Genomic DNA, 60,948 nt, shown 5'->3' with positions numbered 1-60,948 from the left:
CCTCCTCATCCTCTCCAACCATCCTTTTCTGGGTTTCCGACAAGGTATACAAAAATTGTTGCGGACGACATTTTGTTCTTTCGTAGATAAATCTAGACCTGGCAATGAGGCGGGTTTGGCGCGAATTGACCTTGATCCAAACCCTTTTAACAAATTTCAAAATCCGATCCAAACCCACTCCGTAACCCACAGGGTTTTGAATAATCAGACTCATACCCTTATCCACCGAATTAGCAGATATCCAAACCCGCCCCGTAACCCGTAGGTTTTTTGAATAATCAAACACATTTTACTTAAAGCATAAAATAAAATTTATTAAATAAAACTAAGTTTTGATTTAGAAAACACATTATGTACTCGAGGACTTTCTATTGGAATTAAAATCATTATTTTAGTTACTTCCAATCGGTTTTTGATCGTCGATTGCATTGATAGAGAATAGCAATTACAAAATTTCTTTCAGTTGATAAATGACCTTATTGATTTATAAATGAAATTGGTGATTACATGATGAAATATAAATGAATTGAAATCATGACTCTTGGGAGAAGATTGGAAGTCTAGAAGTCGAGTCCTCGAGTCCTATGTAAAAACAATTTAGTCTTTGGGCTTTTCTCTTTGGACTTCTGATTGGAATTTAATGTAAACTTTAGGTAATATAAAATATAAATTTATATTTCTAAAATTTATATGGGGCGGGTTATAAATGGAGCGGATCGATGATGATCCATACCCGACCCTTTTAATAAAAGGGTTAGCGGGTACGGGTCGTTAACGCGTAAACGGATCAAAAACTATGCTCCACACCCATATAATTGTTAAGGGTTTGGATCGGATCAGGGTCAAAACCCGCTCCATTGTCAGGCCTAGATAAATCCCTCCACAGCCTCACAGTTGGTGCAAAGATGAAGGTAAGGTTTCTCACTGATAAGACCCTTTGCACCCTTACTGTTGATGTAATCCCACCTCCGATGAACTATTCCTCCATAATCTCCATCCTCTTCACACCCTGTAGAGAAATCGATGGCCTGGTTCTTCAGTTTGCTGCAAATATGAGTTTTAGAAACCAAAGATTGTAAAGGATCTCTTCTTTTCCCCACATTATATACCTTATCTCCTCATTCCTCACCCCCTTTGTTGTCGCCCCCTCACAGCAACCATAATTTCCAATTTTCTCACTAGCAAAACCTTACACACTTCCGATCAACCTAGATAGCAGACCAAATCTGAAACTAAATCACACCAGAAACCATGGCAGTAACATATTGCCTCCTTCTTATTCGTTGTTTTCCAGTGAACCCATTTTGAGTTAGGGTTTCGTATGAACTAATTAAGGGTTTTAAATTTTCAAAATCAAGATTCATGGTATTTATTTGTAGGGTTTTTTCTATATCTTAATAGCATTGATTTGAAGGTTATTGGATCTTACTATTTGTGATGATACAGGAAGAAACCGTGGCACATATAATACATACACATATAAAATACACACACATAAGTGCTTAGAAGGAAAACCACAGGAGAAAAGAGACATTGTCGGTATTTTTCTTCATCGAAATTGCACAAGGGAGCAAGATCGCGGATTTCTTGAGCGAGAATGTGAAAGTGAAAAAGAATCGATACATTTTTTTTCCAGTCGTGTGTATGAGAGAGAGAGAGAGAGAGAGAGAGAGAGAGAGAGAGAGAGGGTACCATAGGTTGGGGTGGTTAATGGGTAGGGTTTATTTTTCTTTTATTTCTAGTTATAAAATTATAAAAGTATAAAGTGAATATAAAAAATGAAAAAAACAAATTAAAAGGGTATTATAGTCTTTTTATGTTTGACAGGGACCAAAACCACAAAATGTTTTTGTTTTTGGACCATTGGTGCAAACTAAAAAGATTTTGGACTTCATCCACAATTTTTTGACTAACATTAAATGCTCGTTTCATCTACAAAATTCGTGATGATTTTTTTTTCAATGTAAATATGAACAAATTTGACATACAAAATATGAAAAATACTAACATTCTTTTAAATCACATGCATTGATTCCTATCTTCATCAATCACGTTGTATTTTAGTCGATGATTATAAAGTATTTTAGTTGTTTTTAAATTTAAAATTTTAACTGTGATTGTTACAAATGAAACCATAAAGAACATTTGCTTCATTGCTTGTATCTTTAAAGGCACTCAAAAATCTACTACTATTACAAACTATTACCAAGAGAATCCAATGTTTTCTTAACGATTTAGGAAATTATATAAGTTTTTCAAAATACTTGCAATGATTTTCAACACCATTTTTAGCCAAGTTTCCAATTATCATCCTCGCACGTGATAAATGAGATGAAAAGTCTGGATTAAATAACTCCAATGCTTCTCTCACATTAGATTCCTATGGTTAATTATACGCTAGAAACCGGTGATTTTCCCTTCATCATAGTTTCATACACACATCAATATTACCTCCTGAAAGATATATCATGAATACATAGAAAAGTTCCCTGTGATTAGGGTTTATTTTTAGAGATGTGTGTGTGCATGCTCGGGTTTATGAGAAAACTCATAATCAAGATGAACAAAAGCGCGTTCAATCTCAGGTAATAACTCAAGCTTTTCTTGTAATGCTTCACCAATATCATGAGCTGTTTGTAAAGGCATATCAAAGGGTAGAACAATGTCCACCTCCACAAAGTAATGAGATCCAAACGTATAAGCCCTTACAGTGTCTATGTGTCTGATTGCCTTGTGGTGATTCCAACACAAATACGTAAGCTTCTGTAGATATTCAGGTGCTGCTGATTTCCCAACAAGGGAATTCACATTCTCCACCACTGTTACAGACCAAGTCCTGATCGTATACATTGCCAGCTGTCACCACACAACACAACCTGTTACTATGTACAACCTGTTTTTTTTAAACGAAGGGGGATTAAAGGAGTGAAAAGAAGTTATACTATTATAGCTCCAACAGGGTCCATCCAGTCACTGATATAATTAGCAAGTAGGACAGCTATTAAGCCGATGAGATTTGTGACCACATCAAAGAAATGATCTTGAGCATAGGCTTTCACAATCTCATTTGTGAATGATCGACAATATATACATAACACAAGTTTGACTAAGGTCACACAAAGCATAATGCCAAGAGCCCATTGTTCTTGCTCCTTGGTTAAGCTAAACCCATTCTCCTGGAATAGTATCATGGAAAATTCTATGTGTAAAGGAATTTAAAAAAAAAATGTAATTGAACTAATGTTAGTAATTTGTTTGCTTACATTTGATGCTAATGTGCGCACAGACTCCAAAATTATCTGCAGTCCAAGAGTTGCCATAACCGAGGCAAAGACAAGTATTCCCTGAAAATATGAATTCAGATGAGATGTAGGGATATCTAGATTAGTTATGAAGAAAGAGAAAAAGTGAGATTGAATGACTAATTAACCAAAGGTTGCATTCGTCTTTTTCCGATTGGATATAGATAAGGGTTTGGAATCTGCATGGAGAAAGCTGTAAACCAGAGGATAAATCCTGATAAGAGATCAAGAAGTGAGTCTAATGTGGAGGCTATTATGGCCAATGAACCACTTTTAATGGAGGCGTAAACTTTTGCAATGAAAAGAATCATGTTTGCAACATTAGATATGTTGATGGCAAGTGTCTCCCTTCGTGCTAAGCTTTCCTTTTCTTCCTGCGAGTCAAAACTATCAACATTACACATTCTAATGGCAAATTATTAGAGCTTTTTAGGTCATTTGAAAATGGAATACATACTGCAGACATACGAGGTACAAAACCACGTTCTGCTAAGGCATCCATTTCTGTAAAGCCCTCCAGCATCTCTACCTGTTGTTGATAATATTCTGCCACATGGTTTTCTGACCCTGAGAAAGTTGAAGTAAATGGAAAAAAAAAAAAATGTAACAAAACAGCATTAAAGAATTTTTGCCTAATGTTCATGAGCACAGAAATGTAAAGCTTGAATACAGATTGAACGGAATTGAAGATTTTTTGCCCAAAAGTTTATGTTTGATTGGAAAATTTTAGCATATCAATCCAATTTTGATAAATCCTTCAATTTAATGGTAAACCTATGCTATTCATGATGAACTTAAACACACTATGAATGCAAACGAGGTGAGATATTAATCTATTAAGTAATACGGATCAAAGCGGAAGAAACGAATCAAATCAAAACGATGATCCGTGAGAAACTATCATCGTTTTCTAATGTAATCAAATGGAAACGGCAATGGTGATCAGAAACTGGTTTGTTTATTAGCACCTGATACCCTGAGATAGTCATGGAGTCGTCGAGGAGGTTTCTCCTTATGCTCGAAAGAAAACTGAAATCCATCGAAGTTCAACCTCCAGGAGCCGTCGCAACCACCGCCTCCGCTGATATTGGCATCGTTCAAGAGCAATAACTCATGTTCAACAGCGTGATCTCCTTCTCCGCTTGCCGTCTCCACCATTGTCTCCGGTATAACAGATCGGAAACCGAAAAAGGAGAAACGAAGGGTTCGATATTTGAATCTGCATGTACTCCACCGCACAAACAGAGTGGGGATGTATTATAAACATTGAAGCAAAGAAAGATGGCAGGGAAAGTAAAACTGAAGAGGCACGAAATGCGCGTGATATACACGCGCTAGGATGGCCAGACACACGTGGTTGTCCTTTGTCTTTGTTCGGAAAACGTGGGTGGTTACAGTTTGGCCCCTGTGATTTATATCTATATGAAGTTTTAGTCCAACTTTTTAAGTTTTGATATGGATCATCCATGTGGTTTCTAAAAGTTGCATCGGTGGTTCCTAAGACAGGTTAGTATCTAATCAGGGATGAGCATCTGTTTGGACCCAGATCGAGAACCAAAGAACTGAGAACCAATTTAGTAGGAAATGAATAACCAAGAATCGAACCGAATACCTTGATTTCAGTTTTTGTTTAATTTCGGTTCTGCTTTTTCTCTCGTCCAACCTGGTTCTAACAAGTTAAAGTGGTTAACATCTAAAATCTTCTTTAAGTACATGTAAAATGATGAGATTTCCCATCTTTTTGCCCTCGAACTAAAATTGTTAGAACTTATATACATCTAAGAGCATTTCTATAAATTCCATATAGAAAAAAAAAATGAAATCCTAAATCTATAAACAACAAGGACTATGCATGCAACTTTTATAAACCATAGGGGTAATCATTCATCCATAAATCTATAAACGACAAGGACTATGCATGCAACTTTTATAAACGATAGGATAATCACTCATCCATAAATCAGTTAGTACAGATAACATAAATGTAACCAATGTTTATTGGAAACAGCATCCCAAAGATTTGGGACCAAAATAAATATAACCAGCATTTATCGAAAAAAACAACCCCAAAGATTTAGGACCAAAAGCGAATACCATTATGTCAAAAATTAGAAAGTTCTACTAATTTTTTTTTTTAAAAGTAAACAACATAGACCAAAACTATAATTTACTGTATCTTTCAAAATAAAATAAACAGAAACTCATAACTTATATGAATAAAAACTTTAACCATCCAATATGTCCAAGTAAAACAATATTTTAGCAAGCCTTAAATTTAAAATTAAAAAAAAAAATGTTGCATAGGCCTGATACTGAAATATTACAAATAATTAGTTTTTGTCCTAAGGCCTGATACTGAAAAACAAAGAAGATAAATTATTAAATAGTTTTAATGACCAATTAATCGACATAAGTGGTTGCTTTGCTGTCTTGAAAAGCATTATTCCATACTCCATACCATTATAGTTAATAGAATTTTACCACTAGGTTACACTTTAGAATATCTTGAAACAATGAAAAAGCTATTAAAAAGAAGGATGTGGAAGCAATACGATGCAAAATTGGATAAATTTATGAAGATTATATGAACAATTTAGCACATACACGATTACCACAAACGGTTTCATGTAAAACTATTTTTTTATTATGATTAAATACTGATACGTAAGTCATGAGTCAATAGAAAATATCAAATTAAACTAGAAAACATGGATCAATATACGATTTTTCAATTTTTTTTTTCATAAAGGCAAAATAAAAGGAGGAAACATGGTGAAAAGAAGAGGCATCTATACTTTACATAATTTGATAGTTCAAATGTTGCTTTTCTAAAGTTTCTCTCTTAAACTACGACTATGGTCAACAAAATTATCATATAAATATATTCATCTTAATTTGTTCTTCAATTAAAGGTGTTACTGTTACAGCACACATTTTGGTCTAAAATGTGTACATAAAGTTTGTGCATCCATCAAATTCATACTAGAAATTATCATGAACATGGTAGAAAAATGCTACATTTAACATCAAAGCATAATCAGTGAATCTACTCCTCCCTTAAATTACGATTATATAAAATTGTTTAACAAAGATAAATATACAATACAACCAATGTGTTGAGAGGTTAGAACACAAAAGGAGCAGATTTGCTTAGTTTGCCACTGAACCCTTGATACATTCTGCAAATAAAAATACAGACATAATAAATCATTTAGAAATATATTAAAAAAAAACATGGAATAAAATTAAAGTGATATTAGTACCTCAATCTCGATTTCTTTTTCCAGCATTTTTTTTTTGCTGGAATGTTATATCTAGGCTGCAGAGAGAACAGGAAAGGTTGCACAACACCTGATCACTACACCCTGCTACAATGAACTCAGGAGAGCAACAAATTCTGAAGGTTCTTCATCTTGCTTCACCACCTGCCACGTGGACTTAGTGTGAAAAAATACCAACATTGTTTTTTTGTTTATTTATTATTAATTAATACTAAGTAATAAAATATTTGAAATATGATTTGTACCTTAACATGAGTGTCCTTTGACAAACCCATCTTGGAAACAAGATTATTAATAACTTCTTTCACAGAAAAATCTGCCAGCTCAGCACACCTTTCACTATCTTTATATTCTTTATCATGCAAGAAACCTTTTCCCACCCATAAATACAAACCGGAATCCCCAATTCCGGAACTTGATTCCGGAGTCACGAAAATAAACACGCGACTGGAATCCATGTCACCAGCATAAAATCTCATAACCTTCTCCAAACTAGGCCACTCAAGCACCATTAATTCTTGCTTCACATTCTGATCTTCTTGTGAAGCTTTAGATTTCTGGTCAAACTCGGTCAAACTATTTGAACAAGAGCCCTGAACAAGAGATTCGTCATCACTCATCATTGGTAGTTTAAGACATTTAGGAGCACTACCTCTGCGTTCAGCAATCGAAAGTGAAGACCTTTTTGAAGGTGATAAAACCGATTGTGAACATGAGTTTGAAGTGAAATTCACATCAATGAATTCAGAAGTTTTGGAAATGGAATGAGGCGAGAGTTTAGATGGAAGAATCGGAGCAAGTGATAAAGTTGAAAATGTTGACAATACAGAAGGAGATGCAACAGGGGAATCGGAATAGCATTTGGAGGAGCTAATGGTGGAATCGGAAGATTGGGAATCAGGAGATGACGATGATGATGATGAAGAAAATGAAGATCTTGAAGAAAAAAGAAAATTAGAATTAGAATTAGAATTGTTATCTGAACCCATGAGTAAAGAAGAATCAGGGTAGACTCTAGAAGGGGCAGATTTGGAAGCTAAAACAAACTCCTTCATGTTTCCATGTGCAAATTTACGTCTCAAAACACTCCAACTACTTTCTCTAACTGGTAAATGAGTTTCTTGTTCAGTTTCAAAAGAAGCAAAAGGAGGGACAAATCCACCCACAATTGCTTTCTGTATAATCTCAAAGTCAACATTGTAGGAGTCAACTATTCTATCACCCGGGGTTACTTTAGTCAACTTTGAAACATCAATCACCTTTCCTGATTTATCCATCAAAGGTAAAAGACTCGAAAAAGCATCCCAAAAGTAAGAAGGTTCTTCCCCTTCTTTCACCACAACTATCGGCCCTTGAACTTTTTCATATCTAACAATCTGACAAACTGCACCTCTTGCATCTCTTTCCATTAAAGATCCACATTTTACACCCACCCAAATGTAAATACTTGAAGGTATATGCATAATGAAGACACCCCTAGAATCTAGAGCAACTGGGGAAGGAACATTTAACATTTTTGGAACAAGATGTAAAGGGTCATATGATGAATGAGGTGCAATTCTATATAATCTAAGTAATGAGCTTGGAGATAAAGGAAACGCGTGTACCCTTTTCTGACATTGTAAAAGTTGGCATGCGAATCCCATATTTGGATCCGCGATTTCTCTTGCAGCTTTTACGTATTGAAAAGCATCATCAAAGCTTTGACCTTCTCTCCACATACGATATGCGATCACCAATGAAGTTGACCGAGATACCCCTTGACAACAATGTACAAAAACTTTCCCATTTTGTTCTCTAACATCTTCAAAGTAATCGAATACATCGTATAGTATGCTTGTTATGTCTTCTGAAGGGCTATCTTGTAACCATAAAGTTCTGTACACGAAATGTCCTTTGAAGTATTCAGGACAAACAAAGCCTACACAATTGAGAATGTGAGTGATTTTGTGTTGTTTGAGTATGTCTTTATCGCGTGCAACTGCATCACCACCTAGGAAGATATGTTCTGCTACTTTTGAACATTCTTTATCAAAGAAAGCAATCTTATCTCTTTTCACAAGGGAAGGATTCTTATCTGGGATTCTTTGGATTGATGATAAATCAAGCTTTAGCCTTTCGCCACTAGGTGTGCTGGGAATTGGCCACTCACCAACATCATCTGAACCTGCTCTTGGCCATTCATCTAAGCTTCTTCTAGCAATTGATAATGGTGGTAGAAATGATCGGCCTTTACTGTTTGATCTAGGAGTTAATGGGACAGGACACCTTCGAATCTGTCCACCATTACTTGGATCTGAAGTGTCTTTTACACTGTCGGGATTAAGTGGTGGTAATGATACATGAGAAGACGACCATGAAGCTGACCTCCAATACATTTTCCTGTTACCTGGAATGGGATGATGGAGTCGTGTACCAGCACTGTCGATGTTATTACTCTCCCCACTAGCTTCATCCTCTTTCCCTACCATTCCACTTCAAAATCCCGAAGTATAATCGAAATCCACACTAGGGTTTTGAAATCTATGTTAACGCAGTGCTTTATCACTGAACCACAAAATGCCAACTTCAGGACCTTAATAGAATTGAATATTTTCACCTGCGAGCATCGAAAGGAAATTCGAACAAAACAGATACTGAATCAAGCAATCAATAGATACATATACCTAAGCTTGTTGAAGAGGAAATTCGTAAGTTCTTATTACAGACATAAAACCAAAGGAAAGCGTGAAATAACCTAGTTTATGGATCTGAGTTGTGGAAACGAATATAAACCGAAATTGAGGGAAATAAATGTACTGCAATCCTGATTTCTAGGGTTTGTCGTGAAAATCAAATCGGTATCCGAAATACGCGACATGTATATGGAATTGTAATTAGAAAGGAGAATGAGGGATTAGAGGACTTACAGTTTATGAAATCGTGAGGGGAAATGGAGACTGGAAAACGAAGAACAAAGGAACTCTTCTGATAGCAAAGATGAGTGTGAGATTCTTGAATTATAAAAAAACAAATTTTCAATTCCTAAATTTTTGATACGATTGGGGAATTATTAAAAAAAAAAAAAAAAAAGACTCTATCTCTCTAACTCTCGCACTTAAATTGGGTCATGAACGTCGTGTGAGACTTCACATTAATATTCGGAGTAAATTTTAGCTATAATAATTTCAACCACTCTAATTAAAGTTTAGAATAGTTTTATTACAAGTAAGGTGATTGTGGTATATGTAAAAAATTTGGTGAATGTTTATTTGTTGATAAACTTATAAAATACATTATTATATATTATTAAAAATAATTTATTAAATATAAAGTAATAGTTTTTATGTTAACATAGAAAGTTTATATAAAAATTGTGAGTGTTTTAAATCAAATGATGAAAAGGATTTATTAAATATTAGTTGTAATAATGTTAATCACAAAATAAAATTAAAATTAATATGATTCATAATAAATAGAAAATAAAAGATAAATTAGATTAATCGCATAAATTTAGCAAAAAAAATTAGTAAAATGATCAAAATATTCATGATCTTTGCAAGTACTATGAGATTTTCATAGGTGGCTTCTTGTGAAAATCTGAAATTTAAGGAAACCTTAATTTTTCGTAAGTTTGTTGCAAAAACCTTAAACTTAAAAAATATTCCATTATGACATCTAAGCTTTGGTTTTCTTAATCATAGTGGTAGTCGACATGATAACGAGTCTATTGATAAAATAATCAACTAAATCAAAGTTCATATGAGAACGTTATAGATGTTTGATGTTATGAGAAAAGTTTGCATGAAATAAGAAAAAGTAAGAAATTATTTTAATGGGAAAAATGTTTCAACAACCCCAAAGGCTTATTTTGAAGCTTTGAAAAGGGGCTTCACAATTAGGGACGGACGCAGGATTTCACAGTAGGGGTTGCACGGGAAAGTCAAAGGTTGCACGATAGTAGAAAAAATAAAAAATTTAAAAAAATTCAAAAATTTTTCCACTGCAGCTGAAAAAGTCAAGGGTTGTCGGTGCCACCCTAGACCCCCCAAAATCCGCCCCTGTTCACAATGTACAAATATTGATTGTAATATATCAATGGAAATCCCTTGTTACAAATGACATAATGAAAAACATATCGGGTCATTTATAGTTCTTATGAGAAAGATATGGGAGTTCAAAGTTGGCAAAAAGTAAAAATTTAACGCACATGAAACCGTAACCCATTAGCTAAAATTACAGCCCATGAAGGCCAAATTATGTTTTGATGACTATATAGGTTGTTTTTAAAATTGTAGCTATTTCTTGGAGAGTAATTAATGAATTAGGCTAAGCATGCATTTTTTCCATTATTTTTCATTAAGTTAGAAACTTTTATATGCCCCGCATCGATGGGAACAATGAACACAATAGAAGGTTAGATATCTATAATACAAAGAAGATTGTTGAATGTTTTTTATGTAGGTAATTGTCCCATATCAATCCCTATTTACCAAATTTGAAAGTGAGTGTCCTTTTTACATAAGGGAAACCCAAATTATTTTTAGGTCAAGAATATATTCTTGTTGAAGCAATTTCCCTATATGTTCCATGACTACAGTTGCATTTGACTCTCTACATAAGTATACATTTACAAAAAAATGTTACATGTCTAAGATTACCTTGCAATTATGTTAAATAGAGGAATCTTGTTGACAAAATGGCAAACATAATAGGATAGCGGTTAAGGCTAGAGGGAAAAGTTACATGGTCCTAACACGACAAGGATCCTCCACCTCATTTTTTTACATACAAAGGAAGTGGTGTATGGAAAGAAATTGGGGCAAGAAAGGAAATAGAAGAGAGAAAGTGTGTAACATTCGATTTCAGGTTTACTTCTATGTTTTAAATTGGAATTGTTAAGTGTTGGGAATTTCTCTAGGTCACGACGTGAGGGATTTAGAGGTGATGGCGCAACATGTTTGCGGCGCGACGGGTGTGATGAGCCAAACACTAGATGGCTTGTAATTTTGGGCCTATTTAAGTGAACTATTCCTTATGGTTTCGTCATTGTCAACCTCCACCCCAAGAGAACATTCTCTCATCCTAAACCTAGTCTCTTTAATGCTTGTGAGCTCCTCTTGTCCTTTTGGTGTGATTTTAAAGGAGTATGTGGTGTTTTTTGTGCAAGTGTGATAGATATAGCCAAGCTTCTGCATTCTTATCATTTTTCGAACCTTGTGAAGGTATAATGATCCAACATTTATGTAACACCCTGTCCTAAAATATTCGATATGGAATTTCAAAGGCCAAGGCCAGGGGCGTTTTAGTCCTTTATTAAATTTGGAGTTATTATTCGAGAAGTTTTCAGGCCAGGTTGTGTCGTTAGAAACGTAGGGTGTCTCGTCACCTTTCCGTGGATATAAAGCTCATCCGAAACGGATCTAGAATGAAAGAGTTATGACACTTTGAAGATTTGGCAAGAATGGCCCTTATAGAGAAAAGTTTGCATGAAAGACCATTCATGCATGTTTGGAACACACATGGGTACGCCCAGCGTAAGCTGGGTTACGCCCAGCGTAATGAGGCAGCTTGGCCGCGGATGTCCAAGGCGTATGCCCAACGTACCAAGAGGTACGCCCAGCGTACGCTAAAAGCTATGAAACCCTAATTTCGGATTGAGCACTATATAAAGGACATTATGGTTCCAACCCTAGCCCCCATATGAGCCTCTCCGACCCCAGAAGAAACCCTAGAACGTCCCTACCTTCATTTTATGAGATCTTGACCTTAGAGAACCCATTTTGGTGGATTAAAGCTTGGAAGCAAAGAGAAGAAGGCTGGCAAGGAGGAACCTTGGAAGCCGGAGCTTGTAGATCTGGGATAAGTACTTCATTTCGGACCTTTGCAAGGTAAAAAGTCTTGAGCTTGATGATTAACCTCTTAGATCTCTTTAATACAAGTTTATGGACCTTTTTGGTCCCAAGATTGGGACTTTATGACTTAAGCTCGTTTCTAAGACCAGGGGTGCCTCCCTTAGAGTCATATGAGTCCCATAAGCAGTAAAGTTACGATCTTTATGGTCCCAATGAGCTCATGCATGGGATCTAGTCCCCTTTATGGAAGTAGAAGAGTGTTTTGAGAGTTTGGGTTGGTTTGGGCCATATAAAGTCACCAAGTCAGTGACTTTATGGCTTAATGCATGGAATAAGACCTAGATCTAAGTTTATGGCTCCTGAGTCGAAGTATTAAGCGCTTAATGGAAAGTGTCTTAACAGAGTAAGTACGCCGAGCATAATTGCAGGTACGCCCCGCGTACTCTCTAGCAGGCCAGTACGCTAAGCGTACATTAGAGTACGCCCCGTGTAACGCAGTCAGTTGGGCTTATGGCATTTTGGGCCTCGGTGTGGGTTGAGTTGAGACTTAGGGTCCTTGGGCCTTATTGGGCCATCAGAATTCAGTTGTTAAGGACCAAGGTTTTTAGCATTGGGCTTGAGTAAGGTCCAATAAAGGGCTTTGGGCCCAAAGGAGAAAATTGGGCCATTAGTGGGCCTTTAGTGGGGCCATGGATGGGCTTAGAAGGAATTGAGGGTTTTTGGGCCATGTTGTGACCCATGCCATAGCAGGGGTAAAATGGTCATTTTACCCATAGGAGAATCCCTATGCTGAATTAGTATTTTATTTTCCCATGATAGTTGGGAAGCAACCGGAGCAGTAGTCGGGGATTTCTCATTCAGGAGTTCAGCAGTCAGCATTTCGAGGTGAGTTTCCTTCCAGTAGGAACGGGTCTAAGGCCACAATGTCGGCCCGTTTAGTTAGCAGTAGTTTCCGGACTTTGGTCTGACGCAGTAGATAGTATGTTTGATGTCTTCGTGACTCAGACAGGGTTATGTGTTATGTGTTCCAGGCTACGGTCCGATGCAGTATGCGGTATATGTGTTAGTTGATATGTTTATGTTATGCTATGCTCAGTCAGTTCCGAACTTTGGTCCGAAGCAGTTAGTTCCGGACTTAGGTTCGATGCAGGGGACAAGGTCCCAGTCAGTTCCGGATTTCAGTCCGATGCAGTCAGTTCCGGACTTCGGTCCGATGCAGTTAGTTCCGGACTTCGGTCCGATGCAGGGGACAAGGTCCCAGTCAGTTCCGGACTTCGTTCTGATGCAGTTAGTTCCGGACTTCGGTCCGATGCAGGGGCAAGGCCCCAGTTAGTCCGGACCTCGGTCCGATGCAGTGGGCAAGGCCCAGTATGTGCTTTATATGTTGTATGGTATGTGGTAGTTTGGGGGAGCTCACTAAGCTTCGTGCTTACGGTTTTCAGTTTTGGTTTCAGGTACTCAGTTTTCAAAAGAGGAGCTCGGAGAGATTGCAGTGCACATACCATAGTCAGTTAGCCTGGGGAATGTTTTACTCTGATAATGAGATTATGTTTTGAATTTAATACTCGGAAATTATGTTATGACTTATGATACATTTTTATAAATATGATTTTAGTAATGTTTTAAAAAGAAATTTTTAGTAGTGATTTTTGGGTCGTTACAATTTATGCTTATATCATGCTAGATCTAGGATATTGGTCGCTTAGAGGTCATTTTTGTCCCTTCATATTCAAGTTCTTGGAGTTTGAGGAACTTTAAAACTTTGTTGGAATATGTTTTTGCTTCCGGACCTTCATGTGGCCATACACTTAGTTTTGACACTTTTCTATGGATTTGTGGACTTAGGATTTAGATTATTGAGTGTTAAAGTCTTGCTTATGGATAAAGTTTGAAACTTTGTCCATTAAGACCTTTGTGAGAATCAGATACGAAGTTTTGATTTTTGGATTTAAGGGATCAATCCTTTGCGTGTTGGATATCTATATAATACGATGACATGTTAGTATGCTTAGTTGTTGGTGAATTTAGTGTTATCAACATATTTTGGTGTAATTATTATTAATAATGAGATGAGCTAATCTCCATTTACTAACCAAGATAAGAGGTGCGGGGTGCACACTCGTAATGATAAATATGAACTCAGGAATACGGGGGGTCCGAGGCTGCTCCCCTGGGTGCAGGGTTGCAAGGGGTTTCCCCTTGGGGGATCTAGGGGCAGTGCCCCTAGTAGGGTCCAAGGGGCAGATCCTCTGGCGGTGGTTTTGCTAGGATGTGCTTCATTTACTAAACGGATTTCTATATCAGATATGAGTCCAGACAGGTCAGTATAAAGCAAAATAGAATTGGGAAAGATATTGTGAAGATTTGTTTTTATATCTTTCATATCTACAAATGAATACATCTGGGTTTATATAGTGGAAATACAACTAACTGTGAGAGATATACACGGGAACAATATTGACATAGTAATATACATGTGTACTAAATATCAGGGAATAAATGTGATCGGGTTATATCTTAATATCCCCCCGCAAGATGGACGATCCTGTGAGAAGACCAATCTTGGATATGAGATAATGAAAGCGTAGTCGTGGAAGAGGTTTGGTTAGAGCACCAGCAAGTTGGTCATCACCTGCTATGTGTTGAACTCGTAGAGATCCTTGCTGAACCTTTTCTCGTACAAAGTGAAAGTCTAGAGCTAGATGCTTCATTCTTGAGTGAAAAACAGGATTTGACGAATAGGAGGTTGCACTCAGATTGTCGCAATAAATAGTAGGTGTAGTGGAAGATGAAATACCAAGTTCACTTAGTAGGGAAATTAGCCATTGAACTTCAGTGGTGGTTGATGCAATGGCGCGAAATTCAGCTTCGGTGGAGATTCTGGCTAAAGTACTTTGACGTTTTGAGCTCCATGAAATTGGGTTTGCACCGAGATAAACTATGTACCCGGTGGTGCTTCTGTAGTTATCCTTGTCTCCAGCCCAATCAGCATTAGTGAATGCATGAAGTGTAAGTGATGAATTACGATGAATGATGATACCGTGATAAAGTGTGCCATGCAAATATCTGATTAGTCGTTTCAAAGCTGTCCAGTGGGTGGATGTTGGAGCCTGCATAAACTGAGATAAACGGTTAACTGCAAAGGAAATGTCCGGCCTGGTTAAGGACATATATTGTAGGCACCGACTAAGGTGCGATAATCAGTTGGAGATGGATGTGGTGTGCCCCCTGTTGATCGTAAGGTGTCAGAACTAATCATTGGGGTGGATACAAGCTTACAATCCGTCATTTTGGCTTTGTTAATTATATCAAGAATGTATTTTCTTTGAGAGAGTAAGATTCCCTGAGAGTGAGGAATGACTTCAACACCAAGAAAGTAAGACAAAGAGCCAAGATCTTTTAAAGAGAATTTAGAGGCTAGATAAGATATGAAGGTGGATATGTGTTTGGGAGATGAACCAGTGACAATTATGTCATCAACATAGACAAGAACTAGGATGAGGAAGGTGTTATGTTTGAGAATGAAAAGAGAGGAATCTGATATGGTGGATTTGAATCCGAGGGAGATGAGATAAGTTTTAAGTTCATCATACCATGCTCGAGAAGCTTGGCGAAGACCATATAGTGCTTTGTTTAATTTGCAAACATGAGTGGGATTAGCAGGATCAACAATACCTGGAGGTTGAGAGATGTAAACATCTTCATGAAGTGTGCCTTGTAAGAAGGCGTTATTGATGTCGAGTTGCCTGAGAGGCCATGCATTTGAGACAGCGAGTGAGAGAATAAGGCGTAAAGTGGCTGGTTTGAGTACGAGACTGAAGGTTTCCCGGTAATCAATACCTGGACGTTGATGAAAGCCTTTTGCCACGAGACGTGCTTTTAGGCGATCAACAGAGCCATCTGGTTTGTATTTCGTTCGGTATACCCACTTGCACCCAACCAGATTTTGAGCTTGAGAGGATGGTACAAGGGACCAGGTGTTGTTACGTGTGAGTGCATCAAATTCTTCTTGCATGGCATTGCCATGATGGGTGTTTAAGGGCTTGAGAGATTATGGATGGTTCAGATGGATGTTAAGTGGAGATAGTGTATAACTGGAAATCAGAGTTAAAATACTGAGAGTTTGGTTTTGGGTGAGGACGAGTTGACATGTGTGGGGGGAGGAGGTGAAGGAGGGGGAGGAGGTGGTGGAGGAGGAAAAGTAGGAGAAGGAGGAGGATCATTGAGTATAGGAAGGTCAAATTGTGAAATTCGGAATGATAATGGAATCCATTGATTATAATCAATTGGAGATTCTGGTGCAGGATATTTAGCAAGTGTTGGATATGGAAATTCATTTTCAATGAACACAACATGCCGTGATGTGTAGATTTTTCTTGAGAAAGGGTCATAAGTGTAATAAGCACTTTGGGTTGAAGAATAGCCAACGAAAACACAGGGAGTTGAACGAGGGTGTAATTTATTTGGGGAATATGGGCGAAGCCATGGATAGCATAGACAACCGAAGCATTTAAGTTTGGAATAGTTTGGTTCTTTTTGAAAAAGGCATTGGAATGGAGAAAGATTGTGAAGGGTAGAGGTGGGTAGTCTGTTTATGAGATATGCAACAGTAGTGAAGGCGAAAGGCCAGAAGGTGGTAGGGAGTTTAGAGTGAGAGAGTAGAGCAAGACCAGTCTCGACGATGTGTCGATGGCGTCTCTCAGCATATCCATTATGTTGAGGAGTATGTGGTGGGGAGGTGAGATGAGAAATGACAAATGAGGCAAGATGAGTAGCGAGTTTGATGTACTCACCACCATTGTCTGAAAAGAATTGTTTGATTTTGGTGTTGAAGTAGTTTTCAACTAGATGTTGAAACCGAATGAATATGTCTAGTGAGTCAGATTTCTTTTTCATGGGATAAAGCCATATATATTTGGTAAAGTGGTCTACAAATATTATATAGTATTTGTAGTGATCAAATAACTCAACTGGGGAGCACCATACCTCAGAGAATATGAGTTCTAATGGAGTATTAGATACAAGAGATGAAGTATGGAATGGTAAAGAGTGACTTTTATTAATTCGACATGAATTACAATTATTATCAGTGCTTAAATGAAAGGAAATGGAGGAAGATAGCTGCTTGAGAACTTTATTTTGTGGATGACCTAAACGGTGGTGCCACAGAAGAGAGTTGGTGCGCTACATGGTGAAAACAGATGGCAAAAGGGCAGGTCGTAATTCATACATTCCCTTGGTTTCTGTGCCCTGGAACAGTGGAACTTTGGATGTCAGATCCTTGATGACAAAAACAAAGGAGTAAAATTCTATTAGAAATTGATTATCAATGCATAAACGAGATATTGAGATAATGTTACGAGATAAAGATGGGACATATAGAACATGTTTGAGGATTAATGGTGTTTTAGGTGTATGAAGGATAACAGAGCCAATATGAGAGATTTTTAAGCATGTACCGTCACCAATGACTAACTCTTCAGTTCCATCATATGGAGCATGGATGGATAAATTATTGAGATCATTGGTTGCATGAAAGTTGGCTCCGCTGTCGAACAACCAGTTGGCTGTGTTTGAGGTATTGATGGGATTCATTACATGAGCTTGAGCATTTTAAACTTGCAGGTTGCGATAAGGTGGGACAATTGTAGTTGGAAAAATCTTTTTGAAGGTTGAGCAGTTGGTGAGCGAATGTCCTTTTTGGTGACACCATTGGCACTTTTCGAGAAAGGGGCGTTGGCCAGTGATTGGGGAGACCTGATTAGGTTGTTTTAACGGTGTGGGCAGCAAGCCAGGGGTGGTGTTTTGTGATTTAGGGGGCCATGTTTTCTTAGCTGTCTGATGGTTTGAGTAGAAAACAGCAACAGGTTGATGAATATCAACTTTTGAAACCTGTTGAGCAATAAATAATTCATGATTTATGAGTTTTTCATGCAATTCAGTGAAGGATATAGGTGAGTCTCTTGCATGAAGAGCATCAAGAATTGGCTTGTAAGCTGCTTGATCGAGCTCGTTGACAACTGCATCAGTAATGTCCTCCTGATCGATTTTATTCCCAAGGATAGCGAGCTCGTCCACCACTGTTTTGATACTTTGCATATATTGAGTGATGGTTTGGTTGGAGGTTTTGGTGAGTTGTTTTAGCCGATGTTGGAGTTGTTTAATGTGTCCTCTTGATGGAGAGGCGTATGTACTGGCTAGGGTTTGCCAGGCTTCATGAGAAGAAGATGCGTTTGTTACAAGTGGTACGATTTCAGGAGAAAGGGTTCCAACTAGGGCACCAAAGAGAAGTCGATCTTGCCTGAACCACTTTGGATAGTTTTCGTGGGGTGTGCTTTTTCCATCGTCTGAGATTGTTGGTGCAGGTGCTGGGTGTAAGCCATCAATGAAGCGATATAGATCTAAGCCATGTAGCAGAGCTTCGATCTGAGTTTTCCACCCAAGATAATTAGTGGATGTGAGTTTTAGGGTTGCTGGGAAATTGACAATGGTGATGTCTTTGAGTGTGGTATTGACAGTGAGAGAAGAAGGAGATGCATTGTCGTTGGTTCCCATGTCTATTTGGAGATGAAGGATATGAGTTTTTCTGGTGTGGTGTGTACCGAACCAGGCTCTGATACCATATAAAGCAAAATAGAATTGGGAAAGATACTGTGAAGATTTGTTTTTATATCTTTCATATCTACAAATGAATACATCTGGGTTTATATAGTGGAAATACAACTAACTGTGAGAGATATACACGAGAACAATATTGACATAGTAATATACATGTGTACTAAATATCAGAGAATAAATGTGACCGGGTTATATCTTAATAGTCAGGTCCCGCAAAAAAACTATTAATGATATCATGATGATGTCATAAGTTGATTATGCCTTAATAACCAACAAATTTGGCGCCAAAAAGCATGCAACTTCCATTTAACTACTTTCCCTCTTGTATAAAAACATTTTTTTTGGTTCCAGAAAACGGGTTGGAACATATATACGTGAAAATCATACATTGATTTGATCTATCTCTCAAGAACACGAGACAACAAGGTAATTTTCTATGTTTCTGATTTAGAAGTGACCTGACTTCTAAATTGAAATTATTTGGATTATCCTAAATCTAATTTCGTGATACCTTGGCTATAGGGTGGAAACCATAGATTTTGGAAAGTGGTTGCAATCATGATCCAAGAAATATCCAAGTAAATTGAGATTCTTAAGACCCTAAAATTTAACATTAGTTAGACCAGTAGGGTCTTGCTCGTGTATTTTTGTTTGATGTTGGTTTCTTGTTTGCTTGTTGATTGGTATATTATATTCTTTGTTTAACCGATGACAAGATGAAGATAGGTTGTGAGTCAAACAACTTTCGACGGGTTGATGACAAGATCGTGACATGTTGTGAGTCAAAGAGTACCCGATTAGGATGGTAGTGAGATCAGAACCGGTCGTGAGATAAATAGGCGTAATACTTTCATGTATAGTTATTATTGTGATATTTGTGATATTTTGGAGAACTCACTAAGTTTCATGCTCACTGTTGTGGATTAAATGTTTTCAGGTCGTGCTTCTGGTAGTGGGAGGGCTCCAGCTAGACCGTAACGCACATGTATCTCCTATTTTATGATATTTGGTTTCCGTATTTTCTGATAAATTTCTCTAGATGATAATGGTGTTTTAAACCTATGGTACAAATGATTTTATGAAATGTGATTTGGGTTGTTAAACTTGTATATTGAAAATTAAAATTTTGGCTTGAACTTTTGGAATGTTACAAAGTGGAAGAAAAAAGAAGAGGCAGCAACGTTGAGAGTGGCATGTGATGGTTCCATATCATCTTTTTATGTCATTTGAGAGGGATGGTGTATGTCACACCACATAGACAATATCATGCTCCATTCCATATAGTCTAATGATAATGGCAATAGGCATATAAGCCATACAATGATTTACCAAAGAAGTCATTACAATTTTCATGCATGATCCTAAATTAGAAATTGTTGCAATCTTTATTAAACAAATGGATGTTAGATATACCTGATTTAAAATTCTCTAAAATTTTACGTTTGTGAATGTGTTAATGTTATATATTGTCCCATTTCCATTTTTTACATAATGGGATTTGATGCACAAACTTTATATATTTATCAATTGATTGAAGTTGTATTACATCGTTAACTCGGAGTATGTTAACTCGGAGTACATATAGTCAGAGAGCAAATATGTCAATTTGTTCGAAGGTTTATGAAATGGAATCTAGTTATTCACATGAGATAAACTATTAGTCGTCAAGGGTTTATATATACATATGTAATTCAAACAATTTCGACATGGTCTTCAGAGTCGAGGAATACACGAGTTAGTACGTTCTTGCATTCTAGCGAGGCTTTTAGTAGCTTTAAACCCTGCAACCAGTAGTGTATTCAACAAAAAAAAAATCATTAAATAGAACTAATCTTTTACTACTTAAATCTACAAAACTCATAAGACTTAATTCGAGAATCACAAGAATTTGAACAAAAACATCCCATTAAACCCTAAATTTTCAAACGTTTGGGGAAATATATGAACAGACGAAAGGTTTCTTTTAAAACTCAAAGGTGTTTTCAATTTTTGGAAGATTTTTTGTTAAAAATGATAATATGATGAGTCCGCTTTGCTTGGGCCATGGCGTGAATGATTTTATATCCGACTTAGACTATCAGGTATGGGTCCTTCACTCGCTTGGAGGACCCTACTTGACACCTCCTTAACATGTTAAGGCTTTTGAAACATCACCTCCTTGGCATGTTATGTTAAGAAATGTTGACGAGGCAATGTAACTTAACGTCGATGGAGAAAAAAATAAGCAATTGAACAATCATGTTTTCCCATTTAATTTCATTACTTTTTATAGCCATTTAATTTAAAAAAATAATAATAATAAAGTGGTATGGTAGCTATTTCCTAGCAAATATGGTGTGGTGCGGAGAGTGACATGACATATGAGGTGACAAAAAATGATGTGGAGGGTGTGACCCATATCTACTAGCCTTATGGGCCTTAAAATGGAGTGTTTTCGCCTTTTTGTTTCGGGTAAGAACGAAAAATATGGAAACCTCATAATAAAATATAAGAAAACATATACATATCCATACCTCTGCAATTCCAAAATGGACTTCCTTTTCTTCAAGAACACAAACATCTTTGATACTCAATCTATTGAGCAAAGTTATGGTGGAAATGGTGGACATAGGTTTCACGGATAGATCATCCATAACCATATAAGTGACCACTGCTTTCACAAAACCAACTTCTCCGGGGGACACTATTGTGGCCACCTTATACGTATCTAGACTAACATAAGCCACCTCCTCCGACATGGGATACCGACAATTAGGGCACACGGTCTTTGGCTCATCGGTGACATGTCTGCAACGGTGATTAGAGGCGGAACATCTATAAAACTTTCTTTCAATGGTGGTTGGAGGATCTATTGGTAATAAGAGGAGATCTTGCAGATGAGGAACATGAGTAGATAGTTTTGGGTTCAAAACAGTGTCTTTGGTCTTGTTTTGTAAGATATACATGTCGTTTAGGTTGTGGATGCTTTGATAAAGGTCTCCTAGGCTACCTAATAAGGTCTCATTTGCGAGAAGCTTCATGATTGCGCCGATAGGTAATGTGAGCATGTAAAAGAGGAAGTCAATGAAGTCTTTGTTTGCTTCGGCAAACACGATTTTGCGATCTTTTTTGTTGACCAAAAGCTTCAAGCTCATTGTGGAGTTTGTCATTTGTAGTTGAAGGTATTAATTTGTAAAGAGAATTTTTACGCAAGTTGAACGATCGAAAATGCAATGGGAGGAAAATAAGAGGGGAATATTTTGAACCTTGGTTTTATAATGGACTAAAGGAGACGAAACAATACAGATTCTTAACTTGAAATTTTACTTTCGGCAACATAATTCGAATTATGCAAAGTATATATGCTTCTCCTCCCCCATGTTTCCTTATTTCTTTATTTAGTATAACGTTTTGAAAAATCTTATTTGATAACCATTACCAATTAAACATGAGGATATCTATGGATTCGAAATGTAAGGATACGCATGACTTTTAGTGTACATTTCTTAATATTATTTTATTTGATTTTCAATTAATACAAAAAAGAAAAGAAAAATATTGTTACATCTTTGTAGTTTGGTAAATATTTACGTGATATTATATTATATATTTAAAAGTTTACGTCTTTTCGTGTCGGGTGCATAATTTATGAATAATATTTCTCGCTAGCTTTTATAAATAATAATTCAAAAATAAAATGTTTTGTAGTGAAAGATCCGAGTCAGCTTGTGGAGAAAAGATTGCATTCTGTTTTCTGTTTTTTATTCTTTGTGTTCGTTGTTATTGTGAATACCATTCAATCAAGATCATATGGTCATCAACATGTACGTAGTCTTTGAAAATGTAGGCATGAAAGATTTAGTATTCAAACAACTAAGGTCGAAAACTCGAAATTAGTGAATCTTTAGCGTTTGGCATAAAGAAGAGAACTGGGTTGGACAAAATAAAATCATTTGACAAGGTGTTTGGCATGGATGGAATAAAAAGTCAATGGATATAAACCGGTCAATAGGATTAAAATTTGTAAATTTAGCTCCACCCAAAAGAGGAGAATAGAGTTGGACAACACAAAACAATCTTTACAAGGTACGATGCTAAGTGCATCAATTTCTTTCCAAAAAACCTTGAAGCATTTGGGTTCATGCTTTTATTATTCCACAAAGCAAACACTTGAATGAAATTATATCTAACAGAAGAAGAAATGCTAAAAAACGATTTAGGTATTACAAGAGGGTTGTTATGTTTTTAAAAAGGAATCGATTAAGAAGAAAGGGAAATGGGGTTAGACTAAGAGGTATGGTCACACTCACCCACTCAAAAAGTGACTATCACATAACTCCACTACAAACTCACTACCAACCCACTAACCATTGGATATGGTTACCACTCCACATCATTTTTTTTTACATTAGAATAAATTAAAAAATAATTATTAAATAAGAATAAAAACATAAATATTAATTAAAAACATCTTACGTTAATTTAAAAAACGAAAATTTAAAATCTAAATTACTTAAAAAAACATAAACATTCAAATCCCAAATTACTAAAAAAACATAGAAAATATTACTCGTCATCGTTGTCGTCCGCGTCGCCACCGACCCCGTTTTTCATCATCCACAAGGTTCCAAATGCTCTTGACATGGCAATTCAGTTTCGATCCAAGGATGATGATCTTTGGAAGTGTATATGTGCTGATGAATATATAAAGTGTGTTGTCATTGAATGCTACGAGTCCTTCAAACTTGTGTTGAATGCTTTAGTTGTTGGGCATACTGATAAAATGTTAATTTTCTGAATTTCCACATCTACCCCTACAAGAAGCTTTTAACCTCAAAATATTTAAACAAACTGAAAATGAAACGTGTTAGCAATTATAAAGAGCTAACTAAACAGGCCGACATTGTGGTCGTAGACCCGTTCCTATTGGAAGGAAACTCACCTCACACTGCTGAAGTCCTGCAGACTCAATCCCACACTGTTGAAGTCTCGCAGACTCGATCACAACTGCTAAATGACAGATTCCCGATTTGTCAACATCAAAATAACACCCAATTAATAATTGGGTCCCACTACATAACTATAATTACATACTTTGGATAATTACTAATTACCCCAAGCTTAGCTTACCCAAGCCCAAGGTCCAATCCATAGGCCCAAAGTCAACTAGGGATCAAAGCCCAACATATGGCCCAATTTTCCCAATTGGGCCTAAACCTCTACATGGACTTCCCTTAAGGCCCAATTGTTCAGTCCAGTCCAACATGTCTCATTCTAAGGACCCAATATCATACAACCATCTTGGCCCAAACTATGGCCCAATTTTCCAAATTGGGCCCAATCCTTCATATGGACCTTACCCTAAAGCCCAACTAATTACTCTAGTCCATTAAATTATTCTTGGATGGCCCATTAATAAACCAATTACCAAAGCCCAATGGAATGGCCCAACTCACGGCCCAAGTGACATTATGGTTTCACATAAAATGACGATTAGAGTTAAGTGTTTCTTACTTAACCCATTAAGGACTTAATCCATTAAGTCCTTTACTGTGACATCCCCATTTTTCACGGCAAGAAAAGACCGATTTTGTTTATGCTTTGTAAAAATCAGAGTACTTCTTTTCATAAAAACATAGTGGAATTTGTTCCCAAAATAACACGATAAATACGTTATCAAAACATTTTCGAAGAAACGTATTTTATTCATTTTAAAACGTTTGGGATGTCATCGTCAATACAGAAACATAAGCATAAACGGAACTTACATTTATTTACACTAGTGATCTACATCTCTTTAATCTCTCAGTGTAATGTGACTTCATATCAACACATGTAATATAAATAAACTGAGTGGGTTAGGTTGGGAAACCTTATGAGTACATAGGGTTTTCAACCCACAATAATATAATTATGTTTAATCTTCAAACAATTAATCAACCCAATTACCCATCCTCATTATCTTCTTTACTCTTAAGGATCTACCCTAAGAATCAACTATTCATCGTTCATTTATTCCTAAGGATTATCCTAAGGAATAGGTACAAAGTCCATCATTACCAATGTTTACAGATTACAACAGGTGAACACGTAGTCCAAAACATCTGGTAAACACTTAGTTCAAAAATAACTAGTGAACACACTTAGTTCAAAAATACCTAGTGAACATACTCAGTTCAACTACCTTGTGAACACAATTAGTTCAAAAATATATAATGAACACACTTAGTTCAAAAATACCTAATGAACACACTCAGTTCAAATACCTAGTGAACACAATTAGCTCAAAAATATATAGTGAACACACTTAGTTCAAAAATACCCAGTGAACACACTCAGTTCAAAAATACCTAATGAGCACCTGGTTCAAAAACACCTACAGATTATGAGTCTGCTAGCGTTCCACTGGATTGTCTAGTATCGTCTGTGGTCGTCATCTATACTCCACTAGATGACTGGATCACTGTCAACATTGATGTCTTTCATCGTGTTAACACACAACAACTATTTCATCTACCCATGTTTTACCCAACACATTTTGTAGATATAAAATACATATACAGTTTAAGTCATTTAAAACATGTATAAAAATATTTCACCCAACATAGACAGAAAGTATTCAGACAATATGCACACATAGCACGTAATTTATATTAAAATACTTCATATCTATGTGTAATATGAAAGGGACCATGCACTCACCTGATTAGGTGGTGACTCTGTACTCGGACAGTGCTTCGTTATCTCAAAACAATTTTTCCCTCAACAAAACCTAGTATAAAAACCACTAGGGTTTAGTCTGACGTTAACCACGACTAATTAATAGTCTAACTATTATTATAAGTTCCTAATAACGATACTATATTAAAACATAAGCTATACTAGAGGTAGGGTAGGTATAGCTCACTTACAGTGGGTTTCCTTGGAAACCGGGCTCCGCCGGAGCATAGTTTCTGAGCCAAAGGCTCTTCTTTTCGGAGCCGCCAGGGGCTCCGGGGCTTCCGACTCGTGCTAGGGGGTTCCCTAGGCTTTTTTTTGGGGGGGGGGGGGGGGTTGGGAGGTTTAGAGAGAGTTTCTAGAGAGAGAAAGAAGGGGTAAAGGTGTGAGGTTGAGGGTTGCCCCGACACCTCTATTTATAGTGCTCCTGGAGCGTCACCACATCGTGGTGGCCCTCACCACGTCGTGGTGTTGCGTAGGCTCCAAGGCTTCGCCTGGTGCTGACACGTGGCGACGCACACAGGGTGGAAATCAATCGATTTTCAAAAATTCATAACTTTCGCATACGAACTCCGTTTTCGACGTTCTTTTTTTCCACGCGTAGGTAAAAAAGGATCTACAAATTTCATTTAGACTCCGTCAGCTAGTTCTTGACCGATCTTAAATTTAACAGTAGGATGAGATTAGACTGTTAAATGACCGCGGAGAATTCGTAACTCCTTCATACAGACTCCGTTTTCGTCTATCTTTTTACCGTTGAGTTCCTATTAATGAGATCTTCAACTCTCATTAAGGTTGCGTAAGCCAAAAACCGCTCGAACTTAAATTCGAGTTTCGGGCCGTGCACTGCTATACCAAATCTTAGAAAAATCACAATTTCCTCATATGAAGTCAGATTTGGGCGTTCTTTTTTTTGTATGTTCTCGGTTTAATGTATGCTACAACTTTTGTTTTGATCACTAAGGCTAAAAAGTCTTCTATCTTAAATTCACTATTTACGTCTCCCGGTGTCGTGCCGGTTTTGCCAAAAAACTTCGACGGGCCATAACTTCTTCGTTATAACTCGAATTTCGGCGTTCTTTATATGTAAGAAAACCTTGTAACATATACTAAAACTTGGTTAAGATTATTTATTCTAAATAACATTTTGTCAAAAAGTTGTTTTCGACCCCTATTATCTCTAAATTGAATAGCCTTGATCTACGGGCATTACATTTACTCTACTAGATAAATGATATGGTGAAATTAGGCTTAATACACAATCTAATCTCAATGGCCCAAAAGTGGGTCCAATAAGTCTAAGGCCCAATTACTCATAATTAGGGTTTCCATTCAAACATGGCCCAATAGGCCTAAAATTAATCTTTAAGCCCATTAGGGTTTTGGCTAGGTCCATTAGGGTATCAAGCACCCCAAACGAGTCAACACAACGAGGCAACGCACACCGCCACTCGGCACGGCGGCCGGTGGCGGCAGCCACCACCTCACGGTGGTGGTTAGGGTTTTCTTTTTATTATTCTAATCTCTAATTACAAATTACAAAGCTAAACCCCAATAATCACGCACACACACACTAATACAACACCTGTACACGACAATCTAGTGGCGGTAGGTGGCGGTTGCGCGGTGACAGCCACCATGGTCAGCTGCCATGGTGGTGATGGGTTTTAGGTAAAACAAATAAACTAGAAAACAATTCCTAAGTTCACATGCAACCTACTTTGGATCTATGTTTTAACTATTGAACATACAACTTTTAATTGCAAAACAAGAACCCTAGAGGAGGTGACTATTTTCGAAATTCATAAACTAGGGTTAGGAGTTACATACCTTTCAATTGTTATAGTAAACAATTGACAATTCCCTTGGTCTTGATCTTGATCTTCTTGGAAGCTTAGCACCACAAGTGTAATGCATCTAATGGAATCACACCCAAACTAGCAAGAAGGAAAGTAGAAGAGAAAGGGGAGAGGGAGTATGCAAAATCTCGGCCTTAGGGTTTCTTCAAAAGAAAGAGTGACCAAAATGTGAACCAGGAGGCTCCTTATATAGCTGAGGGATCTAGGGTTTAGGGGAAACCTTAGTTATCCTTTGCTTAGGGCCTAAGCAAACCCAAGGGCCTTATCCAAGCCCCTATGGACGAAATCATTAGGGTTTCCCCTATATATTTCATCCACCCTCTTCCAAGGGGGTTCTAGAGCCTTCCACTCAACTATTAGATAATTGCAAACTAGTCCCTGCACCTTACAATTAATACTTTTAACCCCAAAATTAATTCTGATTAATTTCTAGCTAACTATTAATTAAACATAATGAATTCTTATTAATATATTAATCTTTTAACATATTAATAAATTAATTTATATTAATTTATTAATCTTACAATAAATTAATATCTCTCCTTTCATAATTTCCTTGTCCGGTTGCTAGGTTTGAGGGCAACCCAAAAGGATTGTGTTGCTATCAATTCAAGTACATACCAATTATAGTTATGGGCTTAGACACCTAATCCAACAGTCTCCCACTTGGATAAGTCTGTAACTATAATTGCTAGTATGCCTTCTATATTTGACCAGCAAATTGTAGCTTCCAAAAAGCTACTGCCAAACTCTGACCCAGTCAGTTACGTGTCCTAAGATAAGTGATCATATAATCCTTCGTTCTGCTAGATATCCCTAGACAAAAGACATGGAATGTAATCAATCTCTTTTGTCCAGAATCTATGTTTCCCAATTCCTGATTTGTGATGATATAGGACTTCTAATCGAACACATCAATTCAGTCCTGGCTGGGCCCAGCACATAAGTCAACACAAATCATCGAGGGGCCCACAGATATCGCTTTTCCCATTAGGGAAAAAGGAATGAATAAAAATTGACTCATATGCTTGTATCTTTTACTCATCAAACCATACATGACAATACATTTTATAACACCAAGTTACTAATGCGTTTTCGTATTACCAATGTATAGCCGACTTGCAAATTACAACTCATATATCTCTGTTCCAAGATTATAAATATTATCGTCTCAGTATTACTCGTGATGAATTCCATGAAGTAATACTCTGAGCGTGGGTTTATCCAATACTCAAAACTCACTCTCTGAGTACTTATGAACATTGCTTCAATTCTATTGCCATGTCTATCCTTAGACAATCTGCAATCCAATTCATGACAGTCTTAATTCACTACTTACTTCCAAAAGTACGAGCGACTGTGGAGTTTGAACAATCATATTATTCGGGAAGTAAAACATGCAAAATATGAAACACAATAATAAACAATTGACAAAAGGTAGTAAACCCATAAATAATACTTTATTATTTAATCACCAAAAGTCAATTACATTTACTTTGTTACAAGTTTCAGGACAAAACTAATCTAACTACTAAAACTAATATCATCTTTCAGACCTATGCTCCGAGCATGCTGAATATGCTTAACCCTACTCTAACCCTTTGTGAGGGGGTCTGCTGGGTTATCTTCAGATAATACCCTCTTTACAACAAGATGGCCTTCTTCTACTTTATGCTTGATGAAATGGTACTTTCTGTCGATATGTCTGGTTTTACCATGGTCTTTGGGTTCCTTAGTTAAGGCAACCGCTCCCTCATTATCGCAGAACAGTTCCATAGGCTCCTGTATGGTTGGAACAACTCCGAGATCTCTGATGAAGCTCCTCAACCAAGCCGCTTCTTTAGACGCTTCACTCGCTGCTATGTACTTTGATTCACAAGTAGAATCAGCCACCGTATCTTGCTTGGAACTTTTCCAAGTAACTGCTTCTCCATTCAGTAGAAATACCCAGCCAGATTGAGAACGGAAGTTATCTCTATCCGTTTGAAAACGGGCATCACTATAACCATCTACTGTCAAAGTATCATTGCCACCAAGTACAAGGACCCAGTCCTTCGTTCTTCGCAAATATTTGAGTATATTCTTTACTGTTGTCCAATGAGCTCTACCCGGGTTTCCCTGATAGCGACTGACCATGCTCAAAGCAAAGGCCACATCAGGGCGAGTACATGTCATAGCGTACATGATTGATCCGACAGCGGAAGCATAAGGTACACGACTCATGTCTGCTATTTCCTCGTCTGTACTAGGGCATTGAGTCTTACTCAATTTTGTGTTGCTCTGGATAGGCATCTCTCCCTTCTTGGAATTTCCATACTAAACCTCTTTAGTACCTTATCCAAGTATGTGCTCTGACTAAGTCCAATTAGTCTCTTCTTTCTATCTCTCAATATCCTAAGCCCAAGAATATAGGCAGCTTCTCCAAGGTCTTTCATGGCAAAACACTTTCCAAGCCAAGAATTAACTTCATTCAAGGTTGGAACGTCGTTACCAATGAGTAATATGTCATCGACATATAACACCAGAAAAGTTACTATACTCCCACTAGCCTTGATATACACACAAAACTCATCCTCACTTCTAGAGAAACCAAACTCTTTGACTTTCTCATGGAAGCAAAGATTCCAACTGCGAAATGCTTGTTTCAATCCATAAATGGATTTCTCAAGCTTACACACTATATTGGGAAACTTTGCATCGACAAAACCCTCTAGCTGATTCATGTAAACATCCTCAGCCGGCTTCCCATTAAGGAAGGCAGTCTTAACATCCATCTGCCATATTTCATAGTCATGAAAGGCAGCTATGGTGAGCAATATCCTGATAGATTTGATCTTGGCTACTGGTGAGAAAGTTTCATCATAGTCAACCCCTGGGGTTTGTGTGAAACCTTTCGCAACCAGTCTAGCCTTGAATGTGTGTACATTCCCATCCATGCCTGTCTTCTTCTTGAAGATCCATTTGCAACCAACTGTCTTACGACCTGGTGCATTATCAACCAAATTCCAAACTTGGTTGTCATACATGGATTTTATCTCGCTTTCCATAGCCTCTTTCCACTTGGAAGCCTCTAGGCCTACCATTGCTTCCTTGTAAGAGACTGGTTTATCTAAATTCATCAGTGTCCTATCACTGATGAACGTGTCACCGTCTGAAGTGATATGAAAGCCATACAACTCAAGTGGCACACTCACCCTAGTGGATCTACGAAGAGGTAATGATTTATCAACTGGTTCAACAGGAACTGTTTCCTCTGGTTGAGTGCTAGTGTCATGTAAGGTTCCTTCATTGGGTGACTCTTGAATCTCTTCAAGGTCAATGGTACTCCCACTGTCCTCTTTGGATATGAGCTCTCTCTCTCTAGAAAGACTCCTCTTCGAGCTACAAACACCACGTTCTCACTAGGTCTGTAGAACAAATATCCAAAAGACTGTTTTGGGTAACCAATGAAAACATATTTCTCACTTCTTGCTGCTAGCTTGTCGTGAGTCTCTCGTCTTATGAAAGCCTCACAACCCCAGACTTTAATATGTGATAACGAGGGAACTTTCCCTGTCCACATTTCGTGAGGTGTTTTCGCAACCTTCTTTGTTGGGACAAGATTTAGGATGTGGGTGGCTTTTTCTAAGGCGTAGCCCCAGAAATGAATTGGAAGTGGAGCACGACTCATCATAGAACGAACCATGTCTAACAAGGTTCGATTACGCCTCTCGGCTACACCATTTAACTGTGGTGTCCTAGGAGGATTCAATTGTGAGACTATCCCACATTCCTTTAGATAGTCGTTGAACTCAATGCTAAGATACTCTCCGCCTCTATCGGATCTAAGTATCTTTATTTTCCTGCCTAATTGATTTTCGACCTCATGTTTAAACTCTTTGAACTTTTCAAAGGTTTCTGACTTATGTTTGATTAAGTATACATAACCATATCTACTATAATCATCTGTGAAAGTCACATAAAATCGATTAGCATCTCTTGTGGTTGATCTGAAGGGCCCACACACATCTGTGTGTATGAGATCCAACAGACCTTCACCTCTTTCACAAGACCCCGTGAATGGTGATTTTGTCATCTTTCCCAAAAGACAAGATTCACACAGATCATCTGATTTTAGGTCAAATGATTCCAAGACTCCATCCTTTTGGAGTTGGACTATGCGTTTCTTGTTAATGTGTCCAAGACGACAATGCCACAAGCATGCCTTGTCTACACTATTAGACAAGTCAATATTAAACACACTATTTCCTAAGCTATCAACACAAGTCACTGTTTCATACACGCCATGATAAGGTAAAGCTTCAAACACAAAAACACCATTCTTATAAACAGAAATTGAACCATTCAAATCATTAAAAGAGTATTTAAAACCTTGTCTGAATAATGCATGAAATGAAATAATGTTTCTCGTCATCTCAGACGAATAGCAACAATTCAACAAATCTAATCTAACATCGTTACTAAGCAAAAGTTGATAAACTCCGATCTTGGTTACTGGTGAAGACTTCTTGTTTCCCATGATCAAGTTTATCCTACCTCGCTCTATCTCCTTACTTTCCCTTAGCCCCTTCAAATCAGAACAGATGTGAAAACCACATCCTGTATCAAGGACCCATGAACGAGGAGATAATGAGTTATTAGAAGAAATAGTGTAAATACCTGCCGAAGATGGCTTCACTTTGCCATCTTTGATGTCCTGCAGATATTGTGGGCAGGTTCTCTTCCAATGCTCTTTTTGATTGCAATAAACGCAAACAACTTCCTTTGGATTAGAGACATGGGGAATGGAAGCATTGGGCTTGGCTTTCGGGTCATTGCTTGGACCTTTGCCTTCCAGTTTTGCTTAGGAGGACCTTTCCTATTTTTCCCTTTTCCCTGTCCAATAGCTAGAACAGGAGCACTTGCAGGAGTGGAGGCTATACTTTTACCCTTCATCCCTGCTTCAGCAGTCTGCAACAAGTTGTGCAATTAGGCCAATGTCTGCTCAGTGTTGTTCAAATGTTAAGTTAAGATAAACTGACCATAACAATCAGGCAACGAGTTCAAGACCATGTCAATCGTCAATTCCTCATCAAAATGAATGTTGAGCTTGACCAAACGTTCTATGTAGCATTGCATTCTTTGCACATGAGACACAACCGATTCCCCTTCTTTCATCTTGCAAGCCATGAGTGACTTGACTACTTCAAACTTTTCTTGACGAGCTCGCTTATGGTACTTTTCCATAAGGTCCTTGCTCATCTCAAAAGGTCAGTAGTCCTCATAGTACCTTTGCAGTTCTGGGGACATGGTTGCAACCATGATGCATGCCACTTTGGTAGCATCATCATAGTGCTTCTTGTATGCAACATACTCTTCGGGAGTGGCTTTGGACTCATCAAGTTCTTTGAGCTCCTTTTCAAGGACATACTCTTTGTCCTAGAATCTGGGTGCCATCTTGATGTTACGCATCCAATCGTTATAGTTCGAGCCATCCATAACGACCTTAGCGCAAAAGTTGAGCAAAGAGAATTTGTGTTTGGAAGATGAAGAAGCATAAGTGTTTCCAGGAGTAGACATCTGAAAAGAAGGATAGTTTTAGTTTAGATTTCAAGAAATCTCAATATAATAACCCAAAGATATCATATCAAGGTTAGGACCCAACTATGACGATTCAACTTAGAAATGGGATGCCGAGATCCAAGTTCAAATCTCATAAAGGTAGGTGAATGACGATTCACCAATTCCACCATTAGATAAAATAAACGAAATGAAATTCCTAATTCTTTTGAGATACATTAAAACTATTTAATGGAATTTTTTTAATCTCGGATTATGCTCTACTATTTGTGACTGGGATACCGAGGATCACAAACTAGATGTGAATAACCATGCAAATGTGCTTGGTAACATTATTGTCTTTATCATTAACTATTGATGTGCCGGTAAACCACACACGCTCTATCAAAATGATAATTATAAGATACCCATTACTACTCTTTATTAGTGCCTTTTAGTGTGCTGGTTAACCACACACGCTCCACTAACGACCAATAAAGCATAATGTGCAATTTCATGGATTAGCATACTTTTCACATTTTTCCTAAAGTAGCTAGAGTTGGGATTTTAAAATTAATGTTCTAGTACTTTCTTTAATAGCATTATACTTTTAATGAGAAGTAGTTGTCCTATCAAATCCATTCTGCTAACAACCCTCCACTAATCAAGGAAGCGGTGGGTGAGAGTGGACACCCATTCAACTACCATTTTATAGGCAGTTTCCTTATACCCCCCCTTATAGATTAGCTTCGTGAATGAGGCATACTAGCGATTTGACTGATCATATTCTTATACATATATAATATTAAACTTTTAATTATAATATATATATATATATATATATATATATATATATATATATATATATATATATATATATATATATAAGGTGTGTTTTAAGACATTTTAAAACTCTAAGGGTTTAGATAAATTTTGAAATTTAAACTATTGAATTTTAAATTTAAATAAACCAATTAATTTGATTTAATGTTTATCTATTAATTAACTTTTAATTAATTTATTAAATCCTGTAAGGATTATCCAGTTAAATTAAATAATTAATTTAATCCTAATCCTTATCCCTCTAAATTTTGAAAATTAGGGTAAAGGATAATTATCCAATTAATCTAATCAAGTAACAATTATCCAAAACAAGAAACCCTAAAAGATCTAACAATTTCGAAATTTACAAGGGAGGAGGCTAGGGTTTTTCAAAACCCTAACCCTAATTTCGATTAGGGTTCTTTGGAGGCTAGGGTTTTCGAAAACCCTTTGATCCACAACCTTAAAAATCGAAAAAAGGCCTTTAGGGTTTAATAGCTATAAACCCTAATTTGCAATTCAACAATTGTAGCAATTCAATTTAAAACAAACAATCGCTCTGATACCACTGATGGGTTTTAGGTAAAACAAATAAACTAGAAAACAATTCCTAAGGTCACATGCAACCTACTTTGGATCTATGTTTTAACTATTGAACATACAACTTTGAATTGCAAAACAAGAACCCTAGAGGAGGTGACTATTTTCGAAATTCATAAACTAGGGTTAGGAGTTACATACCTTTCAATTGTTATAGTAAACAATTGACAATTCCCATGATCTTGATCTTGATCTTCTTGGAAGCTTAGCACCACAAGTGTAATGCCTCTAATGGAATCACACCCAAACTAGCAAGAAGGAAAGTAGAAGAGAGAGGGGAGAGGGAGTATGCAAAATCTCGGCCTTAGGGTTTCTTCAAAAGAAAGAGTGACCAAAATGTGAACCAAGAGGCTCCTTATATAGCTGAGAGATCTAGGGTTTAGGGGAAACCCTAGTTATCCTTTGCTTAGGGCCTAAGCAAACCGAAGGGCCTTATCCAAGCCCCTATGTACGAAATCATTAGGGTTTCCCCTATAGATTTCGTCCACCATCTTCCAAGGGGGTTCTAGGGCCTTCCACTCAACTATTAGATAATTGCAAACTAGTCCCTGCACCTTACAATTAATACTTTTAACCCCAAAATTAATTCTGATTAATTTCTGGCTAACTATTAATTAAACGTAATGAATTCATATTAATATATTAATTTTTTTAACATATTAATAAATTCATTTATATTAATTTATTAATCTTACAATAAATTAATATCTCTCCTTTCATAATTTCCTTGTCCGGTTGCTAGGTTTGAGGGCAACCCAAAAGGACAGTGCTGCTATCAATTCAAGTACATACCAATTATAGTTATGGGCTTAGACACCTAATCCAACAGGTGGGTCTTCATGACTCCTACTTCAAATAAGCTCACAGATACGAACGCAACAGCCCTTCGGGGTAGGGGACATTGACCGAAGCAGCAAGAACAAGCACTACGAGCGGCGGCGGTCGCAATTGCGGTGCCACCCCGGGGCAATGGAGAAGGAGAGTTGAGACCTCGCTAAAGCCAACAACAGCAACGGAAAAAGGGCCTCGTTCGATCTTTTTTGACGACAACAGAAGCACACGACGTTGATGGCAACAACAGTCGCAACAACAGTTATGGCGGTGGCGCTCGGCAGCAAGGCTGTGGGCAAAAGGGACGGGGGATGAACTCATCTCTGCAGCGGCAGAACTATCGGCCTCACGGAGGCGGAGGAAGGATGGTAGTGGCGTTCATCGATTTCCGGCGAGGCCAGGAGGTAACGGTTGATGGGGAAAGAGTGTAAGTGGCGGCTGGAGGTTCCTTTAGGTTAGGGTTTGATAACCGATGATGCTAAGGTTATATACCCGGTGCTACAAAACATCATGTCATAACAACATAAACAGTCCCTCCCCTCAGAATTATTTTCGATTTTGCTCCCATAATTACAATCCTGGTCCCTCCTTCCTTATTTTCTTTCAAAATAAGTTCATATTTTACACTTTTAACCCTGCCTTCCGAAATCTTTACAAACTGAATCCAAAACTTACATTTAAGCCCTAATCCCATAAATTTCTTTCATAATAGATCCCTGCATTACCAATAAACCCTTCAGCCTTCAAATCTTTTCAATTTAATCCCGAACTTACCCTTTTAACCCCCAACTTCTAAAATTCTTCACAAATTAGCCCAGGACTCACATTTACTAATTTATTTAAATAAACGGGGCGTTACAACTCTCCCCCACTTAAATTAGATTTCGTCCTCGAAATTCATCCTTGCCATTCCTTACACGCTAACTACTCATGTAACATGGCCATGATCCTGGGCACACCCTAGCCTTCTCAGGGTAGTTATGACCAATCATCGCAAAGCCCTAGCATCCACAGGCGAACTAATTCCTCGCAACAAGATCACATTTATTTCATCTGAATTCTGCTGCCCCGAGATGGTCTGAATATTGACAGACCACTCTTACTGAATCATTATCGATGAAACCAGCCTGCTTATCTCTCAACTGACCCCTCAACTCCTACTAGCTCGAAATTCTCACCACAAAACTAGTTCACAAACCTAATTATCCCTGTAGATAACTTATACTTGGCCAATGCTCTGCTATTTTCACTATGAGTGACTGTAACATCCCAAAATGTCGTTACTGCTTGCATCATTGAAACTATCCGAAGCACTGATCTGCTTGAAAAACTGAACTTCCTGAAACATTGAACTGCCTGAAACAGCATGCTGCTACATGGCTGCTTTCTAAAATCTATTGATACCCTCCTAGTCTCAATTCATTCGTCACTCATCTGAAATACCGGGTTCCAGCCCAGTTGCGGAGTCAAAGGACTCCCACTTAGTCACCTCGCATGACTTCCGAACGAAATCCTTCTGTAGAACTAGTTGCCACTAGTTACCATGCCACTGAGGTTGTAATAACTTTTTGATCTAACTGATCGAGTCCATACGTCGAATCCTGACGTCACCAAACCCAAGGCTAAAAGCGATTGCTACATGACCATTGGTAGCCTCATGTCATGAATGACCTTAAGCAGTCTACTGCTTCCTTGATCTCATAGCTGTAGTGGCGCTTCTACCGTCTTATCATTGGATTAACCAAGTCTAATCCGTCTGGGTAATTCCGAAATCCAATCCTTGGATTTCCATATCCTTACTGCTACACCCGAACTGGTGGGTACTACTATTCATTCGCGTCTTAACAACGCACTCATGCTATCTACCAACCTAGTGAATGCTACGGCTACACCCGCAAACTTACAACACTCTAACACTATCTGGCTGCTAGTGAATGATACGGTTACACCCACAGACTTACAACACGCTAACACTATCTGGCTGTTAGTGAATGTTACAACTACACCCGCAGACTTACAACACTCTAACACTACATGGCTGCTAGTGAATGCTACGGCTACACCCACAGACTTACAACACTCTAACACTAGATCGACACACGCTTGACCCTCACTCAACCAAACTCATGTCCTGACTAGAATCCCAACCTGATTCCCTAAGGCTTGCTAGCAAACATTACGGGAACGCGATCTCCTTATTGGCAAGTTTTTTCTGAACTTCCATCTCACACTATCCTCAAATCATACAGTCGCTTGGGCTTTCTTCCTTCCTGACAAGGATGTGAAACTTATCCCAGTTTCAAAACTGCTCCTACTTCTGAATCCTTGGGTGATTCTCCCTCACTTTGATTTAGCTAGTGCCCTACAATACTTAAAACTGGAAAATTTCTCAATTCTTCCTACCATTCTAAGCCCAATCTGCTGAAAACCACGCTTACCATTGCTAGTGATTCAATACTAGCTAATCCAAAAGATCACACAACTTCTAAAAATCCAAATAAATCTCCGGTAATAACCCGCTAAACCCAGGAAGCTCCGAATCTCAATTGGAGATCTCGGAATCTCCCACTGCATCACGAGCTCTAACTTGGCTGGATCGACTAGAATATCGTTCTGATTGACAGAGTGCCCAAGAAATTGCACCCCGCGCAACCAGAACTCACAATTGAAAAGCCTTGCGAAAATTCTCTCCCTCCTCAAAGTCTCTAGCACCTCCCTTAGGTGCTTTTCGTGCTGTTCATCAGTCTTGGAATAAACCAAGATGACGCTGTACTTTCCCAATCCCATAATCTGGGGAATTACTCTATCACAATTTGCTAATGCTTCTCGGCATGCAATTGGCATATGAAATCTCTTGAAAATATAATTTAGACACAAACCGAGGATAAATCAGGGTTACACTTACTCAAACCCTTGAAAAGAAAGGCTCCCTTGTGCAGTTTCCCGCAAGTGCTGCATCGAATCTGACCCCGATTACCTCTCAGAAGCTGATCTGAAATCTACGGTCTCCTCCTGAGACCCTTCACTATAAGCAACTGATATGGTTCCCTCTTACCAATGTGCTCCAAGTCCATATCTCGTTCTCAACCTCAAGAAGTCATATCATTCAGGGTCTTGCACCCCGAGATACTCATGATCTCCCTGCTATCATTCTATAGTATGTTCTGATAACTTACCTTGTTCATTTCCTCATCTTCTGCATACTGTGGTACCATATAAGCTCTTCCCGAGACTTGGCAGTGATCTCTGCCACAGTCTCAGTCTTATGGTAGAGATCTAACAACTCTTGTGCCAACTGTTGCGCCTCAATTTCCTGGGCACACTCTGCCCAAAATTTGGTCTAAAAGTTATCTCATGACATAACATTAACTGCATCATCACTCAACTCACTACCAACCTCTTCATATCAATCTCGTGCTCTATCTCTCAGGAGACAGGAAGTAAGTCAGATCTTGTCTTATTTTGAGACAATGTCTGGTACAAAAAGTGTTGGCGACATCTACCAACCATCCGTTGCTAACAATGGGGTCCCTAACCCCCATGACAACCTGAAGCTTCACAAGCTCTGAAATCCCGAAACATCAACGTACGGGTCTCTATCAAGACTGCTATTTCAGTGCAGAATGCACTCGGCCTCTCATCAAAAATCTCTATAATGCCCTCCTTGATCACACTGAGGATCACAGGAGCCTGGTCAATGATATTGCGCGTAATTCTTAGATGGAATGAACTCCCTCATCTGATCATCAATCTGCCCGGCTCCAGAGTCCGAGCCTGATCCCTCGTCGACCCCAGAACTACCATCTGGTCTACCACATAGCGTCACTATACTTGGCAACATTGTTGGAATAGTGTCTAAGGCTGTAACTATATTAGGCAAGTATTTGACCCGATTGTGCATGGTCCTTTTGGGTTTCCTTCACCATAGCAACTTGATAGGATGATTTATTATGAGAGAATAAATATTATTAATATATTATGAGAATAATATATGGAATAATAATATTGTTATTTGATTAATATAAGTCATAAATTAATTAGTATTAATTTGGTGACTTAAAGAGATTAATTAAATAAGAGGGTATAAACTGTCAATTGTTTAATAGTTACACTTTGGACTATAAATCCTTAAGGGATAAGGGTTGGACGGATTCTAGGGCTTAGGATAGCTCAAAATCGTCCAAGGCTTATCTAAGGTAAGGATTTGGATTGCTTTAAGGAAAGATTATCCAGCTAGGGTTTAAAGGTGAAACCCTAGGAGTCTACAAGTATAAAGAGACCCCTTGAGCAAGGGAAATCGGCATCTCTTCAAAGGAAAAGAACCCCTGGCCGATTTCTTCCCAACCTCTCTCTCAAATCATCCTCTTTGCTAATTGGTGTTTGTAAGCCATTAGAGGAGTGACAATTGTGACTCTAGAGCTCCAAGACAATAAGATCAAACAAGAGATTCAAAGGTAAACTTCTAGATCTGATTTTGTATTGTTCTTATACCTAAATAGTCATTAGAAGTCTTGGATTCAAAGCATGTTTAATTAGATAAACCTAGATCCAAGCATTAGGGTTTTGCATGCGCACATAGGAAAGTTCTTATGGCTAAAACCATCAAACATACCATCACTAACCCCACAATACTCATCCAAACTCGAGGGATCTCACACACTACAAGTTTCATGGGTTCATCTCAGCTTTCCTTCATTCGAGTACGGATCCTCTGCTTTCAGTAGTACGGGACCATACTGTTGGATTAGTGTCTAAGTCCATAACTATTTTGGTATGTACTTGACCCGATGGTGCATGGTCCTTTTAGGTTGCCTTTACCAAAGCAACTTGATAGGATGAATTATGGAGAGAAATGATTAAATATGATTTATTAATATATTATGAGGATAATATATTAAAGGAGAAATCATATTGTTTAATTAATATTAGTCAAGAATTAATAAGAATTAAGTTTGTGGCTAAAAGAGATTAATTAAACTTAAGGGACTAGAATTGTAATTATAAGATAATTGCAATTGGGCCATTGATTGCCTTATATTATAAGATTGGACGAATTCTATGGGGAAACCCATTGGAAATCGTCCAAGGCCTTTCAGGAAAGGAGTCCATGGGTTGCTTAGGGCTTAAGCATCCAAATTAGGGTTTCCTTGTTAGATAACCCTAATAGCCTCACTATATATAGAACCCTTATGCTCCAAAAACGTGGAGAACTAATTGTCTAGGGTTTCCACACGTTTTTGAGAGCCTCCTTCTCTTCTCCTCTTCATCCTCTTGCTCTTGGTGTTTGTGAACCATTAGAGGAGTGACATTTGTGACTCTAAGCTTTCTAAAGTCAATACAAGAAGGATTTGGGATTGTTATTGCTACATAACAATCAAGGTATGATCTAAACCCTAATTATATGTTATATTGAGTATCATATGCTAGATCTAGGGTTTATAGTCTTGGATAAATTGCATGTACAATAGAGAAACCTAGATCCAAGCATTAGGGTTTGTATGAGCACATAGGATGTTCTTATAGCTAAAACCCATCAGTGGTATCAGAGCCTTGATTGGTTTCTATTGTATTGATGCATTATGTAGCTGAAAATCGTATTCTGGCTTACTGTTCGACCTGACTCGGCGAGTCACTACTTGGACTCGGCGAGTCAGCCCTACTCGGCGAGTTCCAAAGTGTGACTCGGCGAGTCGGAGCGTCAGACAGAGGAAATTTCGAATTTTGTTGCTGTTTTGCTTAAGGATAATTACCATATTCGTTTTAAACCTATAAAATATGAATTTTATTGTTTCTTAAAGAATATCCTTGCCAAAACACAAGATAATTACCAATTGATTAGATAATAACTTCCTTATATGATAAAGATTGGATTATTTGTATTAATTGGGTAACTTATTTTGCAAGAAATTGAAAATTAGGTCAAATATAGATAATGATGAAATTAATTGTTTAATTTATATTATTTGTTATTTGATCCTTGTGTTATGAAAAGTTTCAATTTTTCCCCTTTAGGTTTTATAGTTTAAATTTAAACTCAAAAGTTTAGTTTTGAAATTTAAATAGTTGAAACCCTAATGTTTTGAAAAGGTTTCAAAACTTGCCCTCAAGTTTTGGAATTTAAATTTTGATTAAAAGTTTAATTTTGATGTATATTTAAATTCTAAACCTAAATGTTTTGAAATGTTTCAAAACTTGCCCTCAAGTTTTGGAATTTAAAAGTTTATGAAAAGGTTTAATTTAGGAATGTTAAATTCTAAAACCCTAGTATTGTTTTGAAAACTTCAAATCACACCCTTACGGTTTTATTAATTAATAAAGGTGTATAATTAAAAGAGGTTTAATAAATCCATAAAAGTTTTGGTTCACAATTTAATTGAATTAAAAGTATAATTGTTAAATTTGATAACCTAGTATTTTAAAAGTGTAAAATACACCCTATACTATATATAACATTAAAAGTCTAACATTATATATATGTATGAGTAAAAGTCAGTCTTACTGTTAGTAGGCCTAATTCATGAAGCTAGTCTATAATGGGTGTTTAAGGAAATTGCCTATAAAATGACGATTGAATGGGTATCCACTCTTACCCACTGCACTCTTGACTAATGGAGGGTCGTTAGCCGAGCGGGTAAGATAGGACAAAACCTTCCATTATAAGTATAACGAAGTATAAAAATAACTAAATGTTTTACAAATTCTTAATCTTAGTTACTTAGGCAAAAGTGAATTGATGCAATTCCATGAAATTACACTTTGTGCCCTTACGAAGACGTTAGTGGAGCGTGTGTGGTTACCCGACACACTAAATGGTTCTAAGCAAAGGTAGCAAAGGGCGACTCAATGTTTGTCATAGTTCGGTGGAGCGTGTGTGGTTTAACGGCACATCGAATAGGTGACTATAACATGTGAGGGCACCATGTAAGTTTGCATGGTTATTCACACCCGCTTTGTGATCCTCGGCATCCCAATCACAAACTAGAGGGGCATATCGAGATTTAAATATGCCATTGAAAAGTTCAATGAATCTCAAAGGATCTAGGAGTTTTCATAGATTTAAAACTTAAATTTCTTTTTCGTTTTTCATGGTGGAAACTAGTGAATCGTCATTCACTTACCTTCAAATATTCTGCAACTAGATTACGGCATCCCTTTTCTAGGTTGTAGCGTATTGTGTTGGGTCCTAGCCTTAATATCTCATTTGGGTGATTTATTAAGGACTCAATCAATCAACTAACTTGAATTTGTTTTCTCCCATTTTGTAGATGTCAAAGTATGACAACTATGGTCTTCCCAAATCCCATGGAACAAACATTCCGCATGAAGATGATATTCCACGATTCGATCGAGGAACAAGAGATCATGCTTCTCTTCCTCCACCTCCTCCAATTATTCTCCCTAACCCACAAGTTCGAAGGCTTGAAAAGTTCAAACTCACTCAAGCCCTTTTGGCAAGTAAACATAAAGAAGGAAAGTCGGTGTGTGCACACGTCCTAGGGATGAAGTCACACATTGATAGGTTAAGAATGTTGGGATCCGTTGTCTGTGAGGAGATGGCTGTTGACTGGGTTCTTCAGTCACTTCCTAACTCATATAGTGAGTTCGTAAGAGAGTACTATATGATGAACTGCGACGTGACCCTTATAAATCTCACCTATATGCTTATTGCTGTTGAATCAGCAATGGTTTGGCGCAATAGAAAAGCAAAGTTGATTGGTGAATATGCCTTCAAGACCTCTGTGGATATAGACAATGGCAACGAAAGACATGCTATGATCAAAAAGTTTGATCATAAGAGAAAGGCAATGTCTGAAGTAGTTCCATGTTCTGTTCCAAAAGAGTCAATTTGCTTTTATTGCCAAGAGAAGGGGCATTGGTGACGAAGCTGCCCTATTTACCTAAGAGATCTAAGAGATGGGAGAGTCAAAACGTATGGCTCTGCTTTAGGTAAAATCCATTGACTAACTCTTTTAAGCTCCTATTCTAGATTCTTAATACATAATGTGATAAGATTACAATTGATGTTTTGTAGGACCGAAGAAAAGAGAGGAAGCTTAAGGGAAGAAGTGAGCAGAATCTAACCGTGAAGAAATGGATTTCAATCGCATTAGTTGAAGATTAGATTCTTGATCTACTACTTAGAGTTAGAATTAGATTGCTAAGAAATATGTATTAGCATAGTTTTTCAATGAATTGCATTGTAAGGACAAATTTTTCCGCAATAAAATAAATTTTGATTTTATATTATTTATTTATCTTTGCAATGGCATGCATGAAAATTGATGTTTGAGGGTTTCTAATATTAGCAATAATGGATTTGATTCTTAATTATGTTGTTTGTGGAAATGTCGAGAATTTACCAAATAGGGATAGTTTCTCATCGCCCAAGTTTCAATTGGACAGAAACTTGGAATCATGCAACTTGGTGCATGATGAATGAGAAAATTTCATATTTGGAAATTAGACTAATTCATTGACAAAGTGTCAAGTGAAGGACTAGGAGATCGAGTACACAAAGTTGCGTGTTGATCAAGTCCACCATAAGAGTAACAAAGATATTCGTCATGATTTACTAAAGGTTTAGTAGATATGATTATACTTATAAGATTAAGTGTAATTCTGAATTAATTAAAAAAAGTTTAAATCAATAGCAGAACGAATAAGAAGAATCAAGTAGGCAGGAAGATAAAAGTTTCTTCATTCTAAGAAGAAGGGAGAGTACCTTTTATGCTTTATGATAAGTCTTAATGATTAAGAACCATATCTCAATTAATTCTCTAAGTGAGTCTTAGTACAATTGCATGTCTAATAAGAGGAATCAAGAATTGAAGAAATGGTTAAATCAAGAAGTCAATCATACTTCATTCCAAAACAAGTCTTAGAGTTAAGATTGTGAAATTGAGTGATAAGTATTAAGAAGGTTTATAACATTCATCAAATGTGGAAAGTTGTGATGTCTTGGATAAGACAAAGACCAACTAAGACCAATTTATGAAGTGTTTTGATAAAAACTACACTAACTCTTGAATATTTGTTTGTCAAGAAATGTTTATTGACAAGAGAATCTTATGTGTCAAGGAGTCAGTGGGAGTTTTAATGGTCTTGAAAGGTTTCAAGAACAAATCAAAATAAACCTTATCGATCATCACTAGCACACGAGTTGAGGTTTACAACCTATCGTGTTGACACTATTTTGTTTCTGTGCCATTCCAATTGAGTTAATTATGCATATGAGTCCTATGAGTTCTCATTTGAACGCATAAAAGGCAGGCACCTTGATCAATGGAAAGTACATTGATAGGAAAGGGTGAGCTACTTAACTACTTGGAAGACATGGTGGGAAGCTGTGCTACCATAAGGCAAGAAATCAAGATTAAGAAAGTTCGGTCCATATGAGTTTGAATTTGTCGCAAACTTTAGTTTTGAAAAATTTACATGGATAGGAACACATACACCATTAAAATCTAAGTGTCATAAGATTCCCTCCTTCATGAAAATGATTGTGAGGAAATGCTTTCACTAAGAAAGATTTTAAGAAGATAGTGATTGTGAAATTGTATTCTCGAATTTGATTATGGTTACGGTATCCCTTTCCATGATTTGAATTGTGAGGTTTGGCAATTAGTCTGAATCGTTTAGACACACATTTGAGCTATCTAAGGGAAAGGTGTATAAGCTTAAATAAAGGATTATCAAAGCATTAGGTATTAGAAACATGAACTTAAGAAATTCAATAAGTATTGTTTTTCTGAAAGTTAAGCTGTTTCTGAATACATGTCAAAGCTAGTGGGAGCATAAGTGTTATGTTTATAATAATCATCATGATAGTGGGAGCATAAATGTTATGATTGTATGATTATTAAGGCAAGTATTGCAAGTTAGCAATATTAATTATAGAAAAACAAGAGTTACACCTTGCAAAGTCGTAAGGGTTGTAAAATTGTTTTGCTATAATTAAGGGAGAGAATATTATGCTTCATTTCAAATCTAAAGGCTTAGGTTGTGGAATGTTAATAATTTAGTCAAGGAAACATAGTGCGTTCTTAAAAATCCGATTATGATTACAGCATTCCTCTTCATAGTTCGAATTTTGAGAACGTAGCACATAAAATATTATGGCAGAAGATTGATAAAGTATCGAATCTTCGTGTAAGACATTATGCATCGTGTCCCATACGCTTCGGGTATAGGATCGATTACAAATGCTATAATATTTGACCATTCTAAAATTTTCCAAATGTATAGCGCATTTAGAGGGAAAAAGGACAAGAATCAGTTTTGACTAAGACAATTAAACAATTATCAAAGGACAATCCAAAGTTCGCCGAGGATTGGTTGCTTGTGAGTAGTTGGAAGTATAGTATTGGATGGACCATATCGACATTATTATGAATAGATAAGATTCTATTGAGAATGAGTTGTCATATGGTAAGTATGGAAAGGTTTCCATATTGGGAGTTGGATATTGAGAATCGATGTCTAGATTAGAAATTTTGTGCAAAAGGATGTTCAAAGGAATGTACTTTGAGTGAGAGACATCGTATCTAAGGAATTGTCTTGTAACAATCTCCGATAGAGGACTTTGTAATTTCATTGGCAATAGTCATTGTGACTTTTGTGCTATGACATTACGAAAGGATCATTGCATAAAATGTTAGAATCTAGCATATTCCATAAGTGGCAAGAATTTGATATTCTTTCACTTGTGAAAAGGATTGGTAGTTGTGAAATGAGTATGATTGGAAATGTGTTCATTTGATCTATTTCACAAAGTAAGAACCACAGGTAAACATTGTGTGCATGCTAAGAGCATGGGACAAGTGTTGTAATAATTCAAGTAAAAAGTTGATTACCCGAAACAACAAATAATGAGTAATCAATATGGTGATAAATAAAAGGTGTTTTATTTATGCTCAAAGGTTTGAGGCCATATGAGATTAGTATTATTCTTGTGTTTCACTTTGCATATTTTGACTTCCTGAATAATTTAATTGGATTAGAACAGTCAAATTATTCGAACGGGCCACAGTCGTTCATATGTTGGAAGTAGGTATGAATGAAGACTGTCGTGAATTGGTGTGTGGATTGTCTAAAGAGCATTAGACATAAGAAAATGTTTGATGCAACGTTCATGAGTGCTTATGAATATGATTTGAGCATTGGATTAAACCCACGCTCACTTGGATCACTCCATGAATTGTATCACGAGTGATTGGTGAGACGATAACATCTTATATTCTTGAAACCGAGATGTGTGAGTTGTATCTTGCAAATCGGTTGCACATTGATAATATGTAAACGCACCAGTAACTTGGTGTTATAAAACATATTGTTGTGTGTGATTCGGTGAGTAAGTGCAAGCGAGCATTGAATCAAAGTTTATTCGTTCCTTTTATCCAAAGAAGGATAAAAGTGATATCTTTGGGCCCCTCGATGATTTAGTGATGACAAACGTAAATGCTCGGCCGGGCTAGGGCTAATTTGATTTGTTCAATTAGTCTGTCATCATAAATCGGAAGTCGAGAAATAGTACAGAGAGAATGATTAGAAATCATGTCTCATACGATATCTAGAATGGAGGAATATATGATCCCTTATCTAAAGGACACGCGTATCTGATAGGATCAGAGTTGACAGCGGCTTTGGAAAGCTGTGATTGCAGATCAGGATCTGAAGTCATACGCATAATAGTTATTAGACTTATCCAAGTGGGAGACTGTTGGATTAGTGTCTAAGTCCATAACTATTTTGGTATGTACTTGACCCGATGGTGCATGGTCCTTTTGGATTGCCTTCACCAAAGCAACTTGATAGGATGAATTATGGAGAGAAATGATTAAATATGATTTATTAATATATTATGAGAAATATATTAAAGGAGAAATCATATTGTTTAATTAATATTAGTCAAGAATTAATAAGAATTAAGTTTGTGGCTAAAAGAGATTAATTAAACTTAAGGGACTAGAATTGTAATTATAAGATAATTGCAATTGGGCCATGGATTGCCTTATATTATAAGACTGGACGAATTCTATGGGGAAACCCATTGGAAATCGTCCAAGGCATTTAAGGAAAGAAGTCCATGGGTTGCTTAGGGCTTAAGCATCCAAATTAGGGTTTCCTTGTTTGATAACCCTAATAGCCTCACTATATATAGAACCCTTATGCTCCAAAAACGTGGAGAACTAATTGTCTAGGGTTTCCACACGTTTTTGAGAGCCTCCTTCTCTTCTCCTCTTCATCCTCTTGCTCTTGGTGTTTGTGAACCATTAGAGGAGTGACATTTGTGACTCTAAGCTTTCTAAAGTCAATACAAGAAGGATTTGGGATTGTTATTGCTACATAACAATCAAGGTATGATCTAAACCCTAATTATATGTTATATTGATTATCATATGCTAGATCTAGGGTTTATAGTCTTGGATAAATTGCATGTACAATAGAGAAACCTAGATCCAAGCATTAGGGTTTGTATGAGCACATAGAATGTTCTTATAGATAAAACCCATCACATACTACCTTCCACGTCTATCCGTACTTTCCTCAAGTACTGCTTCGACTCCACCAAGTCCCTTCTACTACTACTGTTCTCTTCTACTCTCATCCTAGGCTTGCCCTAGGGTAATCACCAACCCACTATCTGTCACACCCCCGAACCAGACGGCGGAAACGTCCGGGGGCTGTCGTGACTCAATTGAATACCATAACATTGAATATATATGAAACATAACAACATCCGTCACCATGCATTAATATAGTACAACCAGTAGAATTTACATGAAGTACATTGTTTAAACATTACATTCCCAAAAATAAATTGTTCGATTCGTACATCAATAAATTGCAAGCCATCACCGAATATGTTTTCCTTTGGTTCACTGGTTCCCTGAGAATACAAGTATTTTGAAAAACGTCAACATATGAAATGTTGGTGAGTTCATAAGTAGTGTTTGAAATCCAATGTTTGTATTGTTTGAAAACCACCAGAAAATCCGATATTTTCTGAAAAGAAAAGCTTTTGAAAACGTTTGTGAAGATCCATAGGTATGCTTGTTTGTTTCTATACTTGTAAAAAAATTGTTCATTGAAGTTGTATGCATTTCAAATCTGTATGTATTGAAAACCCTAGGAAAACCCGATGTTTTCCTAATTCCTTGAATTCCATGAAGTTACATTGAAACCATTGCATAGCGTGTAGTGTCAGTCCCAGGCGACGTTGGATTATTTTGAGCATGATTAGTTGCTACAAACACGCATTATACAAACGACCAGTTTATAGCTATACTAACGATCCCGTAGGCGTCGTCCGTACTAATCACGTTATCCAACCGCCCTGACTATGTGTAGTCCCACATCCGAAGAGAAAGAGGACACGAAGACCTCGATGACTCCATTAACCGGTTGGGGATAAAAATGTACGAGGGGTCCCCGAACCGCCTCGCATGAAATGTAGACTTTACTAGCAATACCAAAGGACCCTTGGGGACCAGTAGTATACAAGCCATTGAAAGTCCATTTACGTTGTGTCAGATCGGTAAAACCCAACACTTCGTAAAATAAATGTCTTCGGGCCTTAAGATCAGGTCATTGGGCTAGCTAGGCTCAACGAACAAGATTTTACACTTTTGGGGCCCAAAGATGGTGCGTAGACGTCTGTGCACACTCGCATGTATAATGAATTACCAAACGTTATTAGTATGAATTGTAGTGTCGTAGTGTTAGTAGTTGCGGATTTCTATTGGTTCGAGACCGAACCAATTCGTTTAACAACGACTTTTGGTATTGTAATGTATTGTATTTCGTCGATAGTCGCGGTGCCATCATTTGATCAACTTGCATGTATTGAATTAGCCTTGTAATTTTTCTGTTTTCAGCCCCTCATTGTTTGTAAAATTTACTTTTTCACCCCTTTATTTAAATAATTTCCGGTTTGGTCCTTAAATCAATTTTCTTGACATTTTAACACCAAAAATTATTGAAATTAATATTTTTCAGCATATTTTTCATAGAAAACAGTTTAAGTCCCTGAAATTTCAGTTTTCTCGGTTATAACCCTTCTTTTTCGCAATTTTGACAATTTTGGCCCAATTTGTAAATTTTTTGCAACTTTGGTCCTTTTTAAATTTAAAAAGCATTTTAAACCTTTGAAAAGGACTTGGAACACTTATAGTCCACTGTTTTTCAAAAAAACACAGTTTTGGCCCTCCAAAACAGAAAATCTCGCATAATGGGCCTCATTGGGCCGAAAATGTCATTTTTAGCCCATTAAGCTTGAAATTTATGTTTTTAATCCTCTAAATGAGTATATTTCCAGAAATGGTTTTATTGAAACTGTTTTGACACACCTCATCCATCAGAATTCGTGATATGTCAATTTGGGCCCTTAAATTTGGTATTTTTCACATTTTAGGTCCAAAAATTGTGTTTTTAGCCCAAAGAAATTGTTACTAAGCCATTTAGCTATTTTTCTAGAGACACTTTGTATGTAGAAATACATTTGATGCTAAAATCATTTAACATAAGATATATCTAGGTTTTGAGGGGTTTTATGGCTAGATCCAACATTTTAACACACAAAAGCACACATATAAGCATGGAAATCATACAAAGCATACAATACACATGTAGATCTACACATTCACTTGTATTCCCCCCCCCCCCCCACAAAACTCATAAAAACAGAAAATAGGGGGTATGAAGCTCACCTTGGGTGTGGGGGTTCGGTTTTGCAAAGAAAATGGAAGGAAAATGAAGTGATTTTCGGCCTTAGCACCCTTCCTTGGTAGATCTCGAGTTTGGTGACTTCTAAGGTGTATGATCACAAGTTGGAATGGATTTAGAAGAGGTTTTTGATGGAATGAAATAGTTAGATCATGTTTATAAGCAAATACTTACCTAAGATGGTGATTAGCTTGAAGGATTCTCTTGAAAGCCTCTAAAAATCTCGAAATTGTGGAGAGGAAGGAGAGAGTTTCTTGAGTGTTCTTGAGAGAGTTTGTGAGATTTTTGTGAGTGTGTGTGTGTTTGCATATGGCCGAGAGTGAGAGAGGGGAGAGGATAGAAGTGATTTTGAAGTGATGTTGCATGGAAGAATGGGATATAATGCATGGATGTCCAATGGATAAAAATGAGGTGGCATCCAAAGTCAACTTCTCCTCTTATCCTCTTGGATTTGGGCCTTGGGCCGAGAATGGTGGGGGAAAAGAAAAAAAATTGGGCCTTTGCCCCTAAGCCCACTATTAGAGTTAATCTTGGGTATGTTTTAAGTCTAAAGGAATGTGGTAGGATTTTTTTATATTTTTATTGGACTAGTTTAGGTTATTCATGTATCAAGGTTTTTAATTCATTTCATTCTAGGCCCCATATGACCCAAAATGTTGAAATAAATAAATGTGGGTCCAATTAGAGCCCAATTAGGGTTCTAAGCCCATGATAGTCTAATTGGAAGCTTATTGGTCCATTTGGATCAAATAGGGAAGTCCTAGTCCAAAATGGACTTTAACAAGGACTTCTAAGGTCTCCAATTGTTTGATGACTATTTGTAGTACTTGCATGATGTATTTGATTGAAGTTTTTGATTCACATTAGCTTGAATGTATAGATTACATGACACAAAATTTCCAGTTGTGACACTATCCGCCATCAGCTGCATAAGAAGTCCCTGCTTTCTTCCCCTAACTAGCTCGCGAATACTATTACATATTACTCAAACTAGATAATTCTTCAAATGAGAGATCCTACCCTACAACGGTTGGACTCAAACAAGAGCTGCGAAATAGAGCTAGACCTAACCTTCTGAAATTATTTAGTCCTTGCAATATGTAACTTAACATATTCGTTTACTAGTTAGTGAAAGACAATGAGAACTCCTAAAAGCACAAAGCAAGCAACATTCAGGCATTGAGTACACATAATCAAGCATATACTACTCTGGCTATCATACTGACTAATCTATACTAGCATGCAGTTCTCAATAAGCTGGTACACATATAACAGGCACATAAGGTATCCTCCCTAGATCCTTAGCCCTAAACTACCATGCAGTTCTCATAAAGCTGATACACATACATTAGGCACATAAGGCATTCTTCCTAGATCCTTAGTCCTAATATAGCATGCAGTTCTCATAAAGCTGATACTCATATCATAACATAAACTTGTATGGGTAATTTGGGAGTACTTACTTAAGCTCGGCTGATTGCATGCACCACACCCTTTTTCTCTTTTCAAAGTTCTTTTCTTTCTAAAAATTCTTTTTGCTTCTCTAAAACTATTTTCTTTTTAAGTTTTTTTTTTGCTTTTCTAAAACTCTTTTCTATTGAAAACTTTATACCACTTCCTTAGTTTGAGTTCAGACACACTCGGGAGTGCGCCCGAATTCCTCAAACCAAGGCTCTGATACCAACTTGTAACATCCCAGAAATACAGTCTGAAAATTTCGTTTAAAATCAGTAATAAAACCATAGTCATCATACGTCATAGAAAAATCACAACAATGTATCTCGGAATAATATAACAACGATCATGTATATCAGACAAGGTTCTAAATGGCGTGAGGCGTGGTGTGGCAGCAAGGCCAAGCCTCAAGCTTAACGAGCCATGGCGTTTTTCAAGGCGTGATGTAAGGCGGCAATTTTGTATTAATTTAAAATTATATTAACATATAAATATAAATTTATATTAAATATAACTACTTTTTAGAAGTGCTAGATCAATAACTAATAACAAAAAGTTAACAAAAACCACAATACTTATATCTCCGATTTGAAAAGACATAAAAAAGAGCAAAAAACTGTGTCTCAAACGAAAAAACACGTGCCATAACATGTTATGGCGCGCCATATCACGCCTTGCCACGCGCCACGCCTAACAACAACGTTATGAAGCTTTTCGTAACGGCGAAGCCACGCTTCACGCCATGGCGCGCCTTTTAGAACACTGATATCAGAGTATAAACATCCCATGCTTAACAAATGGTGTGTGCACTGCAATCTCCCCAAGCTCCTCTTTAGAAAAACTAAGTACCTGAAACCAAAACTGAAAACTGTAAGCACGAAGCTTAGTGAGCTCCCCCAAACTACCACATACCATACAATAACATAAAAACACATATTGGGCCTTGCCCACTGCATCAGACCAAAATCCAGAAACTGCATTGGACCGAAGTCCGGAACTAACCAGGGCCTTGCCCTCTGCATCGGACCGCAGTCCGGAAACTGCATCAGACCGAAGTCCGGAACTGACTAGGACCCCGTCCCCTGCATCGGACCGAAGTCCGGAAACTGACTGAACATAGCATAAGCATATCAACTAGCATGAACACATACACTGCATACTGCATCGGACTAGAGTCTTGAACACATAACACAAAACATGCTTGAATCACAAAGACATCAAGCACTCTAACTACTGCATCAGATCGAGGTTTGAAACTAACTGAACATAGCATAACATAATCATAGCATATAATATGAACACATATACTGCATACTGCATCGGACCATAGTCCGGAACACATAACTCATACCATGTCTCACAAAGACACCAAGCATACTGAACTACTGCATCGGACTGTAGTCCGGAACTACTGCTAACTAAACGGGTCGGCATTGTGGCCGTAGACCCGTTCCTACCGGAAGGAAACTCACCTCACACTACTGAAGTCCCGCAGACTCAATCCCACACTGCTGAAGTCCCGCAGACTCGACCCCAGCTGCTAAATGACGATTTCCCGGTCTGTCAACATCAAAATAACACCCAATTAATAATTGGGTCCCACTATATAACTATAATTACATACTTTGGATAATTACTACATTACCCCAAGCTTGGCTTACCCAAGCCCAAGGTCCAATCCATAGGCCCAAAATTAACTAGGGATCAAAGCCCAACATATGGCCCAATTTTCCAAATTGGGCCCAAACCTCTACATGGACTTCCCTTAAGGCCCAATTGTCCAGTCCAGTCCAACATGTCTCATTCTAAAGGCCCAATATCATACAACCATCTTGGCCTAAACTATGGCCCAATTTTCCAAATTAGGCCCAATCCTCCATATGGGCCTTACCCTAAAGCCCAACTAATTACTCTAGTCCATTTAATTATTCTTGGATGGCCCATTAATAAACCAATTACCAAAGCCCAATGGAAAGGCCCAACTCACGGCCCAAGTGACATTAAGGTTTCACATAAAATGACGATTAAGGTTAAGTGTTTCTTACTTAACCCATTAAGGACTTAATCTATTAAGTCCTTTACTCTACTAGATAAATGATATGGTGAAATTGGGCTTAATCCACAATCCAATCTCAATGGCCCAAAAGTGGGTCCAATAAATCTAAGGCCCAATTACTCACAATTAGGGTTTTCTAAACCCTAATTAGGGTTTCCACTCAAACATGGACCAATAGGCCTAAAATTAATCTTTAAGCCCATTAGGGTTTTCGATAGGTCCATTAGGGTTTCAAGCACCCCAAACGAGTCAACACAACGAGGCAACGCACACCGCCACTCGGCACAGCGGTGGGTGGCGGCAACCACAACCTCACGGTGGTAGTTAGGGTTTTCTTTTTATTATTCTAATCTCTAATTACAAATTACAAAGCTAAACCCCAATAATCACGCACACACACACTAATACAACACCTATACACGACAATCTAGTGGCGGTAGGTGGCGGTTGCGCGATGACAGCCACCATGGCCGGCTGCCTTGGTGGGTCTTCATGACTCCTACTCGAAATAAGCTCATAGATACGAACGCAACAGCCCTTCGGGGTAGTGGACATTGACCGGAGCAGCAAGAACAAGCCCTACGGGCGGCGGCGGTCGCGACTGCGGTGCCACCCCGGGGCAATGGAGAAGGAGAGTTGAGACCTCACTAAAGCCAACAACAGCAACGGAAAAAGGGCCTTGTTCGATCTTCGTTGACGTCAACAGAAGCACACGACGTTGATGGCAAAAACAGTCGCAACAACAGCTGTGGCGATGGCGCTCGACGGCAAGGCTGCGGGCAAAAGGGACGGAGGATGAACTCATCTCTTCAGCGGCGGAACTATCGGCCTTACGAAGGCGGAGGAAGGATGGCAGCGACGTTCATCGATTTCCAGCGAGGCTAGGAGGTAACGGTTGATAGGGAAAGAGTGTAAGTGGCGGCTGGAGGTTCCCTTAGGCTTAGGGTTTGATAACCGACGATGCTAAGGTTATATACCTGGTGCTACAAAACACTATGCCATAACGACATAAACAGTCCCTCCCCTCAGAATTATTTGCGATTTTGCTCCCATAATTACAATCCTGGTCCCTCCTTCCTTCTTTTCTTTCAAAATAAGTTCATATTTTACACTTTTAACCCTGCCTTCCGAAATCTTTACAAATTGAATCCAAAACTTACATTTAAGCCCTAATCCCATAAATTTCTTTCATAATAGATCCCTACATTACCAATAAACCCTTCAGCCTTCAAATCTTTTCAATTTAATCCCGAACTTACTCTTTTAATCTCCGACTTCTAAAATTCTTCACAAATTAGCCCGAGATTCACATTTACTAATTTATTTAAATAAACGGGGCGTTACAAGGTCTTACAGAGTTATAGCGTCGAGTGGCTAATATGTTGTATGTGGTATTTGAGGAACTCACTAAGTTTCGTGGTTACCGTGTTATGTGTTATGTGTTTCAGGATCGCGTGAAGGCACCGGCTTGATTGTACACACATCGGAGACAGAGTTAGATTTGAGTGGATCCTGGAGTTTTGATATATATATATATATACATACAATTTTTTTGGATATGAGATTTAATGATTTGAAATTATGACATTTTGTGATTTTATAATTGTGATAAATGTGTTTTTAAATTGAAAAATTTGGTTTGAAAATTTATGGTGTTACAATGGCAGTCACGGAACCAAGTTCAAGAACTGTTGGTAATAATTTTGTTATTTTGTGGTGTTACTGACTAAGCAAAGTTGTTTTGGGATTGTTTTCGCTATTATCGGAAGATATTGCTTATAATCAACATAGATTGCTTGATAATGAAGATTTAATGTTCTTGTATGGTGAGTTGGTAAACTACACTCTGCTTTATATTAATAAAATTTTATATGGGAATAGTCGTTCATTGGTTGATTTCCCCAATCTACCTAAGTTAAACCATAGTTTGTTAAATATAGGTTCGAATAAAGGTGACAATGGGTCGATCTGGGTTGGGTTCCGGTTCAACCCATTTAATAATTGGGTTGAAAATTTCAACCCAACCCAACCTGTTTATTTAAATGGGTTGATATTTCCAACCCAACCCAACCTTTTAGATAAATGGGTTGTCATTGGATTAACCTGTTTATGTAGTTCCCGACCCAACCTATTAAATAAATGGGTTAAACTTGGGTTAACCCATTTAAAATCAATTAAATAAATTATATAATTAAATATTATATCAATTAAATTATAAAACGTAAATAAAACTTCATAATTATGACAAAAGCACACAATCCAAATTCATAAATACAAATAAATTGTTCAAATAACATTAAAAATATTTAGTTTCACAGTGATTTTGGAAACTGACTAGTATTATCGGCGCTAAAAAAGGATGGAAATTAGGATTGGATTTTATTAAACATAGATAATAATAATGCAACATTATAATTTACAAATTAATACTTTGATTAATACATGATAATATTCAAATAATATTAAATTATATATATATATATATATATATATATATATATATATATATATATATATATATATATATATATGTTCAAATGTTTCTAGCAACTATTGTGTGCATGAATGCACCAATAGGAATTTAGGAATAATTAAATAATTAAAAATTATGATAAGGGTAATTATGTAGCTTTAGCATGATAATTAAAATAAAATCCCTTAATTCATGGAAATTACCATAAAAATCTATTTGGCCAATTTTTTAACCCTAGCCTCTCCTATATACATATTCTATTTCTACTTCCACCCATTTTCTTATTGACGTTGTCGACGATGTGAATTGGGGGAAAAGGACTTCGATCCTCGTCTGGTCGAGAAGGAGAAGATGAACAAAGGTGACAAGGCTGCTCGGGCAGCTCTACGCTTCTTCTTCCTCGGGAGGGATATGCGAGGGTGAGGGACCAGAAGGGGAGAAGCCTATCTCCTGTGAACCATCTTGAGTTTCTTTCTCGTTGTTGGCGGTGGGAAAACGAAGGGACAAAAATATCAGCGACCGACAACGGTGGAGGAGGTGTTCAAGGTGGCCAATAAGTAAGTAGAATGGGGGCTGCTCCGGCAGCCTCCCTGTTGCTTCTGTTTACTTTTTTTTTTTTTTACTGAAATCAATGGAGTTTTGGTGGGTTTTGGGTTTGATTTTTGACAGGAAATGAACAAGGAAAAACGAAATGTGATGAGACTACTTCTTTTTTGACAGGAAAATGAAAGAATGAAAGAATGGTTTTTATGATCAAATGCAAATTTTTGTAGATCAATTTGGTGATACGTTGGGTTTTTGTAAATATTTAATTTTTTCAGAAATTCGAGACACCATTCTTTGATGGCAGAGAACTTGTAGTTGGAAGTATTGATGATTCAGTCTATTTTTATGATGTTTACGATTCAATCTTATTAACCATCAATGGTTAGAAGAATGGTATGCATCTTGTTTGATAGACTTTCTTCCTGAGACCTTGTTTACCTTTTTTATAATATTTTTGTTTATTTCATTATACTGTAAGCTGCTATTAAGTACAAATTCTATAAGAATACTCAAAACCATCTACAAGAATGGTTTATTCTGTAACAATATTATTGTTGTATTCTTATAGAATTGTAGTTAATTAGTTATATGTTTAATGTGCAGTTGTTACAAATGTATAACTACAAAATATTTGGCAACGAATTTGTGATAGAAATGGCTTGAAGAATGGCTTGAAGACCTGATGGGATAGACTCCTTGTATAAATCATTCTCATGCAATACAATTCTGACAGAATGCTAATCTCACAAAATGTCAATCTCATAGAATGCTAGCATATTTTGAAGTGGCTTAGAGGTTAAACATACACAAGACGTCTAGAAACGAAACAAGAAAGTGAATGAGGATTCTTTCAAGAATGACAATATTTTTTTTGCAAGAGATTTCAAGAATGAATGTAGTTTATGTTCATAGTTGTATTCTTTAAGAATGAATGTAAGTACTTATTCTAAACTATTAAACTTCGTCTTATATAAAAGTTGTATTCATTAAAAATTATTGGTTGTGATAATATGTGTTTACAGTATTATGTTCAAAGATTCCGACAAAATTACAGAATATCATTATAACAAAATAACATTCAGATAGCATAAAATCGTTTATGTTTACATATTACGTTTGAAATTGAATTAATTTGAAAAAAATCAGATTTTTTAAATCAAAATCATTAATTATCCCATAAATCTCGATTTTTCCTTTTTTAAATTTGTCTCAATTGACTAAAATGCCCTTATACTGAAATTTGTGTGATTATATAGTACATGTTACTCTATTGTACTATCATAGACCCTCAGATCATGACATTTGATTCTATTTCAGCCGATGGTCCATATCTATGCATTTTGGCACACAATATATATATATATATATATATATATATATATATATATATACTAAAGTTAAATGGGTTGACGGGTTCATAATTTTTACCCAACCCAACCTATTTAATTAAATGGGTTAAACGGGTTGACCCATTTAAGTTAAATGGGTTGAAAATCTCAACCCAGGTCGCTAATTTTGGGTTGGGTTCGGTTTGGGTTGGCAGGTTGGGTCGAGTTTTGCCAGCTCTAGGTTTGAATAGGTTAATTGCTGCAGAGCGGACATACAATGTCGAAGAAGAAATAATGATTTTCAATGAGTTATACAGCGGTTTAAATGTGCAACATAAAGAAGTTTATACTATTATAAATAATGGTTTAATTGAGAAGACAGGAGGCTTTTTTTCATATCTGGTTGTGGAGGGACATGCAAAACATATATGTGGAGAACAATTATTGCTTCTATTCAATTGCATGGAAAGATTGTTTTATCAGTCGTGTCGTCTAGCATTGCTTCTTTGTCATTACCTGGTGGTCGTATAACGCACTCCAAGTTTAATATTCCTATTGATATTGATAAAGACTCAGCTTGTGGTATCGATATCGGTTCAGATGTTGTAGAGTTGATTAGTATCATTGAGCTGATTATTTGGGACGAAGCTCCATTACAACATCGTTATTCTTTTGAAGTTGTTGATCGTGTATTTCATGATATATGTCGTTATTATGTTCCTGGATCTGAAAACAAAGTGTTTGGAGGGAAAGTGGTAGCTCTTGGGGTGATTTTCGTCAAATTTTGCCTGTTATTCAACATGGAACGCGTTTTGATGTCGTTTCCTCTTGTATAAACAAATCAATAGGTCTATGGAATTCATGTTGTTTTTTTGTTTTGACAACTAACATGCGTTTGTATAATCAAACCATTACTGGCGCCAAACTTATACAAATGCGTGAATTTTGTAAATGGCTTCTTGGTATGGGTGTCGGTCGGCTTCCTACGTGTACAGTTGAAGGTGATGACGATGCTACATGGATTGCTATAGTTGATGATCTTCTTATTCCTATTGTTGATAATCCTATTGATGTTGTTACATCCCTTGTATTCCCTGATATTTTTAGTAGAGTTAACGACATCTCTTACATAAAGGAACGATGCATCCGCCCGAAAAATGATGATGTTGACATGATCAATTTACATGTGCTTTGTAATATGTCTGGTGACATGCATGAAATGTTAAGTGCTGATGAGATTTGTGAAGTACTGATAACTTTGCCAAATTGGAAATTATGTATCCTTTAGAATTTCTTAACACGTTGCGGTTTTCAGGAATTCCAAACCACAAGTTAAACTTAAAGGTTGGTGTACCGATCATTTTGTTACGTAACTTAAATTTGCAAAGAGGTTTGTGCAGCGGGACTATGTTGGTTATCATACAAATTAGTCGGAGGGTTTTGGAGGCTGTGATTATTATCGGTACTCATATTGGAGAGAAAGTATTAATTGGGAGGATTGATATGACTGCAATGGATACAACATGGCCTTTTAGATTTAAAAGAAGACAATTTCCTGTCAAAGTTTGCTTCACTATGACAATTAACAAAAGTCAAGGGCAAACGTTTAATCATGTATGTGAATTCTTGGTGAAACCTGTTTTTTCACATGGTCAGCTTTACGTGACAACGTCTCGTGTAACCCCTCGTGTTGATCTTCACTTTTATATTGACAACAACGGAAAGTGTGGTAACAATATGACAAAGAATGTTGTTTACAAATAAGTTTTCTTTAATTTACCATTACATGGAATAAACAGCGTTGAATGAGTGGATTGCAAATGCCATGTAGGTATCATCCTGTTCATCAATGCATAACTGCATGGAGAGGCTTATTTCTGAAGAGGTACAAATTTTATTTTTTCTTTTCAGAAAAATAATCATGTAATGGTTTGTTCATTCTTTCATTTTTTTAATAAAAAATTATCATATATTATATTTGATTTATTAAAAAACTATAATTTTTGAAGGAAATATGTTATGCATTATTTACTACCTTCAAGAATTCGGTGGTAAATTAACAAGTACAATCGCTTTAATACTTTCAATAGGGCTAATAATGTAATTTACTTATTTTTTTTATTTATTTATTAATTTTTTTATTGATTTAGGTTTTTTATACTTAACGTTTTACCCTAATTGATATCGTCTATCTCCGTTGAGTATATCCGACTTATGTGTGATTAATTTCATCATTCCTATTTCTACGCTAATAACCTCCATTGATCGCCAACTCCACTTCTCTTCTCATGTTTCAAGTTATTCGATTATTGAGGGTCTTCAACCTCTTGTTAATCACTATTGGCATCTGGTGGTTACTTAAAATGCATATTCTCTTTCAGTCATCAGTAAACGTACTTCCCCCTCTTTTTTGATTTCATAGTATAAAGAATTTGTGCGTGCAAGGTTAGTCTTATATTATTCTTGCTGTTGAAGTATGTAATAATCGATCAATGTCCACACTCGTGTTGTTATATATCGAATTTCTGATTAATTTATTTATTAGTAATTTGGATTTATGTTGGATATGAATCGTTTAATTGCAATATGTTATGGATATGTACAAAGGAAGACATGAAGATCAGTTCCAATTATCTGTTCATAAGTGATTTGAGGCCTAACATTACTGATAAGTTGCAAGAACATGTGACGGTCACACGTATGTGGACAACATACAACCCTTCAACAGATCATGTTTTATCTTTATATCTACTTCTTGGTGATGAAAATGTAAGTTTATCTCATGAACTATTCTTGACTTTACAGTCTACAAATTTGGTATGTTATGATATTACTTCCATTTTATAGGGATCTTCTATTCATGTAAGCATTGCAAGTTCATTCATGACCAAGTTTAATAATGTTATACAAGAGGGATGTGTTTATAGGATATATAAATTCCCAGTTTTACCTTGTCAATCATTATATCGGCTAGTACGTAAGGAC

The 60,948-nt window shown here is 37.0% G+C and overlaps 4 protein-coding genes across 4 annotated transcripts; 1 reads left to right on the top strand and 3 right to left on the bottom strand.

Moving 5' to 3' along the window:
- Window positions 1–2,345: 2,345 nt before the first annotated feature.
- On the bottom strand, window positions 2,346–4,577 carry LOC145070625 (metal tolerance protein 11-like). The gene is made up of 6 exons (XM_079017581.1): window positions 4,271–4,577; window positions 3,760–3,869; window positions 3,431–3,676; window positions 3,264–3,344; window positions 2,943–3,176; window positions 2,346–2,856 (listed from the first exon to the last, which is right to left on the bottom strand). Exons 1-6 carry the CDS (start codon window positions 4,458–4,460, stop codon window positions 2,509–2,511), a joined length of 1,209 nt encoding a protein of 402 aa, XP_078873707.1. The 5' UTR covers window positions 4,461–4,577; the 3' UTR covers window positions 2,346–2,508.
- A 1,714-nt stretch (window positions 4,578–6,291) lies between these two features.
- MKP1 (mitogen-activated protein kinase phosphatase 1) lies at window positions 6,292–9,637 on the bottom strand. Its single transcript, XM_079013574.1, has 4 exons — window positions 9,493–9,637; window positions 6,829–9,182; window positions 6,566–6,727; window positions 6,292–6,481 (listed from the first exon to the last, which is right to left on the bottom strand). Exons 2-3 carry the CDS (start codon window positions 9,052–9,054, stop codon window positions 6,671–6,673), a joined length of 2,283 nt encoding a protein of 760 aa, XP_078869700.1. The 5' UTR covers window positions 9,055–9,182; window positions 9,493–9,637; the 3' UTR covers window positions 6,292–6,481; window positions 6,566–6,670.
- Window positions 9,638–20,532: 10,895 nt separating this feature from the next.
- On the bottom strand, window positions 20,533–22,256 carry LOC145068797 (uncharacterized). Its single transcript, XM_079015792.1, has 2 exons — window positions 21,549–22,256; window positions 20,533–20,816 (listed from the first exon to the last, which is right to left on the bottom strand). The coding sequence occupies exons 1-2, from the start codon at window positions 22,182–22,184 to the stop codon at window positions 20,727–20,729; spliced, it is 726 nt and encodes a 241-aa protein (XP_078871918.1). The 5' UTR covers window positions 22,185–22,256; the 3' UTR covers window positions 20,533–20,726.
- Window positions 22,257–58,391: 36,135 nt separating this feature from the next.
- Window positions 58,392–58,799, top strand: LOC145066719 (uncharacterized). Its single transcript, XM_079013995.1, has one exon. The coding sequence runs from the start codon at window positions 58,392–58,394 to the stop codon at window positions 58,797–58,799; it is 408 nt and encodes a 135-aa protein (XP_078870121.1).
- Window positions 58,800–60,948: the final 2,149 nt, after the last annotated feature.

This window comes from Lactuca serriola, chromosome 8 (assembly GCF_051521515.1).
Source record: "Lactuca serriola cultivar US96UC23 chromosome 8, Lser_US96UC23_V15, whole genome shotgun sequence".
Classification (NCBI taxonomy): Eukaryota; Viridiplantae; Streptophyta; class Magnoliopsida; order Asterales; family Asteraceae; genus Lactuca; species Lactuca serriola.
This window is presented reverse-complemented; position numbering and strand designations above follow the sequence as displayed.

Excerpts from the sequence above, each read along its gene's own strand:
- LOC145070625 (XM_079017581.1), bottom strand. The coding sequence starts at position 4,460 with ATGGTGGAGACGGCAAGCGGAGAAGGAGATCACGCTGTTGAACATGAG. Across the intron at positions 3,177-3,263 it reads TGCGCACATTAGCATCAAAT|GAGAATGGGTTTAGCTTAAC; the intron begins GTAAGCAAACAA and ends ATACTATTCCAG. Across the intron at positions 2,857-2,942 it reads ACCCTGTTGGAGCTATAATA|CTGGCAATGTATACGATCAG; the intron begins GTATAACTTCTT and ends GTGTGGTGACAG.
- MKP1 (XM_079013574.1), bottom strand. The coding sequence starts at position 9,054 with ATGGTAGGGAAAGAGGATGAAGCTAGTGGGGAGAGTAATAACATCGAC. Across the intron at positions 6,728-6,828 it reads CAAAGGACACTCATGTTAAG|GTGGTGAAGCAAGATGAAGA; the intron begins GTACAAATCATA and ends TCCACGTGGCAG.
- LOC145068797 (XM_079015792.1), bottom strand. The coding sequence starts at position 22,184 with ATGACAAACTCCACAATGAGCTTGAAGCTTTTGGTCAACAAAAAAGAT. Across the intron at positions 20,817-21,548 it reads TCCATTTTGGAATTGCAGAG|GGTTTAAAGCTACTAAAAGC; the intron begins GTATGGATATGT and ends TACTGGTTGCAG.
- LOC145066719 (XM_079013995.1), top strand. The coding sequence starts at position 58,392 with ATGTGGAGAACAATTATTGCTTCTATTCAATTGCATGGAAAGATTGTT.